Consider the following 72,089-nt stretch of genomic DNA (forward strand, 5'->3'; position numbering starts at 1 on the left):
GTCTTCATATCCTTTTTCTATTATTTTTTATGCTTATTTGGACTAGTTGGCATTGGGGACAATGCTAGCTTTTATTTGAGGGGGTGCACCCTATATTTTTGGATGACTGTATATATTAATTCATTTTATGCTTTCTTGATTTTCACATTTGGTCTGTATATAATTTGATATTTAGTTACTTTTATCGCATTTTTCATATTTCTTTGGGTCTGTATATAAAGTTACATCATTGTATATATTCATCCCCGTTGTATATTCAAATCCCCTATTGTATATATTCATTCTATTTTCGCAAACAATTTCCGTTTTTAGCTTCTTATTTATGTTCGTAGCTTTTTGTTTTGTTTTGGACGTTTTCAATAAGCCTTTGGTTTTTTTAATGCCACGGTTCTTTCCAAAGGTGGAGTGTTGTGTGAACTGGGTGGCTCTTCCCAATGGTGGATGGCGTGACAACCTTCTTAAGGGTTTGATTCCGTTTTTGTTTTTTCATTTTTAGTAGTTTATAGTTAAGGATACCTCAAGCAAAGCTTCACTTAGGCCTAGCACATTTGCCTTTGATCCCATGGTCAAAGATAAAATGTTGTGTTTAGGATGGTGAGAGTCATGACCTTGAGACTCTTGTGTTGGCCGATAATCATCAAGTGGTTTTTCGGGACCATTGTGTGCTCAAATCGTATCTAAGATCGTTGTGGGCCCCCGACTCTATGTCTTTAGCAATCCTTTATCTTGTATAGTGAGAAATCAAATTGTGAGTCCAAGTCCCGAGCCATTGGTCTAGAACATGCCTTGAATGTTTGTTGAGGCGAAATCTTTAGTGAAATTTGACTTGAGAAGTGATTATAGGCTCTCCTTGATCCAAATGATAGTTTGAACAATTCCATAGCCTACCAATGATATGATCCCTAGTTAACCCTTTTGAGCCTTAGACCTGTTTCTTTCAAGAACCATAATACAAGCCTATACCCATTCTAAAAGATACCCTCTCTTAGCACCCGATCTTTCCTTGAGCACATGGTAAAAGTATATGTTGGGGGGAGAGACGAGGAATGGCAACAAAGTGGTAAAATTCACAAAAATGAAGAAAAGGAAAGGCAATAGAAAAGAATGAAAAGCAAAAGACAAAAAGAATGCTCAATGTGAAAAAGAATAAAAAAGGATTCAAGAAAAGCAAAAGAAAGAAAGGCGTGGAAAGTTGAAAAAGGAGGAGAGGTTTGAATTGCACAAGAAAGAGTGACAATGTGTCTCTCTAGCCCCTTAGAAAGAAGTGATGACTCAAAGAGTCAAGAGAATATGTGCCAAATGAATCAAATAAAGTGCTTAAGGGAAGATGGAACCCACTTAGATCAAAACATTTAATACCCTGAACCAAAAGCCTTCACAATGACTCCACAAAAGCCCTACATTATCTTGAGTTGAATGAAGCTTACATTAGTGGATACTTACATAAGGGGCAAGCATATGGAACTTAGATCCGGACCTGTGACCTTTTCTTGAGAGAGATGAGTGAATTCCCATTAACCTCGGTTTGTATGCCAATATTATAAAAGGTAAGGTTTGCTTAGGGAGAGTTGAGGATGTGTGAGTTTGGGTTCCACAATGACCAAAGTAATTGAGAGAGTTCTTTGATGTAGTGAGTCAATTCTTGAGGCTCTTGTGTCACACTTGATCCATGGTTTTTCAAAGGTTAAATGTTGTTAATGATTCATTTGTATTGAGGGCAATTGTTAGTCCCAATTGATGCTAGTTGAGGTTACTTTAGGATAGCTGAAAATTTTTGGATTTTCCCTTAAGGGGTGGGTCTTCTTTTGTTTGCTTGAGGACAAGCAAAAGCTTAAGTTTGGGGGAGTTGATAACTTGGGATTTTGACGTGTTTCATGCTCCTTCTTGCTTACGCTTTGATTATAAATTCTTGCAAAATAGTCCCAAAAGGCTCATAAGTTGTGCTTGATTGCAGGCTTGATCAACAAAGTGACGAGACGTCAAAGATCGGCTCAAAAGGAGTTAAACTTGCACAAGTACCAAAGACAATACAACTCAGGACAAACATGCCTAGTGCGGTCGCACTACACTTTGTGCGGTCCGCACTAGGGAGATTCAGAGAGCTGGTTTTGAAGGCATCAATGCAGTGCGGCCGCAGTACATATTGTGCGGTCTGCACTGAAGACACCGCGGCCGCACTACCATTTTACGCGGTCCACGGAAGCAAACTTCAGAGAGATGTCAAGTGCCAGGGTTCAAGCCTGTGCGGTCCGCAATCTATTCTGCACAGACCGCATTGAAAGCCTCTGCGGCCGCGGTCCATTCTGCACGGTCCGCGAAGCCTGGGTTCAGAGAGTTGATATTTCAGAGTCAAGAGCCTAGTGCGGCCGCACAACATTTTGTGCGGTCCGCACTGACCCCGCAGGGGTATTTTTGTCCAGTTTTTCCAGCTTAGTATAAATAGAACCTTTTTCCATTTTTAGGGCATCAACTATTTTCTGAACTGAGTTGCGCTCGTGAGGAGACCATCTGTAGCCATTTTGGGCATTTTTACTTAGTTTTTATCATTGAATCTTTGTATCTACCTTAGCAATTAATTAATATGTTCATCTATTTCTCTGTTTTTTCTCTTTAAGCATGAGTAGCTAAACCCATTAGCTAGGGTTTTGGCCCGACCCTAGTGTGGGTAATTGATGGATGTTGTGATTTAAGGTTAGATTGACTATGGGTATTTGTTATTTGGGTCAATTTTAGGGTTTAATTTATGAATTGGTAGTTGCAAACACTGGTTTGTGCTAAGTTGACTTGGCTCTTCTTGAGAAAGAGAGCCTAAGTCTCCAAAATTGACACAACAAGGAATTGGGATGGACTCAAGAGAATTGATAGTCCCAATTTAAAGGGTCAAACCTCGAGAGAGTAATTACCCGACTTGAACCCTAGTTGCTTGAGCAAATTTTCCTACCCATTTGGTCTTGAGAAAGTCAATTGGGCAAAATCACTCTCTATACCGAGAGTGTGAGAGTGGGTAAAATTGTGTAGCGGTTATAACATATTTCCCCAATCATGTCAATCGTGCCTTAGAAGCAATTACCCGTCAATTAGCCACCTAGGTGAAAGTCACTACCTTAGTGCCTTTTTATCCATTAGATACCACTTTTAGCAATTCTCGTTTAGCATAATCTAGTTGCATTTATAATTAGTAGTTGATAATAGTAGTTTGTTAAAGAAAAAACAAAAATGATTGGAAGTGATATTTGGAACAAATACATAATTCCACTCTAAATAGATACTCAACTCCATTCCTAGCTCCCTGTGGAAATCGATCCCGACCCACAAATCGGGTAAAAGCTATTGAGACCCTCCCTTCCTACTTTTTAGTAGTGCGGAGTAGGCTGCGATCAATCCCAGGTTGTTATCTCTGTGCTGAGTTGTACTCCTTCCGCGATTATTTTGTCTCCATTGTAATTGTTGTTATCAATTCAAGTGTTTTAATGGTTTAGATTCCTTTACGGTTGTGATCCTTTGTGTGGGAATCCATAGTGTTGACAATACCTTGCCCTATTTATTTTATATATATTCAATACTTCAAATTTCAACAATTTTTACATTTTTAACTCAATTGACTTCTCAGCTAAATTTTTCTTAAACCATTTGAGGTTGTACTTTACTTAAAAAGGAATTTCTTCTATGTTTTGATTTATTGATTTCTCGTATTAAAGGTAATAATTCATTCGATATTGTACTTCAATTGAAAAGGGTATTTTATTTATCAAATGATTTCTAAAAAGAACTTCATCTTTTCTGGTTGATTTCCTATTTGGGTTGGGAGTTGTACTCTACTTTATGTTAAATGAATGAGGCTCCACGAATATTCTTAATTGTATTGGGTTATGGAACCTATGAACTGAGTAATATGTGGATATTGTTGTGCAATATGAGACAGAAATATGTGGGCACGAGGTGCCGTGAAAATATGAAAGTGGGCTGAGACCTATATTATTTATGATTATGAAATGAGGCGTCACAAGGTGACCTTTACTCGAAAGAATTATATTCGAAATATGCTTACTTGGAAGATACTTATTTGAATGAAATATATTCGAAATATATTTATTGAAAAGCATATTATCTTAGAGATTATTACCTGAAGGATTTATAGGCGAAGGATTTATATTTGAATGACTCGATTAATTGATTGCACTTGTATTTATTATTTGTTGTGAAGCATTTATGGTGTTCTTGGTGCCTGCTATTTATATCACCGGTTGATCGTTGTTGCTATCATTGTTATCTGCTTCCTATTATTTTGTACGCTATATTATACAGTTTTATTTGGTAGTCTGGTCCTAGCCTCGTCACTACTTCGCCGAGGTTAGGCTAGGCACTTACCAACACATGGGGTCGGTTGTGCTGATACTACACTTCTGTACATTTTGTGTACAGATCCAGGTATCTGATCGATAGTAGTTGTTCGTTGCGGTGGAGACTCAAGGTAAGCCTGCTGCAGCCTTCGTGGTCCTCGGAGTCACCTTCAATTGTACTTATTTTCATATGTTCCTTTTGTTCGGAACAATGATGTATTTATTTTGTATAACTACTCTTAGAAAAGCTTATGACTTGTACTACCGGTTTGGGGAATTGTAAATTGTTTAGAGAAATTTCATTTGAAGTTGATAAATATCTATGTTATTTCAATAAATGTTAGGTTTACCTAGTTTAGAGACTATGTATCATCATGACTCCTTCGAAAGGATTTTTGGGTTGTGAGAAGAAGATATAAGCCAACGACAAGTAGGTAGAGACCTACAATTCTAGGGATGATCAAATTCCGGGCGCACACCCGATTCAAAAAGGTGTAGATTCGAAGAAGTCTATACAAAAGCCATTCCCACAGGAATGCCCGACCTTTCGAAGTATACCGGAACCTCGGACCCCAACGAGCACGTCACTGCTTACACTTGTGCAGTGAAGGGCAATGACCTAAAGGACGACGAGATCGAGTTCGTCCTACTGAAAAATTTCAGAGAGACGCTTTCAAAAGAGGCAATGATGTGGTATCACTACCTAGCCCCAAACTCGATAGATTCATTTGCCATGCTGGCAGATTCTTTCATAAAGGCACATGCTGGTGCCATCAAAGTAGATACAAGGAAATCCGACGTCTTCAAAATCAAACAAAGGGAGAACGAGATGCTGTGAGAATTCGTATCTCACATTAAAATGGAACGAATGGAACTGCTGTCAGTCTCCGACGACTAGACAATGCAGGCCTTCACTCAAGGCCTGAACGAGCGAAGCTCGGTAGCTTCAAAGCAGCTGAAGTAGAACTTAGTCAAATATCCCACTGTGACTTGGTCGAACGTCCACAACAGATACCAATCAAAGATCAGGGTCGAAGACGACCAACTAGGAGCCCCTTCGGGCTCGGTATATCTAGCAGGCTTCCGACAAAGGAGTCAAAGCTAAATAAAGAGAGATACCAACCATACTCTAAAGATAGAAGAAACACCCCAAGGCGCAACATACCCCGCAATGACCGGAAGATGGATCGAGGCCAGAATCCTCGGGGACTTGTTAACATGGCTGGTTTCGATATGCACACAAGGCCGACGGAGGCACCCCGCTTGTCGGAATACAACTTCAACATCGATGTTTCAGACATCATATTCGCCATCAGTAAAATCAGAGACACCATGTGGCCAAGGCCTATAAAATCATATCCTTCACAAATAAACCATAACTTAGTGTGTGAATTTCACAAAACGCACGGTCACAGGATAGAAGATTGCCGACAATTTCGAGAAGAAGTAGCCCGACAACTCAGCAAAGGTCACCTCCGAGAATTCCTCAGTGACCGGGCCAAAAATCAATTTCGGGAAAGAGAGGCAACCTAGAAGAATGAACCAAATGAGCCACAACATGTCATCCACATGATGTTACGAGGCATCGATGCTTTACAAGAACCCATTATCAGAAGAACAAAAATATCCATCACCAGAGAAAAGCGAACTCAAGCTTACATATCCAAGGGCGCTCTCACATTCAACGACGAGGACATCAAGACCTTTTCTCAGCCTCTCAACGACGCACTGGTAATCTCTTTCCTTATAAATACTTTTCAAATTAAACGTGTACTTGTGGATCCAGGTAGCTCGGCCAATATTATCAGGTCGAGGGTGGTAGAGCATCTCAGACCGGTTGACCAAATCGTGCCCGCCTCTCGAGTCCTCAATGGGTTCAACATGGCGAGCAAAACAATGAAAGGGGAAATCACCCTCCCAGTCAACGCGAACGGCACAACCCAAAATGTCAAATTCCATGTCATCGAAGGAGACATGAGGTACAACGCCTTGTTTGGGAGGCCATGGATATACTGCATGAGAGCAGTACCATCCACCCTTCATAAAATGATTAAATTCCCGATAAAGGATGGGGTAAAAACCATCTACGGGGAATAGCATGCGGCAAAAGAGATGTTCGCGGTGCATGATGTGGCACCAACACCAATACCTCCACCATCGAAGGAGCCGAAGGATAAGCAAATAGTAAGATAGCGATAACAAGCTACATTCTTGGCTACGCCCGACTAAACAAAACAAAGGATCGTATCAAGTCCTCATAACAAACGATTGAATCATATCAAGGTCTGAAGCGCCGCCAGTACTAAGGTATGGTCATCTCCCTTTTTTAGTTACATTTTATACTAACCTGAGTGCAGGTATCCGATCGAAACAGCCAAAGCGCTTTCCAACTTGAAGTGCTTAGGTTCCAAAAGCATACGTTGCACTCTTTTCCTTCGACCGGGTTTTTATCCCAAGAAGGATTTTATCGGCAAGGTTTTTAACAAGGAAACATCTATATGCTACCTAAGGAAGACTCAACAAGTATTCAACGCTTCTTTTTTAATCAACCTCGAATACTAAGGGCATTCCCCCGGAAGGTCACCTCTTCGGAGAAGCCAAGATGTTCTAAACGGGGTCTCGATAGGAAAATAATGTACCGGGCCAAGCGGTCGAATGAACCGTGTCCGTATAGAATAATCGAGCCCTTAACAGCGAAAAAATATATACTTGTACCAAGTAATCAAAGAATACTTTCCCCTTCATCAAAGCATTTCACGTTTCAAAGATGTTTGCTATTTTATACAAAAACGGCTCCAGAGAAAAAATGTCCCGAACACTCGGGGATTAGCGTCAACAACACAAAACCATACGACCTCCGGGTCGGAGCTTCAAACTCGTAAGCCCTCAATGAGGCAACATCAAGTTCACAAAACGACTGTAGATCCAAAAACGTCCCGAACACTCGGGGACTGGCTTCAACAACTCGAAACCATACGACCTCCGGGTCAGAGCTTCAAACTCGAGCCCTCAATGAGGCAACATCAAGTTCACAAAATAGCTCCATAGCCAAAAATGTCCCGAACACTCGGGGACTGGCATCAACAACATCAAAACTGTAAGACCTCAAGCAAGGCATGAACCATACTTGTACCAAGTAATCAAAACTGTAAGACCTCAAAGGCATGTAAAAATTTATAAGACCTTACGAAAGGCATAATCCCTATCTTAAAGTTAAGTCTATATATCAAGTTTTTAAGACCCCTAAAAAGGCATACCCTCGATATAGATGCCAAAACTACTTCACTCGGGGATTGAAAGGCTCCGGCCAAACACAATGACTATGGTTACAAGGCTGTACTAGCCAAACTAATGCGACTCGGGGACACCCAACTATCACTATAAAATCACATGCCTTTAGTTACTTCAAAAGTAATTCGAAAAGAACCGGTTAAACAGGCTATCCTCGACCTAGGCAAAGAGCTTCGACTATGTCAGCTCTAAACTATAGGCTTCAAAACACTAAGCCACTGAGCAAAACCTCCCGAGGTGCTCGATCATTGCCATATAACGACTTACAATCAAGGTTTCTATCGAACCATCGAAGAGTCAGGCGAATACAATTTCGAAAAGTCTTTAATGAGGGAAAAATAAAGCCCATATAAAAGGTCGTACCGACCCAATGCGTAAGAGCCACTGCCGCCAGCCCATATAAAAGTTCATACCGACCCAATGCGTAAGAGTCACTACCGCCAGCCCGTATAAAAGGTCGTATCAACTAAGTGCGTAAGAGCCTAAGGGCCAGCTTTTAATTCAAAAACTTAAGTGTCAATAAGCTCGAGTTGAAACCCAACTCAGAGATTGAACTCGAAATAGTTAACTGAATATGCCTAAGAGCAAATGCATAAGAGCTTAAACGTCGGCTTATACTAAAAGGTCATACCGACCAAACGCGTAAGAGCCTACGGGCCAGCCAAATGAGCCCCAGGGCCGTACTATAAATTTGAGGGTTCTTTTAACTCAAAGACCAGTTCGTCTGTCTAATGGATGACAAAGGGAAATATATGAAAAATGAAACCACAAGGTTTCCTCTTATACATATATGAGAAAAAAATACAAAAATCCATTTACAATGTTCTTTAAAAGAACTATGCACAAAATCAGTAAAGAAAGCCCTAATCGGCATCCCCCTCGGGGACTATGGCCCGTCGATCTCTTTCTCGCTATCTTTGGCATCGGACAGAAGTAACTTAGCGTCATATTTATCTGCCTTTGCCTGCTCTATCTCTTCCAAGAGATCGAAGCCCCTAGCATGGATCTCCTCGAGGGTTTCCCACCAAGATTTACACCTGACATACTCGTTGCACCTACGTTCCCAGTCGAGGGCCCCTCTCAGCTTAGCTCGAGCATCGGTAGCATCTCGTAAATAGACGGCCGCTTCTATATCAACCTTGGTTCTGATCTCTTCAGCTTTAGCCCGAGCATCTACAACTTTGGCCTTCATCTTTAGAAGCGCAGACTCGAGCCCCGCAATTATGCTCGTTCGGACCGAACTGTTTGCACGAGCATTCCAGAGTTGCACTTCGAGGGCGGAAGCCTTGGACAAAGAATCCTTCTTGGTCGTAACTTGGGCATCTTCCTGAACCTTTAGCTCATTACACTCACGTTTAGCCCGGCCAACTTCGCCCCAGAGTCGTTCCAGCTCCTCCATTTTATTCTTCAACTGGAATATCAGAATATTAAACTCCGAAAGCAGAAGGGGCAGCATATATCGACACGAAATGAAGGTTACCTATCTTTCGAGATAGCTTTCGCAGTTCCGACTTCGGTCCGCCTCGTACCGCTGGTGGTCCAACTCATCTCCCTTCTTCTTACAAAGAAGCCTAAGGGATTTCTCCCCTTCCAAAGCTTTCTGCAACCTAGCTTCACGACTAAGCAGCTTAAACTTGAGCTGGTCAAAAGCCTACAAAAAGGGAGCTCAATAAGAAAGGGAAGGAAGAAAAAAAGGGGGGCGTGTTGACTACCAAAACTCACCATGGAATTGAGCCGCTAAGCTTCATCTAAAGTCGAGCACACATATACTGGCTTGGCCTCATCGGTCTCAGTAAAACTACTCCCGATGGGAGCGCGCCCACCCAATGCTCCACTCGATTCGCTCGGCCCCTAGCCTAGAATGTCCCTCGAAGTACCTTCGATGAGAATGTGAGATGATGACAAGAGAACTGTTTTTCCAAAAATATAGGACTCAGAGGCCATAGGATCGACCGACGCGTCTCTTTTGACCCTCTGAGCAAGGCTTGCCTCATTGTGAGCATCCTTGCCCTTCAAAAATTCCTTCCATTTGTTATCAAACCTCGGTCCCGAGGTTGGCAATATTTCCTCCTCGTCAAGGGGGCACAACCTTATCTCGGAAAAACCTCCAACACCTGCGGTGGCAGAGTTACTGCGCTAAAAATAAAGTACCTTTCCGAGGAAAAAAGCCACTAAGCACCTACCATGATGCTTTGCCTCCCAACTCCCCTTAGATAGGTCTCGCCATTTGCACTTATCATAAGTCAAGCAAGTTTCCAGCTTACGAGACCATTCAGCCAGGTCAAGAACCTCATTCGGCAGCTAAGGAATCGCTAGAGAAAATAAAATGAAAAACATCTTTACGGCGCCCGCGTCCACTGTGGACAAAGAGATAAAAACACAAGTGTACCACTTACGTGTGAAATTCCATTTCTCAGAAAATGGTAGAAACTCTCCAGGGATAATATCGACTGTCTGTGCTTGAACAAATCGGCTCATCCACCCTCGGTCCTATCCTCTTCGTTGTTAATGGCAAGGGACCAGGTGGATCGACATCGCAGAGTAATCAAGCCCTGATAATGCAAAGGCTGATATAACCTAACGAGATGACTAAGGGTGAATTCGAGCCCGGCCTTATCCACAAAGTACCTTATCATCATCATTATCTTCCAAAGGGATGGGTGAGGCTGTGCCAAGGTGACCTAATACCTTCTACAAAACTCGAGCATGACCCTGTCAAGAGGGTCCAACGTAAAGGGGTACGTATATACGTTCAAAAACCTCTCGACATGGGCCATAATGCTCTCATCCGGGGAAGGTACCTGCAACACCACCTCTCTCCACTATCTGCAGTCTTTTCTGACTGCCTTGAGATGCTCCTCCCCTATTGAGGAGATAAATCTCGATGCATGTTCCGGGTGGCCCAAAACATTGGTAGTATACCACCGACCAAGTACGAAACTAAGGAAGAACCCTCCTCTTCTTGACAACCGGACGTGGGCATAGCAGCCATGGGTGTGGTAAAATAAAGAAATGGGAAATGAGAAGACTTAGGCGAAAGTTTTGAGGTAAAGGGTAATTGGAACAAGAAAGAGGGAACGCTATAAAGGAGATAGTCGCTCAATACAGTACTATCTTTAAATAAGGGGAAAACAAGCACATATATAGGGCAGGTGATGACTATTAGCCTGCTCTAAAGACCAACGAAATTTGGCCATGTCAGTATCACTTTTTGGGAAGCGCACCGGTGGGACCACCTCAGTCGCTTCACAATCATTCCACGTAAATAACACTGTTGCGCAAGCACTCGGAGGTCATCAGACCCCGAAAAGTTTTGCCATTGCAGGCATCAACCCTATGGAAACTATCGGCCCAATTTTGAGATGGTTCCCGATCTCAAATGCCTTGACTGCTCCAAGCATATGCCCCGAAGAGCCAACATAAGAATTTAAAGGCAAAACATTGAAACATAGAATGCGAAATGCTCGAAGTGGAAGTCATACTTCCAAAAACACATTTACAATAGGGGAGTATTTACAAAGCCCTTCCCCTAAGAAACTCCTGCATAAAATAGGAAAAAGAGATTACCTAAATCTACTCTTCTCCCCCACTACCCTCGGAATCATCATCAGAGCCCTCATCTGAAGTGGCCGAAAGGGTAGATTTTTCCTCCAAGGTTCGGGCTTTCTCGATCTCGGCCGAAAGATCGGTGCCCTTATCACTCACTTCCTCAAGAACATGTCTTCTCCCTTGAGCACGAGCATAAACAGCGGCCCAGTCAACCTCTGCTTGGCCTTCACTATAATTTCTCGCGCTTTCTCGTTCGCAGTGGTAGCATCTTCCTTATACGAGGACGCCTTTTATTCTGCCACAGACATAGCCGATGATAGTACGGCAACTTCTCCTTGGAACTCTGCAGAAGCTCCCGGATCAATGATAGCTCCGTCCACAAATGGTCCCTCTCGGAGGCCATGACCTTATGTTACCCCCTTAAATCGAGGGCCTCTGCATCCTTGGAGACTGCCTCCTCTCGAAGCTACTCCACGAGGGCATTCTTTTGCCTGACTTGTAAGTGAAAGAAAGTTGGTAAAATGCCAAGTTGCAAGGACAAAGGGCAGGTTCGCAAACACAATATTACCTGCTTGGCAAGGTTAGTTTTTTCTCGGCATACTCCTTCCAACCTCGCCCGGAGCCCACTCAGCTCCTCCTCCTTTCGGGCAGAAGAGATCTCCAATTCCTTTAACCCTCAGGTGAGACCCTCGACCTCCTTCCTATGCTGATCTCGCAGCTTAGATATAGCGTGGTCGTACATTTTCTTGGCCTAAAACGAAACAAAAGAGTCAGAAAAATAGGGAGAAATACTTAAAGAACTAAAGGTATACATAGAAAGGTTATCACATGCTGATAGAGCCTCTCCGCCTCCTCGATAGCATTGGGAGCGTCGAGATCAATGTCTTCACCAATGCCATCGAGGAAGTTGTCAAGCTCATCTCCACCCTCGAGAGAGCCCCCCACAATGGTAACCTTTGGGTCCGGTGCATCCCTGAATTCCTCGAGCGAGAATTGAGGACCCAAATTAAGGCCACCGAGGGCATCGATATCGCCAAGGGGCAAATTTTGTCCCCAAAAAGCTCCGGGCCCTAACCCTTTAGAGTCAGAAGTAGCGGTCTCCTCGATAGGGACTGTACCACGTCCGGCCAGAGATTTAGGGACCATGTCCGCACCCTCCTCGAGGGTCTCCACAACACGCGATTGACCTGAATCGACTGTTCCTGATTCTGCGGCCTTTGACCAGCCACCTACGGGGCATCCGTGCCCTACCTCATCCTTTGTACCAAACGATACTTATCATCATCATTGTCTTTATCCCCAGTACTGGGATTTACTCCAAAAGCTGAAGCCAAGGTCCTGGCAGCAACTCGAGGCCTGCGTGATTTAGGTTTCTTTGCCACAGGAGGCTTAGCAGCCGCCTGTTTCTTCCTTTTCTTGCCCTTATCAGGCTTCAGAGCCTCTTCCTCACCGTCGGGAGCCGGTCTCATCAGCACCCCATTGCCAAGGCCTGCGTAAGCATAATAATCAAAACTTGCCAACACAAAAGAGGAATTGGAACATGGTATAGGCGACCGCAAATAGGCTTACCATGATTCTTGGCCAGCCACCGCGTTTTAGCCAAGTCGGGCCAAGAGCGCCCGAATTAGGGGAACAAAGTATCCAAGTGCCTAATCCACCCCGACAGGTGATGGATCGCTTCAGGATACCAAACGGTAGCTGCATAAATAAAGGGAAGATCATTTTTTAAGAAGAAGGTAAGATGACAGTAAATCTTGTTAGGGATAGTTACTTATGCTCCATATTCCACTCATCTGGGAATGGCATCCTTTCGGCTGGGATGATATCCGAGGTCCTCACTCGGATGAACCTGCTCATCCACCCTCGGTCCTTATTCTCATCAATGCTCGAGAAAAATGATTTCGCAGATCGAGGGTGAAGCTTAATCAAACCTTGATAAAGTCAAGGGCTATACAATCTAATCATGTGGTCAAGGGTAAAGCTCATACCCATGACCTTGTTGGTGAAATAACGGAGCATGTAGGCTATCCTCCAGAAAGATGGATAGATTTGGCCAAGCATCACTTGATACTTGTTACAGAAGTCAAGAATAACTGGATCTATTGCCGAGGAAGAAGGGTTTGAAGAATCGACGGGACCCAAAGTGAATGGGTATGTATATACATAAAGGAAGCCAGCCTTGTGGTCTGTTATGCTCTCATTAGAACGGGAGATCTCAACCAGCACTGTCTCCTCCCATTGACAGTCTTCCTTCACTTTTTTCTATATTGGTCACGACCCTAATATATCGGGACATGTGTTCACATCAATCTGGCATAGAGGAGGGTCTATCGATAGAGAATTCGATCACAGTATCGAACTCGGTAGGGGTACACTATTCAACGGTGGGGGCCACTTTGGGTTTGCCCTTGGATGTTCGAGACGAAGAGGTAGCGCCCTCTTTTCGAGGTACTGTTTTAGAAGTTCTAGCCATGATGATGGAAAGGTCTTTCTAAGAAAGGAAGCGAGGAACCAAGAACGGAAGGAAGAAGAGTGTGAGAAGGGATGGCTTTAGCTCTGGAAGTTTCAAGATGTTGTAAAAGTGTGCATCACTAAACGATTGAGGTATTTATAGAAGCCATATGGGCAGCAGAAAGGACGAACCAATAGCGGTCTGTGGGCTTCTCGATAGTCGTATTGACGATGATCCTTGCGCGACTTATTGAGTAACGGCATTTAATGCTCTGATAGGCTGGCGTCATGATGGTAGTGCCTAAGAAGTAGGGGGTTCAAAACCGTTTCCTATCGTTTTATTCTAGGAAACACGGGGACTATCTGTATATGGTAAAATTGAAGGGTCCAATTTTCGGTCATTACGACACCTTGTAAGCATGTTTTCAAAGGCTCAAGGCTATGGTCGAGATTCACACCCGGGATCCGACCTCGGGGCAGTACAGATCGATGGTTATGGTGAAAAAGTGGGAAGTTTCCAAGATGCGTAACTAGAGCAGACAAAGTCTAGTGGGCTAGTTCAGACCCGAATCAAGGCATTAATTGGTTGTACCAGCCCCATATCTTTGTAATAAATGCATTTGTACTATGTTGGGATTCCCCCTTATATATAAAGGAGATCTTTGTCATTTTGTAAGGGACCTGATACAGAACATTGAATATACACGAACATTCTCTCTGCTTTCTAACATATTCTCTTGATTTCGTTACTTACATTTATTGATTATATTCATAGTGTTATATTTATTGTTCTTCATTTATTGCTCATTATTGATCATAAAGAGCCGCAATCCTAGCTCTCACTATTAATCCTCTCTCGATTTCCCTAATCTGGGCATCCGACTCTACCTCGAGGCCCCATATACGTCAGCTTGAGGCCCCAATTTCCGACTATTCAGTTTGGTTATTACATTATCTACAAGCTCTTATTTTCCAGTCTTTCACTTAGCATCTATTTCCTAACAACTAGCATAAAAATAGATCGCATATTTTTAGAACCACAAAATCAAATATAATTGTAATTACCATTTTCAAGGTAAACAATATGTTTATTGGAAGTCTTAAGTTCCTAATTTAATTACATAAATATTGGAGAGAATGAAAGATGAATTATTTAATGGAACTTTGTTTGTTCGGTGTGGATGGATGGTCATAAATGTGATATTGTAAGTTATAAATTGGTTAATCATGATGGTGGGATAAATGGTGGTATTTGAATGAACTAATCATATGGTGATGAGATGTAGATATTTATGCCTACAAGGTATTTGATAATATGCCTAATGCTTAAGTTATGGAATTTGTTACTAATATTGGTTCCATTGGATGTTGCTATTGTAGATTGAAGGTTCTTAGTATTGTGGATCATTGTATCACTAAGGGGAGAAATTGAGGTATGTGAGACTAACTCTCTATGTTTGGGAATGTTAATGATTATCTCCACACTATGTTTCTTTTACCACGTTACTAATTACCTCAGAAATATAGTTAAGCCTAGTTTCTTGAATAGTTGCAGAACTTCTATTCTCTTGCTTAGTAACTCGTTCATGATTTTCATTCTGAACGTTGTGAAATGAGTGTGTAATCAATATAGACTTGGGTTTGATTCCCGTGAGTCTTAGTCTAGAGTACTCAACATGTCATAAACAGTTGAAGTTTCAATTTTCATAATCAGTTCATGAATACATGTCTCAGTCTAGCTCTATTCAGTATTCAAGTATCATGTAACTCATTATTGTTTAGTATTTTAGCATCATGTATTTCAATATGATTCTTAGTTCCTGAATGTTGAACACTTGTATTTTGGCCTGACGCCGTAGTTTATATGATTTATGCATACTTGTGCCTGAGGCCGTAGTTTATGATTTATGCATGTTTGGGCCTGAGGCTGTAGTTTATGCTTTATGCATTTTTGGGCCCGAGGCCGTAGTTATATATACGTATACTTGGGCCTGAGGATGTAGCTTATGCACATATATATTGGGCCCGAAATCGTAGCTTATTCAGATAAATAGGTTGTTCATTATTAAGAAGAGGGAGTATTCATATCCTTACTTCCTTTGTTCAGTTCAACTATCAATTATCAGTTCAGTTATCTGTTATCAGTTCAGTTATCAGTTATCAGTTATCATTTAAGTTTCAATTTCAATAGTTATCATTTCAGTTATCAATTATCAATTCTTAGTTATCAGCTTAGTTTCAGTTTCAGCATTTATAATTTTTGCTTTCAGTTGCTTTACATACCAGTGCACTTCAAATGTACTGACGTTTCTTTTGCCCGGGGACTGCATCTCACGACACGGATTTTACAGGTTGATGAATGAGAGAGCTAGGATTCTTGTACCAGCTATTTGGTGATTCCCAGCTCTTTCGGGGCATTATCATTACCTTACAGTCTTCAGTACTTTCAGACAATCAGTGTTTTCATTGCTTCATTAGAGGCTTCATAGACTAGACTAACATTTAGACAGATTCACAAGCTTTTTATGTTAAGCAATGTTGGCTACAAACATGTTTCAGACTTGTATTAGTGTTTCCACACTTTGATTTTTTATCATTCAGACTTTTAGCATATCAGCATATGTTAGTTTATCTTCCGCATTTAGTATGTTATGATATCACATGTTGATTCCGCTAGCAAGTTGGTTCGCTCAGTCACATGTAGTCAGGCACTGAGTGCCATGTTACGTCCAGGACCAAATTCGTGGCGTGACACTTGAGGGCGTAGGTTCGGAGTGTAGGGGCTTAAGTGAGCTCCGTAGGTGCGGAGATTTCACCACAGATGTATCCCCGTAGAGGAAGATTTTTGGCTCGCTGGTGCGAGATGCCTGGCAGTGTATTAATTCGATTGGTTTTGAAGATTTTCTCATTTTTGGACATTGCAAGCTCGGTTGGAGGCAATTTTTGTGAGCGCTTCCACTAGATTTGAAGAGGTAAGCAATTTTATCAATTTTATCTATTGATATTGAATACCCATTGATTTTCCACCTATATTATGTATTTTTAAGGTGGAATCTGGGAAAATTTTGGACTATAGATTGGTGAGTAAAATTTGGGGATTTGAGTGTCGATTTGTGGTCGGAATTGGGTGATTTGGTATGGTTGGACTCGTTGTTAAATGGGTGTTCAAATTTTGTCAATTTTGGTTGGATTCCGAGACATAGCCCCGGGGTTGACTTTTTGACATTTGTTAAGAACATAGCTTTATCATATGGAATTGATTCCTATAGCATGTGTTGATTGTATTAAGTTGTTTGTGGTTAGAATCGAGTCGTTCAGAGGCCGATTAGCAAGGCAAGGGCTTGTTGGAGTAGAGATTTACGCGGGTTGAGGTAAGTAACACTTCTAAACTTGGTTTTGAGGGTATGAATCCATGAAATACATATTATATAGTTGGTGTTGAGGTGATGCACATGCTAGGTGACGGGCGTGTGGGCATGCACCGTGGTAATTGTGATCGGTCGATTCTGTGGTACTATGTACTTATCAAACCTTGTTGCTATTAATGTGATCACTATGTGTTAGAATAATTGAGCTGTAATCCCTATTCGAAATCATGTTTAAGCTATATGTTTCTTCTATTGGGACCCACTGGGTCATTCCTGCTATTGAATTATTTGCTTAAATTGCAATTATGTACTCAGTCACATCCATCATTTGCATATCATATCTTAGTCTCAGTTGATATTTATTGTTGCATCATGTATCATTATTTTGGTTGTTTGGATGAGAATGGTGAGTTCTAGAGACTAGAGAGATTGCTAACTGAGATGGGGTTTGAGAGTCGTGTTGTGAGTAAGGCTATGGATCGGCCTGCATGCCGCAATAGGCCTTATGGGCTTTGTATATTATTATTATGGGATCGGGTTGTACATCGCAACAGGCCAGATTGGGTTTATATTAGCACTAAGGCAGGATCCTACAACATTGAGTGATTGAGTGTGATGAGTGAGAGTTGAGATAGTCAGATTAAGTACTCTGAGAGTGTGAGTACGTGAGGTTATCATTGCGATGCATTACATGTGACATGAACATTCGACATGTAGATATAGAGATGTAATATTCCTTATATTATTCATACTTGGCATATTTTATCCATGTTGAGCTTAAACTATTAAATTTACAAGCATATCGACATTCCTGTATTGTGTATAAATTGATATGAGTTTTTCTCTGAGATGTCACAGTCATTCTTCCTGTCATATATGTACCGTTAAAAATCTGGATTTAGACTATACCTATCTGAGCTCATCACTGCTTTCTACCCAAGGTTAGTCCCGTTACTTATTGAGTACATTGGGTCTCTTGTGCTCATACTACACTCTGCACTTCTTGTGCAGATCCATGTACTTTTGGACATGGCGGTTGCTAGGTTTTGAGCTTCAGTTGCTTGGAGACTATCAAGGTAGTTACCGTGGCATTCGCAGACCTCGACTCTCCTTCTTTTCCTTTAATTTAGCACTGCTCTATCTTTCAAGACAGTTGTATTAGAAATTTTGACAGTGTTGATATTTAATAGCTCATGTACTCAGTGACACACAAATTTTGGGGGATTTTGTATTGAGTCGCCATATTTTTCTTATTCGTTATTTATGAGAATTGTTATTATTAAACATGTTTTATTATGTTTTTAACTAAAATGCGTAGTTTGTGGTGAATTATCGGCTTGCTTGGTATTGTGATGGACGTCATCATGACATGTGTGATTTTGGATCGTGACAAGTTGGTATGAGAGCCTAGGTCACATAGGTCACATAGGTCACACGAGTTATAAGCAAGTTTAGAAAGGTCTTTCGGATCGGTACAGAGACGTTTGTACTTATCTTCGAGAGGCTACCAGACCATTAGGAAAACTTCATTTTCTTATATTCTTGTTGTGCGGATTTGTTGATTTCAAAAACTAAACTTCTATTATTCTATTCTCTCTTAGATGGTGAGGAAACATGCTATCAGGTCGGGCAGACAACCACTAGCACCACCAACTAGGGCTATGAGAGGTCGGGGTCGGGATAAAGGCCAAGGTGTAGCTCATACATCGCCTAGAGCAGCACTTGCAGATCCACCACTTGCTCCAGCTCACAAGCAGATCCCAGATGGGGTTGAGCTGGTGGGACCAGCTCAGGCACCAGTTGTGCCCACTTTGATTCCACGATTTCAGGAGGCTCTGGCCCAAATACTGACTCTATGCACTAACCTTGCTCAGGTGGTTTCAGTTCCGGCCACGCCAACCACTTCTTAGGCCAAGGGAGGTGCTCAGTCTCTTGATGACCGTACTCCAGAGCAGGTGGTTCAGGGGCTTCAAATATCGGGGAACTACCAACTGATCTCATCCAAGTCACACCTAAATTCTAGGCTATGAAATGGTCGATGCAGTAGTAATACCCAACAGAGTCAGGGTCGAATTCCACAGGGAGCTATATGAATGGGATTTAGGAGTATATATTGTGGTGAATGTGTTTGAACTATCTTAGATTGCACTTCCACAATTATGGTTGTTTCTAGGTCTACTTTAAACTAATATTGCAATACAATTAATTAAAACTAAGAAATTGTGTTTTTGGTTGTTGTTTTCAAATAATGTAAAAGGCCTAGGGCTATGACCTTCACCTAGGTGTTAGCTTAACGGGTTGTAAACTTTAAAGCTTGTTTTGTTGGTCGGGGTGTATTATAGCTATCAACAGTCAGGTACCCGCTCAATACCTCTCGGTAAGAGAGTTACTTTTCCCAATTTAGCTTTCTCAAGTCCAAATGGTTACAAAACCAAACAATTGATAAAATGCTCAAGTCGGGTTTTACTATCTCCAGGTTTAACCCTTTAGTTGGGACTATCAATCTCTTGATTTCATTCCAAATTCTGGTTAGCCAAGTTTTTCTAGACTAAGTCTCTCTTTCTCAAATAGAGCCCAAGTCAAATAGGGATGAACTAATATTTACAACTATTAATTCTACAATAAAAAGCAAGAATAAGGCTAAATAATAAACACCCAACGATAATCAAGCCATAAATTAAACACCCATTAGGTTTACACACTAGGGTTTGGTCACAACCCTAGTTAAAAATCTAGCTACTCATAATGGATATAGAAGAAAACAAGGTAGAAAAGATGATAAAACTCATATTGAAAGATTAAAATATAAAAATCCAATGTTAAATCACCAAAGTAAGCTAAAGTTTCCTAAAGGAGTAAGGAAAAATGGCTACAGGAGTTCCAATACTAAAAACTTGACTTAATTTCATGAAACTAGTATATTTATACAAAACTGGAAAGTTCGGAGAAAAATGCCATTCACAATTCTGGAACGCGGCCACATATCTTAAGTTCTGAGGTCCGCACAAATCTTGGTGCAACTGCATAGGGCCCTTCTGTGGACCGCACAATTGTGAGTGCGGTTCGCACTTCTTTTGATCTTCATATGCACACTCTCTAAACTTTTGCTCTTGGGTAGCTTTGCGGCCGAACATTAACTGTGCGGTCCACACTTTGCACTAGCACTTTGATGAATTTCCTTTACAATCTACAGCCGCAGATGGAATTTTGCGATCCGCACTTGAGATCTTGTATCTGATTTTTGTCCTTGAGTTTAGATCACTTCTTCTTGAGTTGAATTTCATCTTTGTGGCTCATTTTCCAATACTCCTGTAATTAAGCATATTTCATTAGTTTTCAGAAATATAATAAAACATTTTTGGACGAAAACAAATGCTAAAAGGCAATAATAATTAGTCAAAATCCCCACGTATAAACTCCCCCAAACTTAAGCTTTTGTTTGTCCTCAAACAATTAAAGTAATTCCCACCACCACAAGTTAAGATCTATTCTAGCTAATCTAAGGTACATCAATCACACATCAATTGGGACCAACAATTACCCTTAACACTTATGAATTATCAACAAGACAATGATTTGAAGTTTTAAGCACAAATAGTTCTAGTGTGACACTCGAGCATTAAGAGTTGACTTTATTCATCAAGGAAGCTCTCTATTTCATGTAGGTCATTGTAGATCCCAAATTCCTCCTCCTCTACTCTCCATTAGCATATCTCACTTAAGAATGTAGTACTCAATTCAAGGATTTGTGAAAAGTCCGTTCATCTCTCTCAAAAGAAGGTCACAAGCATGGCTCTAAGTACCATGTTCTTGCCCCTCATGTAAATCACCACTAATGCAAGTTCACTCAGCTTGAAATCACGTAGGGCTTTTCGGAATGTAATGAAGTCTTTTGGACTAAGGTAGGAAATGTTGGAATATAACGAGTTCATCTTTCCTTAAGCACTCCATTTTCTCTTTTTGGCTCATGGGTTGCCGACTCTTTGAGGCATTTTCTTTTTCCCTAGGGGAACTAGAGAGACTTAACATCACTCTTTCTTGGTCATAACATTCATTTTCTCCTTCATTGTTTTCTCCATTCTTTGCATCGTTGCTTTTCTTTAAATCCTGTCAACTCTTCAACTTATTCACTTTATTTTTGCATATTTTTCTTTTGTTCTTTCTTTATTTTTCTTTGCCTTTCCTTTTATTCATCTTTTTCATCTTTTTTGTGCCTTGATACAACTTTCAAACTCCTCGTCTCTCCCCCAAACTTATGTTTTAGACAATTGTTTCTCTAGAGTGTTAAGGAAAGCTCGGGTTCCAAGATAGGGTCACTAAAAAATGGGTAAATGCTTGTAACATGGTTATCAAATGAAAAAGGTATTAGGCTCAAATAGGTTAACTAGGGATACCACATTGGTGGGACGTTGAAAATTTCAAGCGGATCAAGGAGAGCCTACAATCACTTCTCAAGCCAAGCAAAATTTAGAATTTCGCCTAAACAAACTTCCGGGACATGTTCTAAACAATTCGCACGGGTACTTGGACTTACAACATAACATTTTTTTACACCCCATATTTTCGTACCTAAGAGTACGTCGTAAGTCAATTGATGTAAGTTCGGAAATGAGATCATCTTTGATAGTACATAAATAAGGTAATCATGTTACCTAGGAGTTTACAAATCTTTATGATCATGAATATCAAGTACCAAGAGGTTTGAAAGGCTTATAAGCTAAACAAATTGAAGAAAATAAGTTTCATCGAATGTCGACAAGTTGAGAATGTTATAACATGTACTTTTGGGGTGATACTGTGGTGCTTAACATGATAAGGAGGTTATGTTATGAGTTATTTTTGTCATATGGTAAATGTGTGTTAGGTTTTGAAGTCAAGCAAGTTGTTGAACAAAAGTTGGCAAAGATCATCACAAGTTACATTTATCAATGTGCTGAAAATTAGGTCAAATGTAGCTGAAGTTTTCTCAAAATATACTTGAAACTATTGGGTTATCTACCTATTTAATTGAATATCTACGAGTTAAGCTTTTCAATGCATTTAACTGTTTGTCGATACAATATCGGAGTAGAGAGATATTCGCGTTTGCGCGAGACTGCGCAAGTAGCTTCCATAGGACCCACAAAGTCGGTATAAAACTTCAGCTTGTATTTAAGTCAATTATATGTCATTTTAACTCATTTTTCTCATTCACAACAGTTCCTAAACCCTCCTAAATTCTCTGTCTCCATGATTCTAGAGTGAAAACCAAAGATAAAAACATGAATCCAACTCTAGAAATCCCGTGGTGCTTGCTATATTGTAGTCCTTATATATATATATATATATATATATATATATATATATATATATATATATATATATATATATATATATATATTATAGTTTCAAGGATAAATACAAGTGTTTACACACCAACTTGAAAACAAAAGTTGATTCAAGAAGAGGATACAACTCCTATATTGTTGTTGTGGTACGATTGAGGGTTATTGTGAGCTACACCGGCTGGGTTATCTTTATTGTGGGTTGTGTTGAGGCTATATATATATGGTTTGTTATGACTAGAAATTGTTATAAATAGTTTTATTATGTTGTGGCCGTTGTTGTTAAGCTTATCTATGTGCTAATTAAGTGGATTGAAGAAGATAACACGAAAAATAAGAGGTTGATGATAAAGGTTGAGGTGCTAGGCGTGTGAACTATATTTAAAGATTATGCTTATGATGTTTTGGATTGAAAATGATATGGTAAGCATAAGTATAATGGTATAGATGTTGTAACAGATTCATGGAAAAGGTATTTGATTCAAACTATATTTTGTTAATCGTAAATCGAGCTTGCCGCTCAAAATGGTTGTTGAACTAATCAGAGAGCTTATTATAAATTATATTGTTGTTGTTTGGACTGTTTGGTGACTTTTGGTAACATATGGGATGTAGTACAAATAGAGGACGTGCTATCCGTTTTCTTGTAGAATATTGGTTTCCATATTGTGAGCACGTGATTTTTTGCCTTACATGAAATACTCCCATAAATTCAAAACAAAGTAATTTCGTTTCATTATTTGCAATTTTGTGGATTTTGTGGCATTTGCTGTTAATTATTTGCATTTTTTGTATGTGCATTTCGTTTGTTAATTAATGAAAAATACAAAATATGCTGCATTTGCATTTATGATTTAATTTTTTTACATGTTTGAAATAATTAGTAATTAAGTGTTTATAAAACTGGAAAAATCACAAAAATAGTTCATTTTTGCATTTTAATTTTAATTTCTCAAATTTTGTTAGCTTTCTTTAATTTGGTATTTAATTAGTATGGTAATTATTTTTAGAGGTTAATTAGTTTAATTTGACAGGATAATATTAGTTTTAATAATTAATTTAGGATTTATTTCTAATTTTGGAAAGAAAAGAAATTTGGAAATTCAAAAAAAAAATCAAAAAAACAAAGGGAAATTCGATTTGGGCCATTTATTTAAACCCCCCTTCAGCCCAATTGCCCCCCTCGTACCCACCCAACGTAGCCCAAACCCGCCTCTACCAGGTCCGGATTTCCCTTCAGGAGAAACGACGTCGTTTCAACCAGTGTCAATCTGAGTCGTTGATCCCCACTTGATCGAACGGCTCGGAACTAAAGTCTGGGAAGTATATATATGTCCGAACACACACCCCCTCAGTTCATCGTCCCAACATCCCAACTTCAGAACCTTGCCCCCCAAACCCTAGTAGCCTCCCCAGAATTCCCCACCGTCCGGTGGCGGCGCCGGCGTCCAATCGCCACCGAATTAACACCATGAACTCCTTTCCACCTCCCCATCCCAAATCTCCAAACAGTTCCTCTCAAATCCCCTTCTATCGCCTCGAATCTAAGATCTGAGGTTAGCACCGGAAACCCTAAAATTCCCAGATCCACCCAAAATCACACCATGCAACCCCTCATCTCCTTCCTGCCTCAAATACGTGTTGGTTTCATCTCAAAATGGTCCGTCAGTGGTAGAGCAGAGGTCCGGATAGCCAAGTCTCTCATTGGGTCCCTGTTTGGCTTAGCAAGGTCAAGTGAACCCAATATCGTCATTAATCATTTGTCTTTTGCTAAGGACAACCAATTAATGACCGTCAAAGGTTCACTGTCTCCTCCAAGTTTGTTCGGGTTCATGCAGTTCTTGCCGAAGCAGGTTTGGGAGAATTTCCTTTGCGTCGATTGGTTTCTGTTGATCTCTTCTGTTTGTTTTCTTGGTTGTTTGTTTTCCAGTTTTTCAGAATTTTCGTCTCTTGATTAATTGCATTATGTTCTGGTTGTAAGTTTGTTAGTTAGCTTGTTTGCGTAGTTGTCGATGACAATCGGCTTCGTAAGGTTGGAGTTTAGTTGGGTTTCAATTCACGAGAGTTTCTTTTTTCCGCTTGGTTTCATTTCACATTTGTGAATTAATTTTGGAACTGAGTCAAGTATAGTTCATCGTTCGCATTAATTATTGTTTCAAGAACATTTTCTGAATACATGTTTATGTGTGAAGGGTATTCAAGCTAGCTTCTCATAATTTCAATAGTTATTTTGAATTTCAATTTGTTTGAAAGTGTCAGCCCATTTGTTTACTGTTACTGTGATTGTGAGCATTCAGAATTTAAGGGGAGTAAGTGAATAATGGGGAACTTTAGGGGGTAATTTTGGAGATTGTTTCAACCTAAGGGATCTTTAATAACTGATGGGAAGCTTCCTAAATGGACAGCTGCCCAAAATGGTTAGGAAAAACAGGCTATAAATTGAAAATATCTGAAGGAAATGGACAGCTGTCCAAAAATCAGTTTTGAAAGATGCCCTATGAGGGTATTTTGGAAAAATTCTGACTGCCTTGCCTTGGAAGGCACACAGCAGACCCTCAGCCTTTAAAAGAAAGTCTTCTTCTCATTCAAGACAGTTTTTTTTTACACCTTAGAGAGACCAAAAAGGCTGAAAATACAGGAGAAATCAGAACAACTAAAAAAAACAAATCACTGTTCCATTGAAAGTTTTTTCTGAAATTCTTGAGGCTCTCACTTCTGAAATGATCTATAAACAATCGAGGGCTAAAATGGTTTGAGCTTGGTTAGTTTGCAAAAGTTTGGTTCAAATTTTGGCAGTTTGTTTTTATTGCTGGGTGTTAGTGGTTATTTCTGCTGGTTTAAAGCTGGGTCTAAGGCTGGTTCATTGATCATTTTGAGTTTACTACTGCTGCTAAGTTTGGAATTTTGTTATGTTGTTGCTGTCTACTGATCTTTACTCCTTGCTTTCCCCTTATTACCAGGTACATAATCTTTGAGCTCTGTCTAATGCGAGGCCTGATTCAAAGATGAAATAAAAATCTGGAAATTTGAGCATAATGTCACCATTGTTTGCTCATAGATCTAGCTTTATTTTGTTTTAATTGCTTTATTTTGGAATCATATAGTGCATGGTATTCTGTTGATTGCTGATAGTATCCCTCTGAGAGCAGAATTTGTTTGTAATTGGTGGGTGACTCCATTTTCTATCAAATGTCTCGTAGTTAAATGTTGGTTTTGGGCATGTTGAACTCCTATCCTTGAATCTAATCCTGGACCATCATAGAAGCTTGATGAACAATCTGTTAGTCGAAACAGTAGTTGTACTTTATCTTCAATCATGCAAATCGAGTAATGTATGTTGTATGGAAGCTTCTTTTGCTACGTAATTTATTTGAACTGTCATGGCAGGCTTGATGTACTTAGACATCAAGAAGAATGTTTCGTATTCAGTTTTTTTAGGAAATGTATATAGAACTACCTTGATTATCGGTAAACATGTTCAATATGAGTCAATTATTCAAGTTCAGATTCAATTACTTATCAGTCTCATGGGGTGTACTTTGTTATCGAAAAGGTTTAATCAGGTGTAAGGTCTCGCATAATTGCTTTTTGTTGAATTAGCTGAAGGGCTGACTTGTTTGAATGTGATGGTCCGATCTCGGGTCTTGATTGGCATTGCATCAGTTTGTTTTAAAATAAAATTCTGCTTTGCCTTGTGGTTTGGATTTCGAACCCCTGTTGAGACAAAAGGGGGATGGCTTGTATTCACAGTTTTTGTGGGCTCATGATTAGAGCCCATTTGCCCCTCTTTAATCCTGAACGAACGCACCACTTAAGTAACTGGGCCTCTCTTATTGGTTGAATGAGGGTCATTTTGGTGACAGCCTTGTAGTCGAACGAGCTCAGATTAAGTTACTCATGCGATAGTAAGGGTTTGAATTCCATTAGTGCTTAATTAACTGGATTCCGCCAAATAGATTTGAGACAAGCCATAGTTAGACATTTAGTAACAAATGGCTCATGTGTTGATTTCATAATGTAGATGTAAAATAACAAATATTTGTGGAGAAACCTTTAAGGCCGTTTAAAATACAATTGTGATTGTGTACACGTTCGCGTGACATGATTACAATTCTAAAAACCAATTCGGAGTATGTGTTTGCGCAACTTCGAGCAAACATTCTTAATAATAAAAATGGGTTTTCGTAGGTTATTAATTAAATTAGCTCATATAGTCCGAGGTGCATCGTCTACCATTTAATCATACGAAACGACAAAATGTTTATAGTTTGCTTTTGACACACGCAACTTTGGCCAAATCTTTTTTTTATAATAAATAAACAAAGCGTTATTAATTATGGACATGTTTGCGTGACATGATTTTTGACGCGCCAAAGGAAAAGAGTATATGTACGCGTAACTCAATTCTTTAATTACGAATAATCAATTTATTTAAAAATGGTTAATAGAAAAATGCACATAGGATCTAAAATCAGTAATTAAATAATTTTAATAAGCCAAGTATGATCAGAGCGACCGTGCTAGAACCACAGAACTTGGGAATGCCAAACACCTTCTCCCGGGTTAACACAATTCCTTACTCGGATTTTAGGTTCGTAGACTGTAATATAGAGTCAATCTTTTCCTCGACTCAGGATTTGAACCGGTGACTTGGGACACCATAAATCTCCCAAGTGGCGACTCTGGTTTTTAAATAAATAAACAATCACATTTCGATTGTCCTTTAATTGGAAAAAACTCCCTTATACTCTCTTCCGGGATGTAGGAAAAAGGAGGTGTGACAGCTCGGGCGACTCTGTTGGGGATCGAACCCAGATCTCTGGCTCAGGGTTCAGAATTCGAGCTTGTTAATATGATTTTTCTTGGCTTTACTTATTGTTGATATTACTGTATTCTGTGAATCTTTTGTGCTAAATGTTATCTGTTTACCGCTTTAATATTGTTTGAATTGTATAAAGTTGTCTTCTTACGCCACCCATCTAAGTCTTCTGGAAATGGTGCATACGTTCGCGTAGCCCGCCTTTTTTGTAGAAATTATACCCAATAGAGCGAGGTTGGGCAAGCGACAAGGCCGGGTAGACTTCAGTGCTCCCGGTACGTCGCCCCCTCCTCGGCCCCAGTTGTCCGCTCGGGTACCCCAAGTCTAGACCAAAACCCCAGGATTTAAACCTAGAAAAACACAACTCCATGCCAGATCCCTAGTAGGAACGTTTGTTTGCATCATGTACATTTGACTTAGGGGACTCAACACAGGGGTTGGGTCCGTCTAGGACAGGTGTGGCCGAAATAACAGACCATCCTGATGCATCCTATGTGCTATGTGAACATTTATTTGTTTTGGCTTGCATGTTGACCGGCTAGGGAAAATAAAGCAAAAAAAGAGCGGAAAATTAAGAGTGATATAGGGAAGGAAATAAGACTCGGTTCTAAAGCATCCCTGTATTTGAAAAGCATCCTGAAACTCTGCCCAAAAATATTTCAAAAAAGGGGGTTATTTTTAAAAAGAGTCAAACATTGTGTTCTTTCAAATGTGTCAAAACTGACCGAACTACGAAGGTCTGATTCTCACCGGATGTGGGATACGTAGGCAACCTACATAAGGTTTGGCCTTATTTTTGAAATAAGAGAAAAGAAAAACAAGAAAAGAGAGTCGGTGGTCGAATGAATGCAATCTTGATATTGGTCAAAATAAGCCGATCCAGCTTCGGCTATGTCTTAAACTGTTCTTGCCAAGGTAACCTCAGAGTATTTTTCAGTTGTCGAAAGGCTATTTTCGTAAAATAATGGCCAAGCTTGTGAGGGGTCATAAAATAATTCCCCCGGCCTCAAAATTCGCGTGAAATTGAGAAGGGGCCGCATTTGCGGAAACATCCATTTGGCTAAACCGGGCATACAGGGGAAGAGATTATGGTTCTTTTCTTCTTTTCTTTGTTCTTTTTCTTTTCTTCTTCGAAAACCTGTTTACAAAAGGGTCCACTCAAGTCAAACCCTAATCTTAATCCTCCACGGGAACAATGAGTACCATCCAAGAACCGCCAGAAGTGGTCAGGGAACAGGCTCGGCTACACTTGCGTATGTGGTGGAATGATCTAGACGAAGATGGTCAAAAATGGGAGAAAAAGCACTTGGGTGCTCTTATAGACATTTTGAAATCAAACCACGGGAAGATTTGGTCAAAGCTTTGGTAACATTCTGGGATCCTATCCACAATGTCTTTCGTTTCTCAGATTTCGAGATCACCCCTACTTTGGAGGAAATAGCCGGGTACATTGAATTCGGGCGGGACTTGAGGAAGCAACAACTCATATTTCCAAGGGCTCCATCGGTGCACAAGTTCTTTGACCTCTTGAATATTAGTAAACAGACAAATAAGGAACGGGTGAGCAACGGGTGTTGTGCTTTCCATTTCTTATACTTCAGGTTCGGGCATTCCTCTGGTTTTGAAACGCATGAAAAGGGCCTGAGCAATAAACAAAACAAGGGCCTTTGGCAAATTCATCGTCGGTTCGCATTTATTGTAGCATTCTTGGGGATCATGGTTTTTCCAAATGAGAAAGGAACGGTGGACATTCGTATGGCTAGAATTGCACAAATCCTCACTACCTAGGAAGGTCATACACTTGCCCCGTTGGTGCTAGAAGATATCTATCGCGCATTGACTGTATGCAAATTAGGGGCTCAGTTTTTTGAGGGTTGCAGTATCATTCTGCAAATATAGTAGATCGAGCATCTTCGCCATCATCCCATCATGAGTTACGGTTCAAGCCCAAACAACTTCATCATTAGTTACGAGGAGAGGATAAAAGATTACAACACACCATAAGGATTTGAAGCATGGGTTTCTCATTTGAAAGCTATCGACGCAGGTCAGGTTGAGTGGACTATAGGATGGCTCCCGAGGACAGAAGCCATCTATATGACTGCTACCAAAGGATACCTGAGGATAATGGGCGTAAGGAGTATTCAGCCATATGCACCGCAGAGGGTCTTGAGGCAATTGGGGAGGTATCAGATTGTGCCTGAAGATGAAGATCTAAGCATCCAGGTCATAGAGTTGCATCCAGAAGTCGCATTGCCTGAGGCTGTAGTTCAGCAGGATTGGAATAGCTGTCGGTATCTCAAAAATGGCATCCAGGTACCAGACGTCGCCAAGGGGGAAGTAGATCCAAATTATGCTGCTTGGTTTGAGGAAATGTCTTATGTAAACAATGAGCCAAAGCCCGAGAGACCCGCCAAAAGGCCTCATGTTCAAGCCTTTGATGATAAAATTCAAGAGAGGTTAGCTTGGGGGGAGAAGGAGAAGGAATATAAGGCCATTATCCACGGTCTGCGAGAAGAATTGAGAAATGTCACCTTCAACAATGATTTGCAGGCACAAGAGGCCGAAGGTGAAAGGAGAAGATTGGTGCAAAAAAACGAGGCCCTCAGAGCTCGAGTTCGATAGTTGAAAATTGAAGCCGAGAACCCAGGCCGAAGAAGGAAAGATGATAGGCTCATTTACAACCTCACTCAAAATGTATGTGACTACGAAGATGACCTGCAGAAAGCTGAGTCCGAACTAGCAAAAGCACGGGCAAGGTTGGCCAAAAGCACCGAGGGGCGTGCAGCTTTCATTCAATAGATGAAAGAAAGATATGAAAGAGGGGTCACGGGTTGGGAAAAGGCAGTCGGCAACCTCGAGGGGGAAATGTCTAAACAAGCCAAAAATTTTAAGGCTGAAAGAGAACATTGTTACGCCTTAATGGCAGGGCAAGAAAGGGATGTGCAACAACTCCAAGAGCAGAACCAGGTAGCCGAACAAACTTTGGAAGCCAAAACCGAACAAATTGGGCGTTTGTTGCAAGAGAAAGGCGTCATAAGAGAGCGAGTCAAAATGGTTGCCAACTATATCGCAATGAAGTGCAGTAGCTGTGAGGATATGACGAGATCCATGTTCTTTGCCACTGTGATGATTTTTGTTCGCCGGGTAATGGAAGATCTCTACCACCTTCAGGAGGATTTAGCAAGTCAGCCCACAGCAAGGCCGAATGCTGCCCCGCGGGTCCTAGGGACAGTTGAGGCATTGATGTATTCGTGATTTCTTGAGTCTGTGTTTTCTTTTCGTTAAAGTTTGCCAGTTGTTTTGGAGTTTGTATTTCTGTTATTAGAGCATGTGGGTTGTTTGTTTTTGAGTCTGTATCTCGAATCTATTAGTTTCTTTCGAGGCTGTTAGTTTCAGTCTTTGTAATAGCGTTTTTATATGAAAATTGAAAATTCCAAATGTTTTTACTTTATTTTACACTTATCCACCAGAACTACGCTCGGTCTGATTCATGCAAGGTCATGATATGTAGGCAAGAAAGAAAAAAGGGGGAAAGAAATAAGAGAAAGAAAAAAGGGGGAAAGAAATAAGAGGAAAAACAAGAGAGTAAAGAAAAGGAAAGAGCGGAAAAACAAGAAAGAAAAGAGAAAATAAGAGAGAGTAAAAACAAGGAGAGAACAGAGGCCAGAATGAAAGAAAGGGAAAGGGAAAAAAAGAAAAGGGGATGTTTGCAACTAAAAGAAAGAAAAGGTCGGGATGATGCATGCAACCGATCAAATACATAATAGAGAAACGGTTAACTGTTTAGATGCATTCATGCCCAATGTGCAGTTACCAATCTGTTAAAGCCTAATCGCTAATAAGGTTGTTTGTTTGATGTATTAAGTTCGGGCAGGTGGTTAGTTGGCTAGCATTCTGGCAACTCACTCCTACAACACCCGATCGAAAGACAGGCTGAATATGGTCGACCAGGAACCGAAAACCAGTATTGTTGATCCATCGAAAGAGATGGAAGAAATGGACGTTAATACAATGAGGGAAGAAATGTATAAGCTGAAATAGCAGATGGCTGAAATGTACCAAGCTTGGGCGAAAGGGCATCCACTACCGGTCTATCCCGCCAATCCTGCTTATATCCCACCATCAGCCCAATCCCCGGAGCCTCCCACTGTGAACTCATCTCCAGCCTTCCCCCTCTACTAACAATGTCAAGGCATCACTTCCCATGCATCTCAAGCTCCACCGCCCAAACAAGTCTTGTACCCTCCCCCACCAATTACACATGTTTTTGTGGCACCCCCACCTACTACATTACACAGATCTTCCAGTGAACCCCTGTTTCAAACTCATGACAACCAGTACTATCCCCCTGAACCCACCTTCAAAATCTCAGAACCATATCATTACACTTCTCATCTTGATATCCCGGCAGTGATCGAGAAACCGCCCAAAAATCCCGAGCATGAAGAGATGATCAGAAAGGTCAAAATCTTATAGCAATCGTTCCGAGATATGAAGGGGTTAGGAGGCCAAGTGAGTGTGGACTATAAGGATTTGTGTCTGTTCCCAGATGTTCAGTTGCCAGCAGGGTTCAAAATGCCCAAGTTTGATCTGTACGATGGCCATGGCGACCCGGTAGCACACTTAAGAGGATTCTGTAGCAAGATGAGAGAGGCAGGTGGAAGAGACGAATTGCTGATGGCATATTTCAGCCAAAGTTTGAGTGGGTCGGCGCTAGAATGGTACACTAGACAAGATCATCGCAGGTGGTACACATAGGATGATTTGGCCCAAGCCTTCGCCTGTCATTTTTAGTATAATCTCGAAATCATCCCAGATCGTCTGTCATTGATGAAGATTGAGAAGAAGTCCGGTGAGAGTTTCCAAGAATATGGGTTCCGTTGGAGAGAGCAAGCAGCAAGGGTGGACCCCCCGATGAAAGAAAGTGAGATGGTTGATTATTTCTTGCAGGCTTTGGAGCCCACTTATTTTGGTCATTTGGTGTCAGCAGTGGGCAAGTCCTTTAACGAAGTTATGAAAATGGAAGGCATGGTTGAGGAGGGACTCAAGTCCAATAATATTATGAGTTATTCAGCAATCAAAGCAACCACTCGGGCCATTCAAAATGGTATTGGGGGTGTGCTCGGAAAGAAAAAGAAAGAGGATGTTGCAATGATTGAGTCGGCGGATTGGGGTGGATCCAGGAACCTTCCACCATTCTACAACCAGCCACGACCCTATCCCCAAACATACCCCCACACTCCATACAGCCCACCACAATACTACTACCCACCACCGAATCCCCATTTTTCTGTCTATCACGCACAAACCTATGCCCAACCTCCCGCTCACGCGCAATGGCGTGCGCCAGCTCCACAAAGTCCCTATCAAACTCCACAAAATACTCATCCACCCCCAAAAGCCTACAAAAACCCCCTTGGAACAGGTTTTCGACCCAATCAAGCCTTTAAGAATGAAAGGGTGCAGAAGCAGAAGACTTTCACTCCATTGGGAGAATCATATACCAGTCTGTTCCACAAATTGAGACAGTTGGGCATGTTGAATCCGATCGAGGCTAAAATCCGAATCCCCTTCCCAGAAATCTTGACCGCTTGGTAAATTGTGAATTTTGTTCAGGGGCCCTGGGCCATGACATAGAGAAATGCTGGAAACTAAAAACAGTTGTACAAGAGCTCATTGATACTTATCGGATTGAGGTTCAAGCCCCAGAAACACCAAACATCAACCAGAATCCGCTACCAGCTCACCATGAAACCCATATGATTGAGTTGATACACAAGGGAGGGGAGGCTAAGAAACCTTCGCAGACGGTGATGATGATCCGCTCCAGCGAAGCCAATTCAAAGGAAAAAGTAACCAGTGGGAAATCAGTGGTCCAGCGAAAAGAGGTAGACAACAAGCCCGCTGTGGTAGCCTAGAAAAGGTCGTCAAGCGCTGTTATAGTGGAACCAGAGAAAGCTAAAGTGGTGGTACCAGGGGTTACAAGTAAACCTGTCGTGGTCGTGAAGGGTGCTCGTACAGAGCCGGTTATTATAAAACCAGTAACCCAGCTTCCAGTGATCAGCAACAAGGCGGTCCCGTGGAATTATGAACGAGTGACAGTAACTTACTAGGGGAAAGAGGTTAGAGAAAAAGTGTGTGAGACCTATGGTTTAACTCGATCGGGGAGATGCTTTGCCCCCGAAGATTTGAGAAAAGCTAAAACTTCCAAAGATAATCCAGTCTCGGTAAAGAAAGTTGTGTCCGAGGAAGAAGCAGAGGAACTTTTGAAAAAGATGAAAGTACAGGACTATTCCATTGTCGAGCAGTTGAGGAAAATACCGGCTCAGATCTCGCTCTTATCATTACTAATCCATTCCGACGAGCACCATCGAGCTTTGATGAAGATCTTGAACGAAGTCCACGTTCCTGACAAAATCTCAGTAAACCACTTGGAAAAGATAGCTAACAAGATATTTGAGGTAAACCAAGTCACCTTTTCCGATGATGAGTTGCCCGTGGAGGGCACCGAGCACAATAGAGCCCTCTATCTGACGGTGAAATGCGAAGACTCCGTGGTTACTCGGGTACTGGTTGACAACGGGTCTAGCGCAAACATCTGTCCTCTCTCCACATTGAACAAATTGCAAGTGGAGGATGAGAGGATTCACAAGAACAATATTTGCGTTCGGGGATTCGACGGTGGAGGGAAGGATTCAGTCGGGGACATAGTGCTTGAGCTCACAATAGGGCCAGTTGAATTTACTATGGAATTCCAGGCACTCAATGTGGCTGTTTCATACAATATGTTGTAGGGACGACCCTGGATCCATGCTGCCAAAGCAGTCCCGTCTACTCTGCATCAAATGGCCAAGTTTGAATAGGATCGACAGGAAATTGTTGTATATGGCGAAGATGATTTGTGTGTGCCCAATGGTGCCATTGTTTCGTTCATAGAGGTTGACGATGGCAAGGGACCATGGGTTTATTAGGTTTTTGACACAGTATCGGTAGAGAAAATTCTAGAAGGCAAGTGCGTGCCAACTCCAAAGATGGCTGCGACATCAGTCATGGTAGCTATCGAAATGTTGAAAAACGGTTTCGTACCGGGCAAGGGTTTGGGTACATCTCTGCAAGGTATTGTACAGCCAGTCTCCCTTCCAAGAAATCTAGATACTTTTGGTCTGGGGTTCAAACCTACCATTGCAGACATGAGAAGATCTAGGAAAATGAAAAGGAAAGGATGGGCATTGCCAAAGCCAGTCCCGCATCTGTCTAGGTCATTCGTCAGGCCGGGTACCAGAAAGCAACTGTTGTCAAGGATCCCTGGACCACTGATTGGAGCCGATGGAGATTTGGAGAACGGGTTCGAAAGGTTATTCGCTGAGGTCAATATGGTTCAGGCTGGGGAAGGGTCCAGCAGGGCAGATGTGCAATTTGTAGGACCACGTGCAAAGGTCAACAATTGGGAAGCTACTCCGCTTCCTATCCGGAGGGAGTCTTGGTAGTGGATTTTGATTTTCTTTTAGTTGTTTGGATTATTCCAGGGTCTGTAATTCAGATATTATGTTCCGTCCAGTTGGATGTGTTGAAACCCTGTTATCTTTATATTCAATGAAATGCAATTGTTCCTTTTCCTTCATTTCTTCTAATTCTATTTTTGTTTTCTTCTTTTGTACAGTTCTTTTTATGCTGACATCAATGACATGACATGCATGAGGAATCTTCGGCCCAGTTTTAAAAGCCAATCTAACTCTGAAGTAATAATACAAGAAATTGAGTGTGATGACGAGTTGGAATTTGATGATGATGAGTCCTATGAAGAAATTAGTAAGGAACTAAGTCATTTTGAGGAAAAGCCCAAACCTAATTTAAACGATACAAAAGCAGTTAATCTAGGGGACCAAGATAATGTTCGTGAAACTAAAATAAGTGTCCATATGGAACCAACTCAGGGAGGAGATAATTAAAGCACTGTTCGAATACAAAGACGTTTTTGCATGGTCCTATGACGACATGCCGGGTCTAAGCACTGATTTAGTGGTTCACAAGTTGCCCACGACCCGACATTCCCTCCTGTCAAGCAGAAGCTGAGAAAGTTCAAGACGGATATGAGTGTAAAAATCAAGGAAGAAGTCACCAAGCAGTTCGATGCCAAAGTCATTCGGGTAACCCGGTATCCCACCTGGTTAGCCAATGTTGTGCCAGTACTGAAGAAAGATGGCAAGACCAGGGTGTGTGCTGACTATCGGGATCTCAACAAGGCAAGTCCAAAAGACAATTTTCCGTTGCCGAACATCCATATCTTGATTGAAAACTGCGCCAAACATGAGATTGGTTCTTTTGTGGATTGTTACGCGGGTTATCATCAGATCTTAATGGACGAGGAAGATGCTAAAAAGACGGCATTCATCACGCCGTGGGGAACGTACTGCTATCGGGTCATGCCATTCGGTTTGAAAAATGCTGGGGCAACCTACATGAGGGAAATGACAACAATATTCCATGATATGATACACCAGGAAATCGAGGTGTACGTGGATGATGTGATCGTGAAGTCTAGGAAGCAGTCTGACCATGTCAGGGATCTGAAGAAGTTCTTCCGAAGGCTTCGCAGGTGCAATCTCAAGCTTAATCCTGCAAAATGTGCTTTTGGGGTGCCGTCTGGAAAATTGCTGGGGTTTATAGTCAGCCGCCGCGATATTGAATTAGACCCATCAAAAGTCATGGCCATCCAGGAATTGTCACCTCCGAAGAACAAGACCGAGGTGATGAGTTTGTTGGGGAGATTGAATTATATCAGCAGGTTCATCGCTCAGCTCACGACAACTTATGAGCCCATCTTCAAGCTATTAAAGAAAGACGTTGCGGTCAGGTGGACAGATGAATGTCAGGAGGCGTTTGATAGGATAAAAGGGTATTTGTCAAATCCACCCGTGTTGGTCCCGCCAGAACCAGGGCAACCTTTGATTCTATATTTGATGGTATTGGATAATTCATTCGGCTGTGTACTAGGTCAACATGATATCACTAGCAGGAAGGAGCAGGCCATATATTATCTCAGCAAGAAATTCACACCGTACGAGGTTAAGTACACCCAGCTCGAGAGGACATGTTGCGCCCTAACTTGGGTGGCGTAGAAGTTGAAACATTATTTCTCATCTTATACTACTTACCTCATATCTCGCTTGGATCCATTGAAGTATATCTGTCAGAAGACTATGCCCACGGGGAGGCTTGCAAAGTGGTAGATCCTGCTCACAGAGTTTGACATTGTCTACGTGACTTGAACTGCAATGAAAGCACAGGCCTTGGCGGACCATTTGGCCGAGAACCCGGTTGATGAAGATTATGAACCCTTGAAAACATATTTCCCTGATGAAGAGGTGATGCACATTGATGAGTTATAACAAGGCGAGAAGCCTGGATGGAAGCTTTTCTTTGACGGAGCCGCAAACATGAAAGGCGTGGGGATAGGAGCACTACTTATTTCTGAAACAGGGCAGCACTACCCTGTTACGGCTCAGCTTTGTTTTTATTGTACCAACAACATGGCTGAGTACGAGGCATGTATTTTGGGTTTGAGGTTAGCTGTGGATATGGGTGTCCAGGAAGTCTTGGTCTTGGGTGACTCGGACCTCCTGGTGCACCATATTCAGGGAGAATGGGAAACACAGGATTTGAAACTCATACCGTACAGATAGTGTTTGCATGATCTTTGTCAACGATTTCAGTCAATAGAGTTCAGGCATATCCCAAGAATACGTAATGAAGTCGTCGATGCTTTGGCCACTCTGGCGTCAATGTTACATCATCCAGATAAGGCTTATATGGACCCATTGCAGATTCAGGTCCGGGATCAGCATGCTTACTGTAATATGGTAGAAGAAGAACTTGATAGGGAGCCATGGTTCCATGATATCAAAGAATACCTCCGGATGTGGGTATATCCGGTACAGGCCACATGTGATAAGAAAAAGAACAATTCGACGATTGGCAAGCGGATATTTCTTCAGCGGAGGGGTGGTATACAAAAGAACTCCAGATCTTGGATTGTTAATATGCACAGATGCAAGATAGGCCACAGCTATTATGACCGAGGTACATTCCGGAGTTTGTGGACCGCATATGAGTGGGTACGTTCTGGCAAAGAAAATTTTCCTAGCAGGTTATTACTGGCTCACTATGGAGCGGGATTGCATCAGTTTTGTGCGTAAATGCCATCAGTGCCAAGTGCATGGAGATTTGATTCATTCTCCATCATCTGAGTTACATACAATGTCTGCACCATGGCCTTTTGTTTCTTGGGGCATGGATGTCATTGGGCCAATCGAGCCAGCAGCATCAAACGGACATAGGTTTATTCTGGTAGCCATTGATTATTTCACCAAGTGGGTCGAAGCGAAAACTTTCAAATCTGTGACCAAGAAAGCAGTGGTCGATTTTGTTCATTCAAATATCATCTGTCGGTTTAGGATTCCGAAGGTAATCATCATGGACAATGGTGCCAATCTCAACAGTCATCTGATGACAGAGACATGTTAGTAGTTTAAGATTATACATCGCAATTCCACACCATATCTCCCCAAGGCGAATGGACCAGTCGAGGCAGCCAGCAAGAATATAAAGAAGATACTTCGAAAAATGGTGGAAGGTTCTAGGCAGTGGCATGAAAAGCTGACGTTTGCATTGCTGAGTTATCGCACTACTGTCCGTACTTCAGTAGGGGCCACTCCTTATTTGTTGGTGTATGGTACGGAGGCAATAATACTCGTAGAAATTGAAATCCCATCCCTTCGGATTGTCGCTAAGGCAGAAATTGATGATGTTAAATGGGTCAAAACCCGCATGGAGCAATTAAGTCTGATTGATGAAAAGAGATTGGCAGCAGTATGTCACGGCCAATTGTACCAACAGATAATGGAGAGGGCATATAACAAGAAGGTACGTCCACGGAAGTTCGAAGTGGGTCAGTTAGTGTTGAAACGTATTTTGCCTCATCAGGCTGAAGCAAAAGGAAAGTTCGCCCCAAACTAGCGGGGCCATTTGTTGTAACTATAGTGTTGTCCAATGGCGCATTATATTTGACAGATGTAGAGGGGAAATGTGTAGAAATGGCTATCAATTCCAATGCAGTCAAAAGATACTATGTATGATTTCTTTTTTTATTGTACTTGTTTGTAGTTGGCATATTTTGAAGATTGAATTGACGAAGGCGTATTGTTCTGCTATCTAAACATTTTATCCCTTGTCACCCCTTTTGAGCCTTATTTATTTTCTTTCATACCCCCTTTTCGGGATCAACAACACAATTCAGAAATGCAAGTGCGGAGTATAAGCAAGTAAAAAGAAAAAGAAAGAACGAACAAGAAAGGAAAGGGAGAAGAAAAATGAAAAGAGAGAAGAAAAGAGAAGAAAAGAGAAAAGCAAAAAGAGTAAAAAAAAGAGAAAAAGAAAAAGAGAGAAAAGAAGAATAACAAAAGAAAAAGAGAGAAAGAAAAGAAAGAGAGAAAAGAAAAATCGCAACAACAAAGTAATTTCTATGCCATGAACTACGTTCGACATGATTCTTTTCAAGGATACGTAGGCATCCTCACGGTTCGGTCTCATCAAATCCAAAAGTCCCCAAGCAAGAAACTGGGGCAGAAGTCGTGGTTGCTGTAAGAAATACGATTCCAAAAGTTGTAATTCTAAACCCATGTGAATTGGTTTGAGCCTTTGATATCCTTTCTTTTTAACCCTATCCAAAAGCCCACGTTACAGTCCAAATAGAGACCTTTCGATCAGTCTTTGGGAGATGCCAAGTCGAGCAGGTAAATGAAATTCATGTCAGGGGCAACACTCTGGTTCAAGCAGGAAAAATAAAAATGAGAGAGTCTTATTGGTGAAAACCTTCACAGGCACCGTAAGGCGATGGGAGTTGAGAGAAAATAAAAATGAGAGAGTCTTATTGGTGAAAACCTTTGCAGGCACCGTAAGGCGACGGGAGTTGAGAGAAAAATGAGAGAATCTTATTGGTGAAAACCCTCATGGGCATCGTAAGGCGAAAGTGAGTTGGGAGATGAACGAATGAAAGAGGTATGCTGGTGAAAACCTTTCAAGGCACTGGAGGATGAACAAGGTCAAGGTTTGGGTAAAGTAATCAGGTCATGGAAATTCTGGGGGCAACGAAGTACGACAACTGAAAGCAGATTGGTTGGATAGATTGGGCCGATTAATCCGAAATGCATGTCATGATCATTGGTACTAGTTGTTCCACTCAGATAAGTTTCTTTTTCTTTTTCCCTTCGTAGCAGTCATCTGGTTTTGGATTCTTCTTATCCTCAACCCGCAAAGTCATTGCATTTCATTTTCTTTTGGGTATTTATCTAAAGATGTTTCAATGTCAGTCTTGTCCAAATCAAGTGAAAAGGATTTCAAAGATCACTACCAACTTCCCAAAATTGCAAAGCACGGAATGGTCAAAGCATACTAAGGATAACATGATGTAAGAGATGGGTACAAGGAATCACCGGAAGTTTCATCGGTGGAATGGATTGGTAATGTCATGGGAGATGCAAAGGTTCAGATAAGAGGTTAGAGGTAAAACAACAGCATGGGTATAGAACACTCGGTTCGTCAAAGGTCATGGGGTGTGAGAGTCAGTCAGAAAGTCAAAGCAATTTAGGGCCAGTTCGGAGAAGCCGGTCAGAACAAAACATTACAGTAGAAAGACCTTCAGCAAGAATGCCATCACCTAACCACCACTTTAAACTGACAAAATTTTCTTTGATTGAAACAGTGGCAGAAAATTCGTTTGATTCGGAGAAACTCTCCATAGGGGAAAAGAGCAAGCACCATACAGGTTTGACTGTAAACTTTCAGGACCCTCCTGGAAAATGGGACCTAGTTTAAAGTTCAGAAATAGCATAATCTAGCATAAGTGTATCCCAAAGGAATATAAGTTGGCTTAGAAGTGTGCATGTTCGAGATAGGATTGAATTAGGAGTTTTCAGGACCCTCCTGAATAATGGGACTTAGTTTAAGAGTTCAATTAGATAATAACATTTAGCGTAAATTCTGCTGTAGGGTAGTATAATTCAGCCATAAAAGTTGTCACTCTTAAGATAAAATTGGATTTTTGATTTTCAGGACCCTCCTGGAAAATGGGGAGTAGTTTAAAGATCCTCTTAGATAGCAAGATTTAGCAGAAGTCACACCTGTAGAAGATATAACTTAGATTCTAAATTGTCGTTTAGTTAAGAGTTGTCAGGACCCCCTGAATAATGGGATTTAGCTTTCAATACTTAGTAATACTTGGTAATATGATTTAGTTTTACGATCACATCTGTCCCCAGCCACCAAACTGGGGTAGAATATTTTCTTTGTTTTTGTCAAGATGAAGTCAGGAGCCGCCTGGAGAGAAGGGAATACATTTCAAGTTGAAGTCAGGAGCCCGCCTGGAGAGCATGGACTACTTTCAAGCGTAGCAGTCAGGAGCCCGCCTGGAGAACAAGGGAGTGCAATTTAAAGTTTTAGTTTTCAAATTCTTTGCTTTGTTTATTTTGAAGTCAGGAGCCCGCCTGGAGAGCAGGGAATACATTTCAAGTTCATCAATCAGGATCCCACCTGGAGAGCGGGGAATACATCCAAGTCTGCAATGAGGAGCCCGCCTGGAGAGCAGGGAATATGTTTCAAGTCAGCAGTCAGGAGCCCGCCTGGAAAATAAGGGAGTACAATTTAAGTTTTAACTTTCAAATTCTTTGTTTTGTTTATTTTGAAGTCAGGAGCCCGCCTGAAGAGCATGGAATACATTTCAAGTTGAAGTTAGGAGCCCGCCTGGAAAGCAGGGAATACATTTCAAGTCAGCAGTCAGGAGCCCGCCTAGAGAGCAGGGAATACATATCAAGTTCAGCAGTCAGGCATCCACCTGAAGAAGGGGAAAACATCTCAGTTTACAATTCAAGGTGGCAACAAACGGATGTCTCTGAAAGAATGGAGAACAGCAAGACAACAAGAAGCACAAGATCAAGTTTGAAGATATATATAGGACTTTTGTAATCCATAGATCATAGTCTAGTATAGCTTCTTTTTTTATTTTGACATGGTGTAACAAGGAGGTTCAGTAAGCAGTAGCAGCAGCAACAACAATAGTGAAATCACAGCTTCATGGTAGTCCCAGCTACCAAAACTTTCCGAACTACACTGACCTGATTCCTTTGCAGCCAAGGATATGTAGGCAACCTCAGAGGCAGGGTGCGGTCAAATCTTTCAAAAATGCTTCCCATGAAGTATTCAAACGGGCAAAAATCGCTCGTATCCGCTCACTTATCTTTGCCCGAAAACTCTTCGTGTTTCCGAGCAAAGAGGGGCAGCTGTGAGCACGTGATTTTTGCCCTACATGAAATACTCCCATAAATTCAAAACAAAGTAATTTCGTTTCATTATTTGCAATTTTGAGGAATTTGTGGCATTTGCTGTTAATTATTTGCATTTTTTGTCTGTGCATTTCGTTTGTTAATTAATGAAAAATACAAAATATGCTGCATTTGCAATTAGGATTTAATTTTTTACATGTTTGAAATAATTAGTAATTTAGTGTTTATAAAACTGGAAAAATCACAAAAATAGTTCATTTTTGCATTTTAATTTTAATTTCTCGAATTTTGTTAGCTTTCTTTAATTTGGTATTTAATTAGTATGGTAATTATTTTTAGAGGTTAATTAGTTTAATTTGATAGGATAATATTAGTTTTAATAATTAATTTAGGATTTATTTCTAATTTTGGAAAGAAAAGAAATTTGGAAATTGAAAAAAAAGAAGAAAAGATTCAAAAAACAAAGGGAAATTCGATTTGGGCCATTTATGTAAACCCCCCAGCCCAATTGCCCCCAGATCTGCACAATTCCAGCCCAAACCCGCCTCTACCCGGTCCGGATTCCCCTTCAGGCGAAACGACACCGTTTCGACCAGTGTCAATCTGAGTCGTTGATCCCCACTTGATCGAACGGCTCGGAACTAAAGTCTGGGAAGTATATATATGTCCGAACACACACCCCCTCAGTTCATCGTCCCAACACCCCAACTTCAGAACCCTGCCCCCCAAACCCTAGTAGCCGCCCCAGAATTCCACACCGTCCGGTGGCGGCGCCGGCGTCCAATCGCCACCAAATTAACACCATGAACTCCTTTCCACCTCCCCATCCCAAATCTCCAAACAGTTTCTCTCAAAACCCCTTCCATCGCCTCTAATCTCATATCTGAGGTTAGCACCGAAAACCCTAAAATTCCCAGATCCACCCAAAATCACACCATGCAACCCCTCATCTTCTTCCTGCCTCAAATACGTGTTGGTTTCATCTGAAAATGGTCCGTCAGTGGTAGAGTAGAGGTCCGGATAGCCAAGTCTCTCCTTGGATTCATGTATGGCTTAGCAAGGTCAACTGAACCCAATACCGTCATTAATCGTTTGTCTTTTGCTAAGGACAACCGATTAATGACTGTCAAAGGTTCACTGTCTCCTCCAAGTTTGTTCAGGTTCATGCAGATCTTGCCGAAGCAGGTTTGGGAGAATTTCCTTTGCATCAATTGGTTTCTGTTGATCTCTTCAGTTTGTTTGTTTGGTTGTTTTTTTCCAGTTTTTTAGAATTTTTGTCTCTTGATTAATTGCATTATGTTCTGGTTGTAAGTTTGTTAGTTAGCTTGTTTGCGTAGTTGTCGATGACAATCGGCTTCGTAAGGTTGGAGTTTAATTGGGTTTCAATTCACGAGATTTTCCTTTTCCCGCTGGGTTGCATTTCACATTTGTGAATTAATTTTGGAACTGAGTCATGTATAGTTCACCGTTCGCATTAATTATTGTTTCAAGAACATTTTCTGAATTCATGTTTATGTGTGAAAGGTATTCAAGCTTGCTTTCATAATTTCAATAGTTGTTTTGAATTTCAATTTGTTTGAAAGTGTCAGCCCGTTTGTTTACTATTTTTGTGATTGTGAGCATTCAGAATTTAAGGGGGGTTAGTGAATAATGGGGAATTTTAGGGGGTAATTTTGGAGATTGTTTCAACCTAAGGAATCTTTAATAACTGATAGGAAGCTTCCTAAATGGACAGCTTCCCAAAATGGTTAGGGAAAACAGGCTGTAAATTGAAAATATCTGAAGGAAATGGACAGCTGTCCAAAAATCAGTTTTGAAAGATGCCCTATGAGGGTATTTTGGAAAAAATATGGTTGCCTTGCCTTGGAAGGCACACAACAGACCCTCAGCCTTTAAAAGAAAGCCTTATTCTCATTCAAGACAGTTTTTTTTTACACCATAGAGAGACCAAAAAGGCTGAAAATATAGGAGAAATCAGAACAACTAAAAAAGAAAACAAAATCACTGTTCCATTGAAAGTTTTTTTTGTAATTCTTGAGGCTCTCACTTCTGAAATGATCTCTAAACAATAGAGGGCTAAAATGGTTTGAGCTTGGTTAGTTTGCAAAAGTTTGGTTCAAATTTTAGCTGTTTTTTTTATTGCTGGGTGTCAGTGATTATTTCTGCTGGTCTAAGGCTGGTTTCATTGATCATTTTGAGCTTACTACTGCTGTTGAGTTTGGGATTTTGTTCTGTTGTTGCTGCCTACTGATCTTTACTCCTTCTTGCTTTCCCCTTATTCCCAGGTACATAATCTTTGAGCTCTGTCTAATGTGAGGCCTGATTCAAAGATGAAATGAAAATCTGGAAATTTGAGCATAATGTCACCATTGTTTGCTCATAGATATAGCTTTTTTTTGTTTTAATTGCTTTATTTTGGAATCATATAGTGCATGGTATTCTGCTGGTTGCTGATAGTATCCCTCTGAGAGCAGAATTTGTTTGTAATTGGTGGGTGACTCCATTTTCTATCAAATGTCTCGTAGTTAAATGTTGGTTTTGGGCATGTTGAACTCCTATCCTTGAATCTGATCCTGGACCATCATAGAAGCTTGATGAACAATTTGTTAGTCGAAATAGTAGTTGTGCTTTATCATCAATCATGCAAATCGAGTAATATATGTTGTATGGAAGCTTCTTTTGCTCTGTAATTTATTTGAACTGTCATGGCAGGCTTGATGTACTTAGACATCAAGAAGAATGTTTCGTATTCAGTTTTTTTTTAGGAAATGTATATAGAACTACCTTGATTATCGGTAAACATGTTCAATATGAGTCAATTATTCAAGTTCAGATTCAATTACTTAGCAGTCTCATGGGGTGTACTTTGTTATCGAAAAGGTTTAATCAGGTGTAAGGTCTCGCGTAATTGCTTTTTGTTGAATTAGCTGAAGGGCTGACTTGTTTGAATGTGATGGTCCGATCTCGGGTCTTGATTGGAATTGCGTCAGTTTGTTTTAAAATAAAATTATGCTTTGCCTTGTGGTTTGGATTTCGAACCCCTGTTGAGAAAAAAGGGGGATGGCTTGTATTCACAGTTTTTGTGGGCTCATAATTAGAGCCCATTTGCCCCTCTTTAATCCTGAACGGACGCGCCACTTAAGTAACTGTGCATGTCTTATTTGGCCTCTCTTATTGGTTGAATGAGGGTCATTTTGGTGACAGCCTTGTAGTCGAACGAGCTCGGATTAAGTTACTCATGCGATATTAAGGGTTCGAATTCCATTAGTGCTTAATTAACTAGATTCCGCCAAATAGATTTGAGACAAGCCATAGTTAGACATTTAGTAACAAATGGCTCATGTGTTGATTTCATAATGTAGATGTAAAATAACAAATATTCGTGGAGAAACCTTTAGGGCCGTTTAAAATACAATTGTGATTGTGTACACGTTCGCGTGACATGATTACAATTCTAAAAACCAATTCAGAGTATGCGTTCGCGCAACTTCGAGCAAACATTCTTAATAATAAAAATGGGTTTTCGTAGGTTATTAATTAAATTAGCTCATATAGTCCGAGGTGCGCCGTCTACCATTTAATCAAACGAAACGACAAAATGTTTATAGTTTGCTTTAGACACGCGCAACTTTGGCCAAATCTTTTTTTTATAATAAATAAACAAAGCGTTATTATTTATGGACACGTTCGTGTGACATGATTTTTGATGCGCCAAAGGAAAAGAGTATATGTACGCGTAACTCAATTCTTTAATTACGAATAATCAAGTGATTTAAAAACGGTTAATAGACAAATGCACATAGGATCTAAAATCAGTAATTAAATAATTTTAATAAGCCAAGTAAGATCAGAGCGACCGTGCTAGAACCACGGAACTTGGGAATGCCTAACACCTTCTCCCGGGTTAACAGAATTCCTTACTCGGATTTCAGGTTTGTAGACTGTAATATAGAGTCAATCTTTTCCTCGACTCGGGATTTGAACCGGTGACTTGGGACACCATAAATCTCCCAAGTGGCGACTTTGATTTTTAAATAAATAAACAATCCCGTTTCGATTGTCCTTTAATTGGAAAAAAACTCCCTTATACTCCCTTCCGGGATGTAGGAAAAAGGAGGTGTGACACATATATGAGAGTTACAATGCTTAAATGATGACGACAGAGTCGGTTTACTCATTGTAGACATAAGAAGATCATATTGAGCTTGCTTGACGATTGGATAGAAGATTCTAAAGGTATGTTAAGGCACTTCCTTCTTTCTTTTGGCATAATCTAAAATGAAATAAACATAAATGATATGCTATTTCATAACGGATCTACTCCTAGCAACTAAAGATGACTGTGTTATTCTTTCCATATAAAGTTATTCTAAGCAGGTATGTATGATCCTTGAATCCTATTGAGGTTCATATTGATGGTATGGATGTCAATAATGTTAATCGAGGGTGCGACGACCTTGTGTCACTCCGAAGAGTTTAGAAAATGATTCCATGAGTCCAGCATGCATTATATATATGTATCTATTTTACTCTACCGAGCTGCGCTATAATCGGTCGGGTACGACACCTATTGTGCAACCACTGATTAGTTGGGTTTTACCGAGCTCCACGTGGCCGGGTACGATTATACCGAGAATTATAATGGTTGTGTACATTTTTATTGAGTCCTCTTTGAGGCCGGGTACGATATGATGTTGATGATGTCCACAGAGGCCTATGCTTTTAAAAGTATATGTATATATTTATGTATCATGTATTTCATGTCAGCCGCCCTCAAAGGCAACTCAGATGTTACAAGTTCTATCCTCTATACCTCTCTTTACATTATTGTTCATATTAATGCTTACATTCCTTACATACTTGGTACTTTATTTGTACTGACATCCCTTTTGTCTAGGGATGCTGCATTTCATGCCCACAGGTCCTAATTGATAGGTTGATAGTCCTCTTAGTAGCCTATCAGCTCAGCTGAAGGTATTGGTGCACTCCATTTGCTCTGGAGTTGCCTATTTGGTCAGTATGCTTTGGACATGTATTGATTGGTAAGGCGGGACCCTGTCCCGACCTTTATGATATTTATGTACTCTTATAGGCTTATAGATAGATGTCATGTATATGTATACTTTTATGGTCTTGTCGGCCTATGTTTCGAGTTTACTAATGGTCATGTTGGCCTTATAGGCCCGTATGTCACATATATTAGTTTGTATATCATGTTGGGTCTTCATATGTTTAGTATTCCCTTATGTTTTATTCTTGTTATATCATGACGGCCCTTCTAGCCAATTTACCTATGATTTATGATAAGAAAGATGAATCATGTTGGTACTCGGTTGAGTAAGGCACCAGGTGCCCGTCGCAGCCCTTCGGTTTGGGTCATGACACATTTCATCTCTCACACATCTGGATTGTTATAGAGGATAGAGTTGAGGGTTCACAACAACCGTATTCAAGATTGAAAATCACTAATGGTTCAACAAAACCACTCGTTGGTTGCTTAAGTCAACACAAGAATGAGAAGGTCACTAACTAGAGCAATTTCTTTCCAAGAACTTATTTTTAATCATAAGTCCATAGTTAAGTATGTTGGTACCAAGTGACGCATGCTTGACTCTTCTAGTTTTACTCAATTAGGCCCTCTTATTCATTATTACTACTATTCTTACCTAAACATCAAAAACGGACTCAATCCCTTAAGAAGGTTGTCACGCCATCCATCGTTGGGAAGAGTAACCCGGTTCACACAAAACAACATTTGGAAAGAACCGTGGCATTAAGAAAATCAAAGGCCTATTGCTCACTTAAACATAAAAAGAAGCTACTAAATTAAAAAGAAGCTATTAAAGTAAATAAGAAGCTATTAGACTAAACATTGAATACTAAGATAACAAAATAAAGAAGCTATAAAGTAAACTACAGAAAGCATAAATGAATATACAAAATGAGAGAAGAAGAAAGAAAATATATACATCAATAGAGAGAGAGAAGAATATGTACATAAATAAAAAGGAAAAGAAAATGTTATCAGTTATTACAGGCCAATGTCAAATATCATCAAATCAAATAAACTCCACCCCTCCCAAATAAGAATAAGAATTGTCCCCAATGCTTAACAAAATAAAAACAAGGAAGGGAAAGAGTAGAGAGGACTCCCTATATGGTCTTCGTGTCCATAACAGCATCACCTCCCTCAGGCTCCTCCAACTGGATCTAACTGTTATCCCCTTCCCGGTTACCCCCGATAGCTCGAGTTCGAGCCTAGGCATCGACCTCGAAGCCTTTCATCGATCAGTCTGAAGCCCGGATATCAAGCTCCTCGGTTTGATTACTGCCCCGTTTTAGATCGAACTTCGTCGTTAAACCTCATACGCCTAGCATCAACTGCTCTAACAACTAGCATAAAAATAGATCACATATTTTTAGAGTCCCATTTATAAATTTAATTGTTATTATCATTTTCACGGTAAACAGTTTGGCACCTGTAAGCACGTGATTTTTGCCCTATATGAGAATTACTCCCAAAAAATTCAAAAAATAAAATGATTTTTCTTTGGTGTGCAATTTTGTGATATTTTGTTATATTTTGAATAATTATTGGCATTTGTCTGTGCGTGTTTATTTGCTAAATTAATAAAAAATACAAAAATATGTCGCATTTTGCATGTAGGATTTAATTCTACAATTGTTAGTAATTAAATTTGTTTTACAAAAATTAAAAATTACAAAATAGGCATCGTTTGCATTTCTAGCATTTAATGTCCAAATATACGATTTTATGCTTAATTAATACTTAATTGTGCGTTAATTGTTATTGGGAGTTAATTTGCACTTTTATAACTGGATTAAAATAGGTGACTTGGGACACCCTAAATCTCCCAAGTGGCGACTCTGAAATAAAGAAATAAATCCCGTTTCGACTGTCCTTTAATTGGAAAAAACTCCTGTACCCCCGCGAGGGCGGAAAAAGGAGGTGTGACAGCACCCACCGTAGGGCTAAAAATTATAGTGATTATTTTCTTGTTAGTTTCATTACACACGCAAGTTATCTTTCATGTTTTTTCTTGTCCAATATTTTTTGATTTCAGGACAAAATGTCCGGCTTAGTAAACAGAGTCGAGAACGACGACCTCGAAAACCATGGGGAAAATGGTATGGCTATTTCAATCATCGGCACGCCACCTCAGAATCCGATAACATGCCCGAACCGATTTCAGCAGACGCGGATTCGCAGGACGCACAGTAGGTCGACGAAACCTCACACACCGATAGAAACATGTGGCATGATGACCAACAGGAAGCCCAAAAAATCCCAGCTCGAGAAGAATAGGAAGTTAATCTTCATATTATTTTCGAAATGTTGCGGGCACAATAGTTGGCTATCGCTCAGTTGCAAAACCACCCAAAGAATCCAAGCATAATAGCACTAGAAATAGCTCCCCAGGCCGAACAGGTACCCGGGATATCGAGCAATAACGGATCAATAACCGACCCTGCCATAGTAAAAATGCTTGAGGATCTCATCAAAAGGATCGAATTGGGCGAGAAATTGATAGCAGCCAATGACAAGAAGGTCGATACCTATAACTCTAAGGTCGACCAGATCCCGGGTGCACCCTCGGTCCTCAAAGGCGTGGACTCGAAGAAGTTCATACAAAGGCCGTTCCTCGAGGAAGCGGCCCCGAAACCCATTCCAAAGAAGTCTGGAATGAAAGAACTCCCAAAGTATAATGGGACCTCAGATTCCAACGAACACATTACTGCTTATACGTGAGCGGTAAAAGGCAATGACACAAAAAACGATGAGATCGAGTCTGTCTTATTGAAGAGGTTTGGAGAAATGCTCTCGAAGGGGGACATGATGTGGCATCATATCCTAGCTCCCAACCCCATAAGCTCACTTACCATACTGGCGGATTCCTTCATAAAGGCACACGTCGGTGCCATCGAAGCAACGACGAGAAAGCCCGATGCATCTGAGATTAAGCAAAGGGAGAATGAAATGTTGCAAGAATTCGCATCTCATTCCCAGATGGAACGAACGAAATTACCCTCGGTCTCAGAAAACTGGGCGGTGCAGGCCTCCACTCAAAGCCTAAACGAACAAAGCTCGGTGATTTCAAGGTAGTTGAAATAGAACTTGATCGGGTATCCAGCCAAGACCTGGTCGGACACCCACATCCAGCACCAGTCGCAAATCAGGGTCGTGGAGGACCAGCTGGGAGCCCCCTCGGGCTCAGTATACCCAAGCAGGCTCCTGGCAAAGCAACCGATGCCAAACAAAGAGAAATATCTATCGTACGCCGCAGATAGGAGGAATGCCCCGAGACGCAACCTACCTCGCAATGATTGGAGAATGGATCGAGGACAATATCCTCGAGGAATCATAAATAGAGCCAGATTCGATGAGGACACAAGCCTAGCGAGGGCGCCTCGCCCATCAGGATACAATTTGAACATCATTGTATCAGACATCGTGTTTACCCTCAGTAAAATCAGAGATGCCAAGTGGCCAAGACTTATACAGTCGAATCCCTCACAGATGAATCACATCTTGGTATGTGAACTATATAATACGTATGGCCACCAGCTCCGAAGGAAAAAAGCCAAGCTACTCAATAAAAATCACCACCGAGAACTGTCGAGCGATTGGGCTCAAGTTTAGTTCCGAGTAAGGAAGGTGGCCAAGAAGAACGAAGCAAATAGGCCGTGACATATTACCATGATAGTGGAAGAGCGACGATACTCTCTGAGAACTTATAAAGAGGAGGGTAAAAGTTCCCGTCACCAGAGAAAAGCGGATCCGGGGATATATTCCCAAGGACACCCTCACATTCAGCGAAGAAGACACTGATACCTCATCTGAGCCTCACACTAATGCACTGGAAACCTTCTTCCTCATTTGATACATTTCAAATAAAACATGTGCTCATGAATTCAGGTGGCTCGATTAACATTGTCGGGCCAAGGATGATAGGGTGGCTCGGACCGCCGGACCAAATCATGCCCGCCTCTCAAATCTTTGGCAGATTCCACGTCGATCGACACGACGAGAAGAAAGAACTTTCTCTCAGTCAGCACAGCCGGCAAAGATTGTAACGCCATGTTCCGTATCATCAAAAGAGGCACAAGGCATGAACGCCTTATTCAGACGGCCGCAGACGCACTGCGTGGAGGCAGTGTCGCCCCCTCTTCGCCAAAGGATGAAATCCCCTGCAAGGGATAGAATTAAAACCATCAGTAGGGAGCAACACGCGGCAAGGGGAATGTTCGCGTCACATAACGTATCGTCGACACCAATATTTCCACTCGAAAGAATCAAAGGGTAATCAAACCATGTCTTCAGCCAAGCCCGATTAAACATAGCAGAGAGTTGTACAAAGTCCTCGTTCCAAAATAGCAGGGACATATCGGGCCTCGGAACATCGCCTGTGCACCCCGCGATAAGGTAAGACCACCTCCCTCCTTTGTTATTTTATACTAACCTGTACGCAGACACCCGTCCAGGGCATTTGAAAGTGTTAACCCTACCCGAATATCCCAAGGCCTTAATGGCACTCGTCGCACTCTTTCCCCTCGGCCGAGCCTTCGCCCTGAAGAGGGTCTCACCAGAAAGGTTCTTAGCGGTGCGACGTGCCCCCTAAGGAGGATCTGACAAGCTCGTAGTTTTTCTTTTGCAATCAACCCCGAACGCTGGAAGGCACCCCCTTTAAAGACGTCATCCGCTCAGAAGGGCCGGGAAATGAAAGACTAAGTTCCAATAGGAAACAATGTACCGGGCCAAACGGTCTAAAGAGCCTTTCCCGCACAGGCTGAGCTCACGCAACGAAGCAACATGTACTTATGCCAAGCAATCAAAGAATATCTTTCGCCAAAAGCATCTCATACTCCAAAGAAAATTCAGCATACTCACGACAAGGAAACCTCCATCGAGTACGTCCCGAAATACTCGGAGACTTAGCGTCAACAATTTGACACCCACAAGACCTCAGGGTCAGAACTCCATGCCCGTAAGACATCAACAAGGCAATTCCGAGCTCACGAGCAACGGCTATCTAGCCTAAGCAAACTTGACGACTCGGAGACTGTCGTCAATCGCCATTCACTGAAAAACACGAGGTCGTAAGACCCCTAGCGGGCAAACTCGGTCTAGCCAGATCTATTTTATATAACAACAAAAATAATTGTAAGACCTCAATAAGCATGAAAAAATTGTAAGACCTCAATAGGCATGAAAAAACTGTAAGACCTCAACAGGCATGAAAAAGCTGTAATACCTCAACAGGCATGAAAAATATGTAAGACCTCAACAGGCGTGAAAAACTATAAGACCTCAACAGGTATGAAAATTTTGTAAGACCTTACTACAAGCATAAAAATTGATCCCGAAGTTCAGGCTATACGTCGCATTTGTAAGACTGTCGAACGGGCATACCCTCGATATAGACACCTAAACTGCCAAACTCGAGATCACAAATGGCTCCGGCCAAACACAAATGACTACGGTCAATACGGCTGCACCAGCCAAATTAACACGACTCGGGGATGCCCGACCGTTACTAACAAAATCACAGACCATTACTTCGAATCTACTTCGAAAAGAACCGGTTAAAACAGGCTACCCTCAACAAGCAAACGAGCTTCGACCATGTCAACTCCAAATTACAAGGCTTCGAGCTACTCAGCCTACGAGTTAAACCTTCTGAGGTGCTCGAACATCGCCGCTAACGACTTGAAATTGAGGTTCTTCCCGAACTGATGACGGGTCAGGCAAAATCATTTCAAAAATTCCTTAACGAGACGAAAACAAAGTCTACATATGCCCACGGGCAAAAGCGTAAGAGCCATTGTCGCCAAGCCAAACGAGCCTCAAGGCCACATACCAAAAGGTCACAACGACCAAAAGCGTAAGAGCCATTGTCTCCATCTTAAAATTTGAAAACTTGAGGATTAAAATGAGCTCGAGTCGTAACCCGATTCGGAGACCGGATCCAAAATAGTTAACTATGCATGCCTAAGAGCACAGCATAAGATCCATCATCGTCAGCTTCACAAGCCTCAGGGCCACATACATAATAGGTCGCTTCGACCCAAGGCGTAAGAGCCATTGTCGCCAGCCCTTAAACAAATTGAGGGCCAATTAAGCTCGAGTCACAACCCGACTCGGAGACTGAACCCAAAATAGTTAAAGTACAAATGCCCAAGGGCAAGGCGTAAGAGCCATTGTTGCCCGCCCATGTAGACGCAAACGCTTGAGGGTCAAATAGGCTCGAGTCGAAACCCAACTCGGAGACTAAACCCAAAACAGTTGAACAAAGCATAAGAGCTCTAACAACAGCTTATGATAAAGGCCGCATCAACCAAACGTGTAAAAGCCTCAAGGCCTGCCTGATGAGCTCCGGTATCGTATTACGAATCTAAGGATTCTCGCCAACTCCGAAACCAGCCCGCCTGGTCAAAAGCAAAGTAGAAAGGGATAAATATGAGATAAAGCTTTAGGTTTTCTTTTATTTACATACGCAAAAAGGTGCGTTCTCCATCTACAAACGCACTCTACGAATATCGCATACAAAATGGAAAAGTCTACGCTCTGCTTTAGAAGGCTATGGCATATCAGCCTCATCTTCACTCTCCGCGGTTTTGGCTAGAAGTGACCGTGCATCAAGCTCATCCGCCCTCTATCAAGCCAATTCTTTCGGGAGAACAAAACCCCTGGCATCGACCTCTTCAAGTACCTCTCTTCGGGATCTGGAACGAACATATTTCTCGATCCTCTTTTCATGATCGAGGACCTTCTTCAACTTGTCTTGGGCATCAGTAGCATCCTTTAAATGAAACACCATCTCCTGATCAGCCTTAGTCCGACTCAATGTTGCTTCAGCCCGAGTATCGACGATTTCAGCCCTGACCTTCGAAAGTTCGGACTCAATCTTCGCGATCATATCTGCTTGAACTGAAGCATTGTCACGATCCAAGTGGAGTTGGGCCTCGAAGGCGGGAACTTTAGCCAAGGCACCCTTCTCCTCTGAAGCTTGAGCCCGCACCTGAGCTCTCAGTTCGCCACAATCATTCCTAACTCGGTCGGCTACACTCCTAAGGTGATCCAGATCCTCCGTCTTTTTCTGCAATTGAGATAGGCAAAAAGATTAACCTTAAGGGTTAAAAAAGCGAAACGCGTACTACGATAGATTACCTGCTCCATCAAATAGCTCTCGTAATTCGAGCTCTGGTATCCTCATATTGCTAGTGCATCAACTCAACCTCCTTCTCCCCGCAGAGGAGTCTAATGGACCTACCCTAATCCAGATCTTTCCGAAGCCTAGCCCCATGATAGAGCAGCTCAAACTTGAGCCTATCAAAGGCCTGCAAAAGAAAAACTCGATAAGGAAGGTAAGACATGAGACGCGGAAGGACTATGCCGAAACTCACCGCAAAGTGAGGCTGACGGACTTCCTCGAAGGTTGAGCACACTCCTGTTGGTCCAACTGCCTCAGCCCTGGAAGAACCAACCTCAGTCAAAGCATGATCACTCGGACAAACCACCACTCTGGAACCGAAGACTTCATGAATAGCAGGCTCGAGCGATGTTTTCTCCTCGAAGACATGGACCCATTTAGCCCCGCTAAAAGCTCCATCGCACTGCGAGTGCATATCCCGTTTATCACCATCGTCCCTTGGATTGGAAGCCGACAACTCATCCCCTTATCCGGAGGAGCACAACCTTGCCGCTAGGGACTTTCCGATACCTACGACGGCAAAGCCAGCATAAAAGAAAGAGGAAAATGTCATCTTAAATATACGTAGACCAAGGTAAGAGAAGCATACGCACATACCTTGGTACTTTGCTTCCCATCTGCCCCAGGACATAGCTCGCCACCTACTCTCGTTGCAAATCGAATGGGTCGCCAACCTCCGGACCCAGTCGGGCAAATCAGAAACTTCGCCCGACGCCCTCGAAGTTGATGCAGGAAAGGAGGAAACACAATTACTAAACTGGTTTTTGCTACAAGAAAATATAAGAAATCACGAGACACTCCACTCACGTGCATAATTTCATCCCTCAGGAAATGGCATGAGTTCCACGGGGATAATGTTAGTCGTTCGGACCCAGACAAATCGACTTACCCACTCTTGATACCAATCTTCCACATCATCAACAACAAAGGGAGTGGACGAATGGCACCGCACGGTTAGCATACCTCAATGATGAAAGGGCCGGTACAGCCTAACGAGGTGACTAAGCATGAATTCAAGCCCAGCCTTCTCCGCAAAGAATCTCATCATCAGCACTATTCGCCAAAACGACGGATGTATCTGCGCCAAAGTAACCTGACACTTCAGGCAGATATCAAGCACGACCTATTAAGGGGGCCTAGTGCGAAAGGGTATAAGTATATGTTCAGGAATCCATTAGCGGGGTCCGTAATACCCTCATTTGGGGAAAGCACCTACAACGCTACCCCCTCGCTCCATCCGCAGTCTCTCTTCACCATCTCCAGATAATCCTCTTTTATCGAAGATATAGTCTTCAGAGTAAACTCCCACGGATCCTAAGCACTGGGAGTGGAACTCTCCCCTCCCTGCCGAGCAGGCCTTGAAGTAGCAGTCATGACTATGGTAGAATTGGCAAACTGAAGCAGGGACCTACACCAACACTTTTGCGCTTAAGGTAACGAAGGACTCGATTCCAAGGCGGAAGGTTAGTTATCTAAAATAATGGGATCTTCCAAAGAAGCAAGAGACGCCCCATGTATATGTGGGAAACAGCAACGATTCGCCTACCCAAGATAAGCCCCAGGATGCCGACAGTCTTGATACGGATCCCGAGGTAGTAACCGACCCTAGAGATTTCCATCAAGAAGAAGTTAGGCCCCAGAAGGTCAGCGACATCATCTCCAATTCTGAGGTTGTACCCGACCTCAAAGTTTTCCCTCGAGAAGAAAAACAAGCACTTCGAGCTCCATCCACGAGGCTCGACCTCAGGAAGTCGCCTAAGTACGAATAACCCCTTCCTCAGAAACCTGCCTACAACACCTTAAAAGGTTATCTATGTCAAGCTCAAAGTGCCTGAAGTTGACTTTCACTTTGGTGCTCTATCTCCACAAGGCTCGAGGGCCCTGATGATCCAAGTTTACCGGACTGCTTCAGGCTTGATCCCAGGAACAACGATGAGCTCGGAAAGGAGCCATTTCTATCGACCAAAGACCGGAAAGAATATTGATGATCATCAATAAAGGCATACATTCAAAATCTCCGCGAACGCACAAGAGTATAAAAAAACATGGAAAAAATCAAAAGCATAAGTAAAGAAAATGTCTTCATATTTCATAAATATTAGCTACAACGGCCCTCGGGGGGTCCTTACATACAATTACAAAATCCCGCAAGAGGTCCTTACGCAGAAACAAAGAAACAAAAGGGTATACACCCATAGTGAAAACCTAAGAACTTAGTCCATCCTCGAAGGTCCATCTCCGGTATCACCATCCTCGAGTGTCGCCCCCTTGAGCTCGCATCCTCGAAGGCAATTCCTTTGACCGCCATCTCCTCTAGGTTCCCAGCTCAATCCCGTGGGAAACCCTCACCGAGGGAAAAGATGAAGAAGAAGAAAAGAAGGGGATGCAGAGGAGACAGAGAAAATAGACATAGCCCGCCTAAGCCAAAGGTTGAAGATTCGGCAGGCCCCAGCCTCAACGATCGGTGGTGCCATTTTATCCCTTGGAAAAGAAAAAACCCAAGGGATGAAGTGCCATACCAGACCTAGGTAGGAGAGTGAGCAGCGGTGCATAGTCCGAATGACTTTCTGAAAAGTGGAGAATCGATCCCTTGTGTGTCATCATCTTGATCCAATAGGGACAACGGTAGCAGATGTAACAACAACCACAAAATCGATAGGACAGCATAGTCATGCTCAGCAAAGAGGAGCTTAGGCAAACGGCCACGACACAGCATATCGGAACGATGCCAAATGACCTTGAGGCCGTAGACTCCAAACATGGTGATCAGCAATAGATAAAGATGATAAGGAGAAAAGGGTGAATGAGCAGATAAAGGCATTTAGATAGAAAAACAATGCCAGAATGCCCCCATGTATAGAAGATAACGACACGGTCATCGAGGCCTTTGGAAGGCTGATCGGCGAATGCAATTACTGCATTCTTGAAGAACTGAATTGATGGGGGTACTTTCACCTTGGAGAACGGGAATCGATAGTGCATTGAATAATGTCGAAAACACAAGTCCGTGGGATGTCCCGGTTATCAGAAAAACTCGCACCATAGGTTGTATCATTGATATGACGTTGTCACGAGAAGCCCGAGAAGTTGGGTGTCAGAGTCGTTTCACATCGCTTCATTTTGAGAAATGTGGAGAGTATCTATATGCGGCAAAATCAGAGGGCCTAATTTCTTGCTATCAAGTCACTTCAAAAGAATGTCTTGAGACCCCGAGGACGTGGAGTTGCGACCAAGTTCCCTCCCTCGGGGCTCGTCGAGGCCTAACTCAAAGAAGATGAAGATCGAGGCTAGAGCAAAATGGGTAATTCCCAAGGCACACGGCTAAGTCTGACAGAGCCGGCCTACTCGGAGCCTATATCGAGGCGTCACGTCTAGCCGTCGCGTCGAGCTGTCCCATCTCCATGCTTTTACAATTAATGTATGTTGTACTATAACAGGATTCTCCTCCTATATAAAGGGAATTCTCATCACTTTGTAAGGGGTTGATGTTAATCCAACCATTCTACACAAGATCTATAACAACTCTCTCTCTCTTTTCTCTCTAACTTACTCGCTCAAGGCTACTCTTTCCATTTATTGCTTTCATACTTGTTCTTCATTTATTGCTTGATATTGGCCATAAAGATCCTTCTTTAATTATATCCTAACTGTTATCCCCTTCCCGGTTACCCCCGATAGCTCGAGTTCGAGCCTAGGCATCAACCTCGAAGCCTTTCATCGATCAGTCCGAAGCCCGGATATCAAGCTCCTTAGTTTGATTACTGTCCTGTTTTAGCTTGAACTTCGTAGTTAAACCTCATACGCTTAGCATCAACTGCTCTAAAAACTAGCATAAAAATAGATCACGTATTTTTAGAGTCCCATTTATAATTTAATTGTTATTACCATTTTCACGGTAAACACTATACCTATGCATGACACGACATTTATATGCATGTGCATGACATTATAAATGTTTCAGAATTTATAAAGTTATTCAGACTTACAAGTTGATTTCTTTATTCCATGTTTCATCTATGTCTTTTATGTATTCAGTTTCATGCCTTACATACTCAGTACATTATTCGTACTGATGCCCTATATTCTGGGGCCTACATTTCATGCCCGCAGGTGCATGTAGGCAAGCTGATAGTCCCCCTCCTTAGGATCCTTGATCAGCGAGAGTTGTCGTGATCCATTTGATCCGGAGCTGCTTTTGATTTTGGTACGATATGCTTGTATACATATATGGGTATGACGTGGCTCAGTTCCGTCTTTGTACAGTTATATTTCTATTAGAGGTCTGTAGACAGTTATGTATAGTTGGATGGTATATGGCCTTGTCGGCTTCCAGTCTTGGGTATACTGTTGTCTATAGCAGCCTTGCCGACTCACCCTACGTATTTCGCACGTATATGTATATATGTCTTTTGGATAGGTTCCCCCTCACGTATGTTATTCATGTTTATATCTTAGATGCATGCTCAGGGGTGTTCGACAGGTGGGACTCGGGCACCCGTCACTGCCCACCGGTTTGGGTCGTGACACAATTTTCTTTATTATGCTTAATTGTTTTTACTGGTCAAAGGTATATTGACTGTTCTAGTTATCATTCTGTTGTATCTCTCGTATCTTGTATCCCCCCTTAGCATGTCCCCCTCCCGATATTGCCCATCTAGCTTTTATATGTTGTTATCTTGTACATATATTGTTATCTGTACAGGTTTATCATATAGGTATCTTGTCATAGCCTCGTCACTATTTCGTCGAGGTTAGGCTTGACACTTACGAGTACATGGGGTCGGTTGTACTCATACTACACTCTACACTTCTTGTGCAGATTTTGGTACAGGCCCTAGCTGTCAGTGAGTTGGAGTAGCTTGGATTTATTCATTCAGAGACTCGAGGTAGATCTGCTGACGTCTGCAGACCTTAAAGTCCCCTTCTATTTTTCTTACTTCACTGTTTCTTTTCTTTCAAATAGTTGTATTTCTTTCAGACTCTATTTGTAGTAAAATCTAGAAGCTCATGAGTTGTGACTCTAAATCCGCATTGTAGTAGATATTGGGCTTTTATGTTATTCTGCACTTGATTTTATTTCATTTTTTGCTTAATTGACTTTATCTATTGAAATTGGAAGAAACTGACTTAAAGGTCCTATAACATTGGCTTTCCTGGTAGGTGAAATGTTAGGCACCATCACTGTCCCGGAGGTGGGAATTCTGGATTGTGATAAGTTGGTATTAGAGCATTAGGTTACCTGGGTCTCAAAATTCACGAGCAGGCTTAGTAGAGTCTGGAGAATCGGTACAGAGACGTCTGTACTTATCTTCCAGAGGCTATGAAGTTTAGGAACAAATTTCCCTTCTATTCTTCTCTATCGTGCAATTTTGTCCTCTCATTGCTAATTGAACTCCTCTACTCGTGTTCTCTCTCATATGGCGAGAACACGTATTGCATCTTCAACTAAGCAGCAGCCAGAGCCCCCAATGGTAGCTCCTACGAGTTGTAGAGGTCGAGGCCGAGGTCGTGCCAGAGGCTGAGGCAGGGGCAAAGCTCAAGTATCAGCACCAGCAGTGGAGCCTCAAGTGGATTTTGATGAGGAAATTCCGGCCCAGACTATGCCTATTAGACCAGCTTAGGTCCCGGAGGGGTTCATCACAACCCCAGTGCTTCAGGACGCTCTAATCCATTTAGTGGGCCTTATGGAGAGTGTGGCCCAGGCCGGTACATTTCCTATAGAACCAGCCATCTCTTACGCTGGAGGAGGAGCACAGACCTCCGTTACTCACACTCTGGAGTAGATGGCTCCCCAGTATCAGACTCCAGAAGCTCAACCAATTGGGATAGTTCAGCCGGTTATTGCGGCACAGGTCGGTGATGGACCAACTATGTCTTCTGAGGGCTTATTGAGATTGGACAAGTTCACCAAGCTCTTCCCAGTTCACTTCAGTGGTGCACCTTCTGAGGAACCATGGGATTATCTTGACCGCTTTCATGAGGTGTTGTAGAACATGGGGATAGTGGAGACCAATGAGGTCGATTTTGCTGTGTTCCAGATGATGGGTTCCGTCAAGAGATAGTGGAAGGACTTTGTATCGACCAGAACAGCTGGATCGCCTGCTCTTACTTGGGACCAGTTCTCTCAGATATTTCTTAAGAAGTTCTTTCCTGTCACGCTCAGTGTTACACCTCATATTTTCGTACATTAAAACACGCCATAAATAAATTAATGAGAACCCGAAAGTAAGAAGTCATGTCTCCAGTTACATTACGATGATGTTGCACCCTGTAGTATTGTATGTTGAATTTGTCGTAAAGTAATTGACATCAGTCCAAGGAAAAGATTTTTCAGAGATTATAAGGATTATGCTATTTCAAACAAGTAAAAAGTAAATTCGTGAAGGTGAGAGGGGAAGCAAGTCAAAGGAAACGAATTTTCGTCCAAGTTTGGCATTTGGGATAAAATATGGGTCGAACAATAATACCCGATAATTATGAACTAGTACCATGCAAGGTACCATATGACCACAGTAGTACGATGTATAAAATATATTTAAAAAATAGAATTTTAAGTAATTTGAGATAATTTTTAAATTATGCGGATAATTGGTTAATTACCGGGTAACGGGACATTACCCAATTAACTAATAAGTGGATAAAATTAATAAATTTCCCCCAAAGTAACTTGGCAGCCCAAGAGGTATTTAGAAATGACTCTTAATTTTATATGCAAGGGGTCACTTTAAGAATCCATATACCATATGAGGCACTTTGGGTTCTTTTGTCCATTCTTTAGGAATTTTCCAAATTTTAACAAATATCAAATGAACTTCAAATTCCCAAAAAAGTTAAAACTTCCTGGAGCATTACAAAAATTTTAATAGATATCAAATGAACTTCCATGCCCAAAAACGTGAAAAACTCCCTGGAGCATTACAAAAATTTTAACAGATATCAAATGAACTTCCATGCCCAAAAATGTGAAAACTCCCTGGAGCATCGCGATGCCCAAAAGGTGAAACTCTCTGCAATGATACTAGTCTAAACGTGAGATTCTTTGAAATGCTAATTCAAAGAAAGCCCGGTACAATCTTTCTCAAGAATATCATACGAAATTTTCTCTACTTCAATCCGCCGTTACGTGTTTTCGAAAAAGAGAATCGATTCAGGTATGTTAAGGTTATCCCTTCTCTCTTTTTGGCATGATCTATATGACACGAATGAAACAAGCAAATACACAATTTTGTATAAATGACTCTATTCATAGAAATACTAGGGGCATTTATATTCTTGATTTCCCCATGTGGATTATTATTATATCTTCTGTTCATGGGTCTCAGAAAAATACGTATTTGATAAAGTTTATTTAAAAGGGATATGGATTTTTATGGCATTCCGAGAAAATCTTATTAACGTATTTCTTATGCATTTCATGCATTTATACATGTACATTGATCCATGACTCAGACGGTGTTATATACGGTGTTACAGATGACGTTATATATGCGCATATTATATGTATATGGGATATGAAAAAAAGCTACGACGTTATAAATGCACCACCACCTGATCAGCTGGTATATGTTAATAATTTTTTCCACAGTGGCCGAGATGATGTGATGGGATTCCCTCAGAGGCTTGATGATGTTATGAACACATATACCTATGCACGACATGACATTCATACGCATATGCATGACACTATAATTATTTCATGATTTACAGAGTTATCCAAACTTACAGGTTGAGTCATTTACTCTATATTTCTTCCATGTATGTTGTGTACTTATTCATGTGCCTTACATACTCGGTATATTTTTTGTACTGACGTCCCTTTTCCCTGGGGATGCTACGTTTCATGCCCGCAGGTTTCGATAAACAGGTCAAGAGCCTTCCAAGTAGGCTATCAGCTTAGCGGAAGATAATGGTGTGCTCCATTTGCTTCGGAGTTGCTTGTTTGAATAGTATGATTTAGACGTATATTGTTTGGTATGGCGAGACTCTGTCCTAACCTTTATGACATTTATGTACTCTTAGAGGCTTGTAGAAATATGTCGTGTACGTGAAAGATTGTACGGCCTTGTCGGCCAATGTTTTAAGTTTATAAATAATCATGTTGGCCTATTAGGCCCGTATGTCACGTGTATATGATGATGTAATAAGAAAGATACGTTATATTGGTACTCACTTGAGTAAGGTACTAAGTGTCCGTCGCGGCCCATCGGTTTGGGTCGTGACAAAAGTGGTATCAGAACAGTTCTGTCCTAGGGAGTCTACAAGTCGTGTCTAGTAGAGTCTTGTTTATGGGTTGTGCACCACACTAATAAGCAGGAGGCTACAGGGAATTTAGGAATGTCACTCTTTCTTCTTACTCTATATCGTGTGGTAGAGCTCACTTATAAGAATTCAAATCTCGAACTTCTATTTGTAATAAGACGATGCCTACACTCAGAAAGACGATCGATAAGAGATATTGTTGTGAAAGTGTTTAGTTAGAGGAATTCAATTTTTGCATCTTGCTTATGATAAGTAAATGAGAGGTCTTCAGCAGATCATGCATGTACTAAAAGGTGTACGGTTCTTGATAAGGAGTTCTTAGGAAAGAATACTTATCCAATCTTACGGTAAAAAGGAATAATAGAATTGGAAGCTAGACATGAGTTGCAGCAAGTAAAAGAATCAAGGTGAAGAAGGGTACGAGGTACTCAATTAATAAAGATTATCCTTATTTACCATTCAGGAAAAGAGATGCAAGCATTTTGAGGTACCTTTAATAGTAACAGAGATATGTATAATTGGCCACACTAATCTAAGTTATGCTCTATGGGAGCTAATAAATATGGTTTAAGAGAAGGCCATAATATCACCATCTGGTTGGGGTAGAGTAAGCCAAAATGGTGAATGAATTGTTTGCGTTAGTTGATATTTCTGAAGGATATTACAAATGTGCTAATAAATCTCCTTGTGAGACACCCAAATGCTGCACGCTAAAATAGTACAGCTAGATACGAGTACTACAATGATAGGAACTGGAAACCTTAAAGGGATAAATATTGCCATAGTATGGCTCCCGTCCCTAGTAGAGGGAGAACGTTAGGCAACTCGAAGAGCCAATGGATGGAGCCAGGGAGCTAAGAGCAAAGGAATATCTTGTTCGTGTTTTCAGAATGAAGTGATAGACATAAATGTTACCAGGATATAAGAAGAGAGCTATGAAGCATTAAGAGTAATATGTGATATATCGATGACAACGGTAGTTCAAAAATATGACAGTATTACAGAGTTTATAGTCACGTGAAGGAAAAGATAAGAGGTGATAGGCCTTGAGAAAACAAAAAAAATATAGGCCATAAAGTCATATCCTCATTTCGAGAAATAAGTCTGTGACTCCAACGCGACTACCAGAAGGAAAAGTTAGACCCTAGGATAATAAAAATTAGTATGGGATGGTGAACAAGATAAACTAAACATGAATTAGAGGTTGAGTGAGGTTATAATGGTCGACATTATGAGAATTTCAGATTTTGTTCCAGCAATAACATAATGAACAATAGAAGAAGATTCGGGAGAAATTTAGAGAATGGTCATTCAGGAAGACGCTTCCCTAAAGCTAGAAATGTGAGCAAAGTTAAGCTTAAGAGACTGTATATACCAGTTACATTAAGTGTCACCCTCGCGAGTGAGGAATTTTGTTATCCTTGGTACAAAAGGATTATCGCAAGACGAGTAAGGGTCATCAACGATATGAAAAGATGCCAAAGGTGAAAAGGTAAGACATCTATACGTAGATCATCATGGTACTAAATCTTAGTACTTTCCTAAAGGGGGGAATATGGAGTGATGTGGAATTAAGATAGAATTAGGTTGTTCAAGTAACTATGGAATGGTAAAGAAAGAGTATGATAAAATAAGAAAGTAATGAGATTGCACTTATACGAATCCTACAGATATGCTATGATTCCAGAACATTATGTAAGCACGATGTCAGAAAAAGGAGATAAGGGATCCTGCCCGAAAAGTTATTGTTAGATAAGGAGCCAGTACGTAAGGTAAGTTATGACAAGGGAATAATCCAAGAAAGATTACACAGAATATGATATGAGAATGGACCAATGAGTAATTAGTAGTTGATGCGGGAAGAGCCTAGTCATGACTAGACAAGAAGTTACGGACAAATCAACAGATCATGCAAGATGAATGTAGTAAACCCCAACATGGAGAATTCAGCCTCGCAATAATGACATTATAATACTTGAGATATATTCAAATAGGAGTCGGGGTGGTTAAAGGTACTGTATGTGTGTTACGGGGATAAAGAAAGTGCCACTAGGAAGGCAATCAAAATATCAGTTCAGAAGCAACCCTACAAGCATAAGGGCATAGAGGTAAGCAACTACGGATAATTTTAGGCAAGGAAGGACATCAAAAGGACTGTAATAAGCTCAAAGCTTTACGAGGGTCAAGGGTTCTCCCTAAGTACTAGAAAGAGAGACTAGCCGAGGAAATAAGGAAGAAGGCTTCAACCTAGGTTGGGTAACCTAAGGAGGAAATGGTCTTATAACGACAGTCTCACAACAACATTGTATGCACTCCAAAATAAAATGACATCTACTGTGGCTAAGGAACGGGAAGTAAAATCAGAAGTGATATTCAAGATCATATGAGTTCTATGAAATTCCAATATGCGTGGATACCAAGATAAGCTATGTATGCACGCAAGAAGGGGGCAGAAAGATCAAGAAAAGTAATTGCTTGCGTTTGAAGAAGGTTGAGATGGAACAAAAAGAATTATTTGATTCAAGATCCAGAGTTAGTTACGTTATGAACGCACTTAAGAGTTTGGACTTTTATACATACAGCATATACAGCCGTAAGAAATTTCGGTATAAGTTAAAAGAAAGAATTGAGCCCAGGTCATAGACAAAGGACTATATCATGGATATTCCTCAGCACCTATGAAAGGCTAAACATAATATCTAATACCATGAATCGTATATCGGTAGGTAGATTAAGTCTACATAAAGGCTAATTAGAAGAAGGAAGAAACTAAAGAGATACATTAACGAAGTAAATCAGGAATCTGATTATTGGACCCTGAAAATTATAAAAATCGTGATTGAGAACATTGCAGAATCACTATTACTATCAAAGGTACAAGAGAGATAATGCAGTAGCCATATTCTATAACAGCTCTACGATAAAGCTAGTTAGAGGTGTCCTAACCTCATAAGAAGTTAGTATGAAGCTCTCACGAGATTGTGTAAAAAGGTGCATGTATTATAATAGAAGTTCAAGACGTGGATGTGAATTATATCTATGTGGAGGGAAGGTCATGAAACATATAGAAGATGTGATGTGAGGCCTTAAGGAAAGTAAGGTAAAGGTGAACAATGAACGAGATACTCAAAAGCATAAGGTTGAGAATATTCCATACTTAGAAGGCTAGAAGCGCGGGGTTCAATATCCAGGAATGATAGCAGCGGCATCAGTAGCGTATCTTCTAGCCTATGGTCTAGGTATCTAAAAGCCTGATTCTGATAGTAAATAATAGTTAGAGACGTTGTGATATCTCGCTTGATGTTCCAGAACAACATAAGGAAATTTATGGTGCAAGCAAGTTGAAGGAAGGTCACGATAGTATAAATAGATATGTATATGTCGCAAGCTAAAGTATAGTAAAGCAACAAAGTTTTATGACAAGAGCAAGAACGAGAAAGGGCAAGTGAGATGGTTACGAGAACGGATAAGTCCTCGGGATTAGAACCCATGAAAACAAGAAAGCTAATAGTTTCAAAGGAGTCTTAGACTAATAACATTCAGAAGAGATTGAATGTTGCCCTGTTAATAGAATAAGGATGTAATTACTATAGACAAAAAAATGACGTTTGGGCCTTCGATTGAGCGATGATCTGACGAATAAAGGAAAGGGATCTCATAAATTGGACAGGATTAAAATACCCACGCAAGGTGAATCACATTGGGATGCCGTGAGAAATGTTTATGAAAGTAGGGTATCACACCGGGTGGATCAATCTAATCATTTCAGATGTTCTATAAAACATGAATCCTAGCCGCAATATTACATAAAAGGTTAAGTTATCAGGGGTGGATTATGGATCAAAATTGAGGCGAATCACCAATGGATGGATAAAAGTTATAAAGTATGAGAGGAGATTAGGCCGTCATTCTTAAGATAAACAGTAATGTGGAAGCATTAGAGGACATAGATTTATACGTATAGGATAAGCAATGAAAGTAACCTAGGATTTGGCAGCAGACCTCAGTAACGAGAGATCGAGGTAAGAGTTATGGTATAGTACATAAGTTCGACAAAATACCAAGCGAAGGACTTCAAGATTGGCTAAAAACTAAGGAAAAAGGAGAGGAGAGTCACATAGGCACACTTACAAGGTCAGTATCATAGACACATGATGGAAGGTAGCAACAGTTATTAGATTGGAAGGAATTCGTTCACAAGTCATGACGTGGGAAAAGGGGCTAAAGGGGGGAATGCCCTGGCCTTTGGACTAATTCATAGAACAATTGCCTAGATGGCAAGAGGACTACTAAAGTATTCGCAAGAGCTACGGGATATGAGAACGATAAGCACATCAGTCAACATTTGAGGATGAATGTTCCAAAGGGGGGAATGATGTTACACCTCATATTTTTGTACATGAAAACACACCATAAATAAATTAATGAGAGCTCGGAAGTGAGATGACACGTCTCGCAGTACTACATTACGACGATGGTGCACCCTATAGTATTGTATGTTGAATTTGTTGTAAGGTAATTTACATCAGTCCAAGGAAAAGATTATTCAGAGATTATAAGGATTATACTATTTCAAACAAGAAAAAAGTAAAATTATGAAGGTGAGAGGGGAAGCAAGTCAAAGGAAACGAATTTTCGTCCAAGTTTGGCATTTGGGATAAAATACTGGTTGAGCAATAATATCCGATAATTATGAACTAGTACCATGCAAGGTACCATATGACCACAGTAGTACGATGTATAAAATATATTAAAAATAAATAGAATTTTAAGTAATTTGAGATAATTTTTAAATTATGTGGATAATTGGTTAATTACTGGGTAACAAGACATTACCCAATAAACTAAGAAGTGGATAAAATTAATAAATTTCCCCCAAAGTAACGTGGCATCCCAAGAGGCATTTAGAAATGACTCTTAATTTTATATGCAAAGTGTCACTTTAAGAATCCACATACCATATGAGTCACTTTGGGTTCTTTTATCCATTCTTTAGGAATTTTCCAAATTAACAAATATCAAATGAACTTCAAACGCCCAAAAATGTTAAAACTTCCTGGAACATTACAATAATTTTAACATATATCAAATGAACTTTCATGCCCAAAAACGTGAAAAACTCCCTGGAGCATTACAAAAATTTTAACAGATATCAAATGAACTTCCATGCCCAAAAACGTGAAAACTCCTTGGAGCATTACAATGTCCAAAAGGTGAAACTCTCTGCAATGATACCAGTCCAAACGTGAGATTCTTTGAAATGCTAATTCAAAAAAAGTCCGGTACAATCTTTATCAAGAATATCATACAGAATTTTCTCTACTTCAATCCGTCGTTACTTGTTTTCGCAAAAGAGAATTGGTTCAGGTATGTTAAGGCTATCCCTTCTCTCTTTTTGGCATGATCTATATAACACGAACGAAACGAGCAAATACACAATTTCCATAAATGACTCTATTTATAGAAATACTAGGGGTGTCTATACTCTTGATTTCCCCATGTGGATTATTATTATATCTTCTATTCATGGGTCTTAGAAAAATACGTATTTGATAAAGTTTATCCGAAAGGGATATGGATTTTTATGCATTCCGAGAAAATTTTATTAATGTATTTCTTATGCATTTCATGCATTTATACATGTACATTGACCCATGACTGAATGGCGTTGTGTGTGTGTATATATATATATATATATATATATATATATATATATATATATATATATATATATATATATATATATATATATATATATATATATGGGGTATGGAAAAAGGTTACGGTGTTATATATGCACCACCACCTGATCAGCTGGTATACATTGATGATTTTGCAAACGGTGGTCGAGATGATGTGATGGGATGCCCTCAAAGGCTTGATTATGTTATGAACACATGTACCTATGCACGGCATGACATTCATACGCATATGCATGACACTATAATTATTTCATGATTTGCAAATTTATCCAAACTTACAGGTTGAGCCATTTACTCTATATTTCTTCCATGTCTGTTATGTACTTATTTATGTGCCTTACATACTTGGTACATTTTTTGTACTGATGTCCCTTTTTCCTGGGGATGCTGCGTTTCATGCCTGCAGGTCTCGATAGACAGGTTGAGATCCCTCCAAGTAGGCTATCAGCTCAACGAAAGATATTGGTGTGCTCCATTTGCTTCGGAGTTGCTTGTTTGGTTAGTATGATTTAGACGTATATTGTTTGGTATGGCGGGACTCTATCCCGACCTTTATGACATTTATGTACTCTTAAAGGCTTGTAGACATATGTCGTGTACGTGAAAGATTGTACGGCCTTGTCGGCCTATGTTATAAGTTTATAAATAATCATGTTGGCCTATTAGGACCGTATGTCACGTGTATATGATGATGTAATAAGAAAGATACGTTACGTTGGTACTCGATTGAGTAAGGTACTGGGTGCCCGTCGTGGCCCATCGATTTGGGTCGTGACACTGAGGGAGGATTATCGCATGTAGTTTGAGCATCTTCAGTAGGGCAGCATGTTTATCACTCAGTATGAGACCCGATTTGTGGATCTTGCCCGCCATGCTATTCTTTTACTTCCTACAAAGAGAGAGAGGGTGAGGAGGTTTATTGAGGGACTTGCTCAGCCTATCAAGTTGCAGATGGCCAAGGAGATCGGGAGTGAGATTTCTTTTCAGACGGCTGTCAATATTGCTAGGCGAGTCAAGATAGTTCTAGCACAGGGGGGAGGTCAGGGGTCTAACAAGAGGCCTCGTCATTCTGGTGGATTCAGTAGTGCCTTATTTGGAGGGTAATTTTAGTAGAGGCCATCCTCCCACGCCGTTTCATTCAGCCCTCAAGGTAGCCCATGGTGTTTCAGGTGGTCGTGGCCCTCATATGCATTATTCTAACCAGCTAGCCTATAGTGCATCACCAACTCCTATTAGTGCACCTCCGCTCTAGAGATTTCAGGGTGGTTACTCAGGCTGATAGGGTCAGTTTCAGGGTCAGCATTCACAGCACCCGAGGTCCTATTATACTTGTGGTGATTTGAGGCACATTGCTAGATTTTTCCCTCAAACATCGACCAGTTCCCAGCATCAGTGTTCTCGTGCCATAGTCTCGGCACCAGGTGCTTCACCGCCCGCCCAACCAGGTAGAGGTAAGGGTCAGATAGCTAGAGATGGAGGTCAAGCTATTAGAGGTGAAGGTCATGCCACTAGAGGTGGAGGCCATCCAGCTAGGGTCTATCCTAGAGATGTAGTTCACAGTGGTGGGGCCCCGCCCCGATGCTATGCTTTTCTAACCAGGCCTGAGGCTAAGTCATCTGATGTTGTTATCACATGTACTGTTTTAGTTTGCAAATGAGATGCTTCAGTTTTTTTTATCCAGGTTCTACTTATTCCTACGTGTCATCCTATTTTTCTTCATATTTGGTTGTGCGTTGTGATTCTTTGAGTGCACCTATGTATGTGACCACACATGTGGGAGATGCTATTCTTGTATATCATGTTTATCATTCGTGTGTGGTTACCATTGGGAGTCTTAAGACTGGTGTAGATCTTCTACTTCTCGATATGGTAGATTTGGATGTCATCTTGGGTATGGATTGGCTGTCACCTTATCATGCTATATTGGATTGTCACGTCAAGACGGTGACCTTAGCCTTGCAGGGGTTGCCTTGATGAGAGTGGAGAGGGACTCCTGGCCATTCTACCAGTAGGGTTATCTCTTACATAAAGGCTCGGTATATGATCGAGAATGGGTGTCTAGCTTATTTAGTTTATATCCGTGATTCTAGTACAGAGGTTCCTTCCATGCATTTAGTACCGGTTATCCGTGAGTTTCCAGAGGTGTTTCATGCAGACCTGCTAATAAGTAGGGACTTTGACTGCTTATTTGCTCTCTTTTACTTGCATTTTAGCTCAAAAATGCTTAAAGGTATTCCCGAGAACCAATGAAATGTGCTTTCTTGCAGGAATATTGGGAAATGAGCCAAAGAAGTGAAAATCAACTCAAAAAGGAGCAAAAATTGGACAAGGACCAAAACAAGGCAAACAGGGCCACATTGAGGACAACACAATAGTGTATGCGGCCCCAAACTCTGAAAGAGCACGGATGGAATTTCCTCAAAAAGTGTGAACCGCACACTTATTGTGCGGCCACAGAAAACAAGCTTCAGAGAACTTGCAAATTGGGAGATTGAAGATGTGAAGACCGCACTATTATGTTGCGGCCGCAGGATGCCAAGTGCGGTCGCACTCATAATTGTGCGGTCCGCAGAAGAGGAGAATCAGAGAGCCATGTTTTTGGAAGATTGAAGAAATGCGGATCACACATAAATGTGCGGTTCACAGATAAAGGCCAGCTCCAATCCAAGTTCAAGTGTGTGGTCGCACTCAGAAAAGTGCGATCCCCACAATTAAATGAAGTGCGACCACATTCCAATTTTATGCGACCGCAAAAAGCCCAATTGACCAGTCAATCTCAACATGCAGACCGCACACAGAATTGTGCGGCCGCACAACCTCTGTAGGGGCAATTTTTGTCAGATATTTTTAGCTTAGTATAAATAGAATTTTTTGTCATTTTTAGGTAAAGTTTTGTAAGTTAGGAGCACCTGAGCCATTTTTATTTACTGTGTTGGGTAACATTGTACTAGATTAGCTTTTAAAAATTAGATTTTCTTTGCTTAATCAAGTATTATGAATTCTATCTTAGTTTCTTCTTTAATTTCTTCATTTTCCATGAGTAGCTAAACCCTTAGCTAGGGTTGTGACCTAACCCTAGTATGAGTACTTAATGGGTAATTTATTTAGGGCTTAATTATGATTGGGTTTATGGTATTTAGCCTAGTTCTTTCTTGAATTTGAGAATTGATGGTTGCAAACATTGATTCATGCCCATTTGACTTAGTCTCTACTTGAGAAAGAGAGACTAAGTCCAGGAAAACTTGGCTAACTAGGAATTGGGGTGAACTCAAGAAATTAATAGCCCCAATTAAAGGGTCGAACCTAGAGATAGTAAGACCTGACTAGAGCATTTATCACTTGCTTTATAGAATACCTGCTTAGACTTGAGAAAGCCAAATCGGGCAAAATAACTCAAACTACCGAGAGGTATAGAGTGAGTAATTGAGTGTGATTGCTATATTGTATCCCGATCAACCAAACATGCCCTAAAGCTCTCAATCCGTTAGGTAACCAACTAGGCAGAAGTAGCAACCCTAGATCTTTCATAACTTGAAAAACAACCAAAACCAAAAATATTGCCTCTCAGCTCTACAATTACAATCAATAACTTAAAAGTAGAAGTAGAAACAACAATTGAAAATGTGAAAGTGTAATTTGGGGCACATCATATAGTCTCACTAGGTGTATACCTAATCCAAAATCTTACTCCCTGTGGATTCGACCCTGACTTGTGCTGGGTTTTTATTATTTCTTCGATTGTCTCACAACCTATATTTGTGGTGTGAGTTTGGGCAACACCAATTTTTGGCGTCGTTGCCAGGGAGTTAAATGGATTTAGCTATATATCTTGGTTTTTGTGTGATTTGTATTCTTTTCCTTTCGAGTCACTAACTTTGTTTTTGAATTGATTATAGGTACGAGAATGGATCTCAACAACAATGATCCTCTTGTAAACGTGCCATTGAGGGATGACGGGGATGATGATCAAGTTGATGAGGTTCCTCTTGAGCCTCAAGGAAATAGACGAGGTCGCCTGCCTCAAGAGAATGTTCCCCCACCTCCTCCAAGAGCGGCGGCACACCGGGTTTTGCCGAACGAGGGTTATGCAAGTGCTATATTCCCGCCCTAATGCTTCCAAATAACCAATGTGATGCTTACACTACTTGAGCAACGGGGATTCTTCACCGGGGCTCCGAGTCAAAGTGCTTACAAGCATCTCAAAGGGTTCATCGATACTTGTTGGGGAGCAAGCAATCCAATGTCTCCGAGGACGCACTACGGTTGAGGCTATTTCCCTTTTCTCTATGGGGAAAGGTATTGGACTGGTTAGAGAGATTTCCCTATCATTCCATCCATACATGGGATGAGTTGGCGAAAAATTCATTGCCAAAATCTTCTCTCCGAGGCATATGGCTACACTTCGGGATGAGAG

Source organism: Nicotiana tabacum, chromosome 6 (assembly GCF_000715075.1).
Source record: "Nicotiana tabacum cultivar K326 chromosome 6, ASM71507v2, whole genome shotgun sequence".
Taxonomy (NCBI): domain Eukaryota; kingdom Viridiplantae; phylum Streptophyta; class Magnoliopsida; order Solanales; family Solanaceae; genus Nicotiana; species Nicotiana tabacum.